At 39.2% G+C, this 72,089-nt stretch overlaps 2 protein-coding genes across 2 annotated transcripts; one reads left to right on the top strand and one right to left on the bottom strand.

Moving 5' to 3' along the window:
* Window positions 1-21,167: 21,167 nt before the first annotated feature.
* On the bottom strand, window positions 21,168-31,275 carry LOC145819855 (uncharacterized). Its single transcript, XM_082913771.1, has 5 exons — window positions 24,044-31,275; window positions 23,642-23,949; window positions 23,162-23,567; window positions 22,873-23,078; window positions 21,168-22,791 (listed from the first exon to the last, which is right to left on the bottom strand). The coding sequence occupies exons 1-5, from the start codon at window positions 25,611-25,613 to the stop codon at window positions 22,138-22,140; spliced, it is 3,144 nt and encodes a 1,047-aa protein (XP_082769897.1). The 5' UTR covers window positions 25,614-31,275; the 3' UTR covers window positions 21,168-22,137.
* A 10,010-nt stretch (window positions 31,276-41,285) lies between these two features.
* On the top strand, window positions 41,286-44,196 carry LOC145819854 (cucurbitadienol 11-hydroxylase-like). The gene is made up of 9 exons (XM_082913770.1): window positions 41,286-41,747; window positions 41,917-42,229; window positions 42,345-42,497; window positions 42,596-42,844; window positions 42,977-43,066; window positions 43,178-43,256; window positions 43,358-43,464; window positions 43,646-43,773; window positions 43,907-44,196. The coding sequence occupies exons 1-9, from the start codon at window positions 41,533-41,535 to the stop codon at window positions 43,998-44,000; spliced, it is 1,428 nt and encodes a 475-aa protein (XP_082769896.1). The 5' UTR covers window positions 41,286-41,532; the 3' UTR covers window positions 44,001-44,196.
* Window positions 44,197-72,089: the final 27,893 nt, after the last annotated feature.

Here is a 72,089-nt window from a genome sequence, read left to right as displayed (position 1 = left end):
GTACAAATACTGCCTTTAATGCCCCACAAGTTGTGAATACCCAATTCATGCCCACATCAATAATGTGAATCAGTAATTTTACAATCATCTGTGTTGTATTGTACTAGTTGTCAAAGAATTGCATGTTTGCAGTTATGACTGTTGCCATATGTTAGTACACATTTCTAACAAACTCCGCACCAAACATCACAAGTTGGGAAAACTCTGGGGCTCACAGTTTTTACATCATTTCACGTTTTTTTTATGACTACAGACCTTGTAATATAAGCTTCAATACTTTTATGAAATGTGTACTGTTAGTTGGCTGTTTATTTTTGTAGGACTCGTTGACGATGTTGGACAGCGAAGGGTTGTTATCGGCGGAGGAACAAAAACTTCTTCACTATGTATTTGACAATAGCAAAAATGAAATGTATTGTTTCATTTACTACTTGCAAATTTTCAATGACAGTCCACTGTGAAATAACTATCGTTCTAAGGATCATTTATTGCTTGTAGGGACATTGTTGTTTCCATGAATCTTCATGGACGGGCATGTGAAGTTGGCACCCGGCGTGACATGCGCACGCTCAAACCAGGGTCGTGGCTATCCGACACTGTAAGTGTTGGCTGCACAAATATGAATCTGCGTTTTTCAGTACCCCTAACTCAGAAACCTTTCTAATCAACTTGCCTTGTGTCTTGCATACAATGTTCCAGCCAATCAACTTGGTGGTGGTGCAATTGACTAATCGATAGAGGGATTTACACAATGACGGGAGGCACACTGATTGGTTCTTTCCCGTATATCTGTCGATAAGTAAGTGTTTAAAGCTACGTTGTGTATTGTGTATGACATATTTTGACAAATGTTTCCGTCAATGACCTTTACGCATTACACATGCAGACTATGATTCTAAATAAAGATATGCAACCTCTGGACCATGAACATATCGTCACATCATTTTTCGGACATGACAGATACACTGGTGCGATTGATGCATGCCAGAGGGTAATATCAATGTTCATCCCGTTATATTAAAACGAAAATATGAAAGCCATTACATGTTTGCATGGCCTCTAAACAAGGTCTGCCGTTGTGTTTTCGTGTAGATTTACGTGCCTTTCAATTACAGAGGAGTGCATTGGTTGTGCGTTAAAATTGATATGGTGGACCGTGTAGCCTACCTATTCGACTCAGTCCCATCCAACCGACCGAACAAAAGGAAGCTAAATGCAGCTAAAATTTTGGTATGTCCTTCTGGTGCATTTCTGAACACTACAAAAAACTTGAACATCCTTTACGTAAACCAACTTCAACCTTGTGGAACAGGTTGAAACTATGCACGACTTGCTGCAACTACACTTTGGAAATGATTATGTTACAGACGTGCGTACCTTCCACCGCTGCATGTTAGACGAGAGGCCAGTACAACAACTGGATGAGTAATCCACAATCCCTCCCTCACATTAATGTCTAAGCTGCATGACTGACTTAATGAACCTATTACGTATTGACGACAACTTTAATGTGAAATTATTTTTGTAGCACGTTTGACTGTGGGATGTTCGTCATCAAATTCATGCAGCAACCTGATTTAAGCCCCGGTCCACACAAGGTACATTCTACCGCTTAATTTCCATTTGTCAATCAAATCCTTCCTCGTACGTCCTCCAATTTTAACTGATTTGTCTTACGATTTTTGTGGACAAAGTTCGCTCCCTCTGTGCGTCATAAGTTGTTGGTTGACATCGTTATGGATGTCAATAATGCAAAGATCGCAGAGTACCGGGACTGCCTTCATATGAGCAATGCCACAAGCTAGGCCAGTGATGGGAATGGGCTGCCAGTACGCCACTAATTTGGGTGGCAATAGGACTTTAACTAATTTTTTATTCTTTGATTTCAATATGGATGTTAATTATGGGTCCCCAGTATTGTTTTTGCTGGACGATGTAAATATGGACCAACTGTAAACATGGATCAAACATGTCGATGTAAACATGGATCAAACATGTCGACGTGGCTGCTGACTTAGTACTGTTTTGTTTACGCATGTTTCTTGTTCGGATGAATGCGACTGTAACTGTATATAATTTACGGCTGCTTTTGTTACCGAAGTTAATTTATAATTTAATTACAAAAAAGGCAAAATTAATTTTCAAAAATGAAAGAAACCACATTATGAATGAAAACTCAATACTCTTCGTAGGTAAGTTATATATCAGCCCATTAGCACATATGACTCCAGCCAAAAAAAAACTTTCATGGCTTACAGGGAAGGATAAAAAAAAAATAAATCAAATCTACATATCTGCTGCATCATCAGCAGCGTCTTCTGAAGAGTTGTCCGTACTGTCTGACTGACTGTCCTCATCCATTGTCTTATCAGACTTCGCTTCGTCCGCCGCCAATTTGTCATCGGTCAGCCAATCAACGTTCTGCTTGATAGCGCCGACTTGCCGCTCCAAACTTGACAACCGTGTGTCCACTTCATTCAGCCTTTCGTAGATAGCTTGCAACTGCTGGAATACAGGAGCAACATGAGCTTCAACAATAGCTTCAATCTTGTTCGAATCGGACATTTTGTAGGAATATGTGTATGGTTTATTTTACTGACTACTTTTTTAAAGGAATGTACAGATTCATAATATTACACAACACTATGCTGTAAGTATTTGTAATATATGGTACATGACTTGTATGTTTGCAGAAGACCTCATGCATTGTGACATACATCGTATTAATTTCTCAAACTGGCCGAATTCATCTTGCAAAAATTCGTTCCTTCTTGCATGCACCAAGTCATCCGTTCAGTACCCCTGATCGTCCATTATTTGGCATTTCCAACACACATGCATTGTACCTTCCATCAGTACTAGCCCACTGTCATTGATTTCCACACCCACAGTTCATCATACAGTCACATTCGTCATTTGTATTTGTGCCCCAAGCCAATTACATGTCTACTCATCCATAAAGGTTAGCAAAATTGCTCTTATCAGATACATATGCCGTTCCAATTGCACCGAACCTTTAAATGCAATACCCGCAGTCATTAAGTTGCTTTTACGCAGTTTGGGTAGTTGTTGCCACCAAACAACAATAAGTGTGTTCACGTCTTTAAACCTACCACCAACGTATTAATGACTATGGGTTGAAGGTAATTTAACATTTACAACCAACCACAAAAAGGTTGCAACCAGTGTTGTTTCCTTTGCATTTGGGTTTGTTTTTGCGTCCATATATTCTTCGTGAACCTGCGAAAACAAAGTTGGACTCAATCAAGAAGCTTCACACCTATGGATGCACACCACGGTAAACGTGGTCGTGGACAATCACTTGCAACGGCTGGCAGCTCCCGACCGAAGTCACCAGAATTGGATTATGCAGGTGGGTATATTGATTCCTTCGGTGATCGACGTTTCTTTGAAACAGGGTTCCCACTGTGGAGTTTTGAACCTCTACGGGATTACAACTGCACCCCAATACAAGATGCTTGCCTGGGGAAGTATTTTGGAATTCCAGTTTCACTGTTTGCCAAACGAGTTCAGTGTGAACACCACTGTCGATGTGCTTTCCTGAAGGTCACAAAAGCCCGATCGGTTGAAATGCAGCGGCAATTCCCTCATGTCAGCGACTCCCAACTTAGGCATCGTTTGCAAAGTGAGGTTGATCAAATGACTCGTCGACTCATTAGGAACTCACAGATAGAGGACGCAAAGGCAGAGTCGAAGATACATGGATCGAACCCGGCATCTGCGATAAAGGCTATAATGGAGGATCCTGCACTGGTGTCGGACCCTGACCTTTCAGATTACTCAGACTCCGAAGTTGTTGATTTGAGCGAGGATTAGCAGACCTGGACATGTGTATGACATAGTAAGCGTAGTCTTGTGAGATGGCATCGTCGCGCGAAAATAAACGACTTAGAAACTAACAGACCGTCATACTCTGCTAACCATTGCAACGGTGCATGCATTAACGTCTTCATCAAAATGATTTGTTGAAGGTATTTTTTTGGGTCACCGTCCTCGACTAAAATCTGTCTTATGATTTTTGTTGGTACGATGACAAGGTAATATTTTTGTAATGTCAATGACCGATATCAGAAACTATCATTAACCTACGTTTTGTTGATTACTTCATGTTTGTGAATCGTTCAATATGGACAACAAGGTTTAAGTGTCGGAATCATTGCCTGGAATCACAAGCTGTAATTGCAAACAAAAATTGTGCACAACCAGCCAACGGTCTCATACACTCTTACCATCAATATGGGCACAAAATGTTTTTTTTTTTCAAAGACGACGGTTGTGTGGAAGCATACCCCATGGGGTCAACCTGTGCATTACCAATTTTTCTCCCATTGTGCATTGTTATGAACTAATCAGCTCCCCTTCAAACAAAAAAATATACAATAGACCATGCAGAAACAGAGTATTGATATTCATTAATGAAGAAGTCAGCACGATGGTGAAGAAATGTACCACGCATCCTACATCTGCTTTCAACTTGCTAACAGATAATAGTTGAGGCCACAGATAAGTGACAAACAGATACTAGTTGACAGATAACAGATTTGCCAAATCTGTTAATTACAAACAAACCTGCAACACATAACAGAAGTTGTTCATTACAACCAAAATTGATGCACCCAGATAAGAGAACCTGCAACAGAAAACAGGCCACAGATAAGTGACAATGCACCGAAAAAATTCAGTCATCCACAAAGCATCCACAAAATTCATCCACAGAGCATCCACAAAAATGAATCCACATACCATCCACAAAATTCGTCCACAGATCTGCCAAATAGCATCCACAAAGCTCTTACAATGACACCAATGTTTCCCAAAATTCATTACAGACTAACATTATAAGTCACATCATAATAACTTATAAAATTCATTCCGTACATTCATTCCATAATAAAATTCATTCCACAAAGCTATTAAGTAAGTTACATAAGTTACATCATAATAAAATTCATTCCATAAACATTACTTACATAATGAAGTACAATACAACAAAAACTGGTACAAACTTCCATTCAATTTCCCAAAATACAAACAAGTACGAAAGTTACATGATCAAGTACAAAATAATAGAAGGGCTGTGCTACATCCCCCGAATTTGGGGGCCCCTAATCCCCCGAAAAATCAGAACAAGGCAAAAAAAAAAACATGCCCAAAACGACGTTGCTTTGGGCATTAGGGGGATTAGGGGGGGCATTTTTAGGGGGACAAATCATTTCTCAATGATAGAAAATAGCAAAATGATTTGTCCCCCTAAAAATGCCCCCCCCCTAATCCCCCTAATGCCCCAAACGACGTGGTTTTGGGCAAATTTTTTTTTTTTTTTTTTTTTTTTTTTTTACCTTTTTTTTTTTTTTTTTGCCTTGGTTTGAAATTTAGGGGGATTAGGGGGCCAAAAATTAGGGGCATGTAGCAAGGCCCTAGAAAAAATAATGAAATACACCATCGCTTTGATTATATTTTCTATCCTTTCAAGCCTTCGACCATGGTCATTTCCCAAGTCATGAAGCCTCGTCCTTACATCGTTGAAGTGTTCTACTGTTAAAGCATCACCAGCTCTAGTGTTGGAAGGGATTGTGGACATAACGCCTTCATCATCTTCAGCCACGAAGTTGAAGTAATTGCAATGGGGAGTGGGAGTGGTACTCTACAATGCATGACAATCAGTTAGTTGAATACGACAAATATTACTGTGACTACTAAAGGATTAAAATTTCCAATACATACTTACATATTTTGATGGGCAAACAAAGCACAAACGCCCTTCATTTCCATTCTTATTGTTCTGACAATACGTATGGCAGCGGTTCTTCCACAATTGCACAGCCTCGTTTGTAATCTTATGTTGCTAATGTTAGAAGAAGAAGCCATTTTTAAAATCCGCATACATGAGAAATTTGTAGTGGTCTGCTATGCTTCTGTTTGATGGGGTTAATAGCAGGTCTAGGTTAATTTGAGGGACAGAGTGTGTCTTTACTGAAAACATCTATTTGTTCAAACTGCCATGTTTAATAGCATTTGCACAAAGGTTACACAGACTAAACTGTTAATAGCATTTGAACAAACATCGCAGCTCAATGTACACACGTAGCATTTTGAAACTGAACAAATACAGCAGTTTCAAACATAGCATTTGTGATTAATTACAGACATGTTACACACATAGCATTTTCAATCTGAACAAACATGGCAGTTTTACAAACATATCAGGTCAATGTCAAGTAAATTATCAATCACACATGTTAAACAACTATTATCAACAAATCATGCTGAAGTGAAATGATTAGGGGCAGATTGTTGGAGACTGTGATTCAGTAGTTATCAAACTGAAATAGTTATCAACAAATGACACATGTGATTTTCAACAAAGCACACTGAAATACTTATCAACAAATCAGTAATAGTTATGAACATTTAAGTTCAGTTTGATAATAGTTACCAATGTTGATAATAGTTAATTCAAGTCACGCAGCTAACACATTAGTTGATAGCAGTTCATTACAACAATTCATGCGTGATTGACAACAAATTCAGCAAAATCACATTATCAATCACACATTGAAAATTACACAACTATATGCATTCGTTCAACTAATTATCAATCTGCATAATCATACTATGTTCTGCAAAGATGTGATCCTTTCATTTTATGTTGGATCAGTTTCTGCGTATTCATACTACGTTCTGCAAAATTTATACTTTAACTCTAAAAGGTAAATGCATAAATGTTCGTCACAATATGTGCCGCATTTTTCAAGCATACCATTTATCTATCTGCATAACAGTAATTTTCAAATATATTTTGTGAATCACAACCCTAACTTTTTTATTTCAGCGTTTGGAGGACGAACCTGGTTCATCTATGGCCTGAAAGCCCACGTTATCGTCAACAAATTCCTTCTCTACAGCCGATGGTGGTCGCGGTCGAGCTATGGTTCGCGAAGCAGAGAAAATGAGGGCTACAGCGGTGGGTTGGGTTTACGAGTGGGTGGCCGTCGGGAGTGGTCGCCGGTGAGGCTGGGTTCGGTGGAGGAGGAGTGATTCGGTGGAGGAGGAGTGAGTGTGACAGTGAGGGGGAGTGAGAATGAGATTGAGGTGTATACTCTGTATAACCTGTATAGCAGAGCCGGAAAACGGAAATTTATGTTTGGTTTGCATTTGGGAGACGAGTTTTAAAGAAAAAAATTTCTAAAAAATTGTTTGGTTTTAGTTTTTGTGAAAAAAATTTCAAAATCACTTTCTCTCACTTACATATCAATCAATCACTTTTTCTCTCTCCTCTCTCCTTTCCAATCACTTTTTCTCTCACACACATCTACTCAAATTCTCCCAAAATATCAAATCATTCCAAACTCCCAAAAAAACAACTCTCCCAAAATACACAACCATTGTTAACATAAATTTCAGAACATAAACCTTACACTTTTGATCATTTACCATGTGTATTATCAAGAAATCAAGACAAAATGACATACCTGAATCCATTGATGAACGGTTAAACGGAAGCGTGATTATCAATGAACTCTTTGTTATTGATTATGTTATTGCCTTCTAATCCTTTCCCCTTTGGTGCCTTATGTTTTTCCTTGAGAGGATTTAGAAAATAAAATGGCAGTGTTCTTCTTTTTTCACCTTTTTCACTTGGGAAGGAATACGGACCATAACCTTTTAAAGGTTGTAATTGGTTTTCAAAACTGAAAGGTTGTGGAAGTTAAAAATGAATGAAAACCAACTTTAACCATTATTGGTTTTAATTTCTATTTATTGGTTTTCAAAACTGAAAGGTTGTGGAAGTTCAAAAGGAATGAAAACCAATTTTAACCAATATGTTTTAATTTCTATTTCTGCCTGTCATAGAAATAGAAATTATACAACTAGCTAGTATCTACACATTAGGTCCATAACACATATACCCTTAAGCCTATTAACTAAATTGAATCACTTAAATTGTAGGCTTCTTATAAATGATAACACCACATTTAATTATGTGGTCCCATTGAGACATTATCTAACAATCTCCCACTGGACCACATATGTATCCTGAAAAATGTGCTTAACTTTACTGAGCTCAGAAATTTGTTATCATAACTTGAGGGTATCCAAACAATCTTGTCCATTAACTATATTAATATAGGATCAAAGCGGTCTTCATTACATCAATCGTAACTCGACCCACCAATGGTCACGTATACTAATACAGCTAAATGACATAGATCAATCATGGATGCGTAGCATGGAAATTACATGTGATGTGATCCATACATGCCTATTTCCAACTGGTCCTACTTAACTTTATTGAGATCAATACTTCACAATACGTAACAGAGCGTAATAAACAGAATATTTCATTTCTGCAGAAATTAATCCAATTACATAGCTAAAACTCGAGGCTGACATAAAGCAGTAATATAAATACAAACTCCCACTAAACCAGAATGTTCTCAAATAGAACAACACCCATCTGAGCAGTGTGCTCATGAAAAACCTTGGGTGGTAGTCCCTTCGTAAGTGGATCCGCTATCATGGAGTTTGTCCCAATGTGCTCTATGAAAATCTGTTCACTCTGCACTCTTTCTTTTACAACTAGGAACTTGATATCAATATGCTTTGATTTTGTCGAGCTGCTGTTGTTATTTAAAAGAACAAACCTAAAAATTTTTAAACTCTCTCCCCAAATTTTTTTTCAAAAACAACTCTCCCAAAAACAAACCAAACAGTCTTCATTTTAATTTTTAGTCCATAAGCCAAAAAATCACTAACAAAAGACAGAATGAATTAAGACTGGGACCCCCTTTCCCCGTACAAGGATCCTCTCCTTGCAAGCCCCTCCTTGTGCCCGTCCTTGCAGAGCCGTCGGGCCTACTTTTAGGCCCAATTTTGATAATCCAAACCGTTCAAATTTTCTGATTTATTCAGTATATCATACCTGTAAAAAATCAAGTTGATTTATTCACTGTAACGCCCTAAAAATTTACCCATTATATATATATCAATGACATGCATTATTTAAAGAAAACACTTCAATAATTCATTATAATATTCATCAGAGTCTTACTAAACAAAAACATTACATGTAACATCAAATTTAATGCCCTAACGGCTTACATCTTTCCAAGCCAACACTTGGACACAAAAGTATGAGTTCTAACTCAAATATAAATAAAGCCCTAGGCTTGAGTGTTTACTTGTACTAACAATAAAATAAAACAAATAACTAGAAATAGTCTTCAAAGTCCAAGTCCTTCCAAGCTAAGTCCTTGGAGGTAGCTTATCACCTGAACCTGAAAATGATGTTCCCATAAAGGGTGAGCCACAGCCCAGTAGAAATATACTAAACCACATATAAGCAATGAATAAAGCAACAGCGTTCAACAGATGGTTAACCAAGATAATCAATTACTTCATTTTACAGTCTCATGACACTATTGTCTAAGATACGTTTTACTTTCCAACTTTATCAACATGGCTCAGAACCTGGCCAAACTTACAACAGTGAATTATATATATCATATTCACATTCTTCCAATATCAACAAACAAATGAGACTCAAGCTCAAATCAAAACACTTCATACTTCCAGATTGATACACATTTTAGTGTTGTATCAATAAAACACTTCTATATAAATAAGCACACATAAAAGTGATGCTAATGGAGTCCATCCCCTATCTCCTCCCAAACAAAATCCGGTTTAGAGGTCCATCCCCTATCTTCCCCTAAACCGTGGAGTACATCCCCTATCTCCTCCCACACAAAACAATGTATGCAAATGCAATGCTCAATCAATACACGTATTTTCTGTATCAATGCAATAGTCAAAAATTAATGACTTAACCAATGTGATTAGTTTCAGTTATTCCTAATCCACATGCAATGTCTACAACAATCACGACTATCCTCCACCGATAGCCCAAAACAGTTATTTCTAGACTGCAAATAAATATATCAATATCAACAATTCAATAGGTGAGTGATTTAAATTACACAACTACTCCATTTAATCAATGAATTCCTCAATTTCATGAATTTAACAAAATTCCCCAATCTCCTGAAATTAATTATACAAATTAATTTATTATTACAACTAGGGTTTTTCCCAAAATTACCAAAGCATTTCCAACATATCAAAATACCAAAACTTAGAACAAAACTTATAAGATGGAGTAGGAAATCCTTACCCTTGAAGAAAAGAACTGGAATGAAAAAGATGACGAAAACCAAGGTGCTCCAAACCCACGATTGTTCAGATTAAACGGAAGCCCTTGACCCTCTCTATCTTTTTAACAAAGGACTTAGGGTAGAAATACACTCTAAGTAGATCAAACCTAAGAGAGAAGGTGTGTAGGGAGAGGGAGAAGACGGTTCTAGGGTTTTAAAATCAAAAAGGAGATGAAAAATGATCCAGAAAGTCGGATCTCAGATTTTTATACCAGTCGCCCCGCTCGAGCGTGGAAACCCCCGCTCGAGCGCCACTCACAGACTCCCGCTCGAGCGGCCAAACTCCCGCTCGAGCGGCGAATGCACACTCACAGAAGTTTTTGCAGACATGTCCCCGCTCGAGCTCCCAACTCCCCGCTCGAGCGTTATTCACGACTTCCCGCTCGAGCGTGTAATCCCCCACTCGAGCGGCCAACACTACACAGGACATACTGGATGGGTGTATTCCCCGCTCGAGCGTCCAAACCCCCGCTCGAGCGGACAAGCCAAAATCTGGGCAACCAGACTGGGTTCCTAAGCTCAACCAACCTACTCCAAATCTTCCCAACACAACCCAAGACTGAAAATAAGGATTAAAGGGTGCAAACAACATACTCTCAACAATCAGCTCCACAGAACCTAAGTCTATATATAACAAGTAAAGAAAAGGGAAACCGGGATCGCTATATTCACTCTCTCTGCTTCCAAGTCCCTATGGAGCCTCCCTTTCTCTTCCCTGCCTTGGCGCGCTCGCCCTCCAATTCCCTCTAGAGATCGCCTACTCTGCTATCCACCTCGTCCTTCTGCCTGACCAGCTCCTCATTATTGCTCATAGCCTCTTCATGTCGCTCGACCGCGGCGGCACAGGCTCTTTGGGCCTCGTTGATCTTCTTCTGCTCGCCAGCAAGTTGGAACTCGAGCGACACAACCTGGCGGCGTGTGTCCTCCAGCTCCGCCTGAACCGTTTGCAGCTCAGTGTGGACACTCTCCCAACTTGCACTCTTCTCCTTCAACTTTGCAAGCTGGGCCTTGGCTTCATATGCCTTGAGTTTGCCACCCCCCGCCTTCCTCAGCAGGGCCCCTGCTAAGGTGGTTACCTCCATTTGAGCGAAGTATAACCCCCTTAGCAGCTCAGCCTCGTTGAATCTGGAGGCCGAGCGCAAGGCTGCCTCTTCTACAATCCCTACAAGGCGATCTGCCCCTGCTTTGGCTGGGCCTTCTTCTCCCTCCAGCCGCCCTGCGGTCCTACCGACTCCTCCTTCTTGAGGTAGAAGACCCCCCTGTGGCTGTCCCTCCCTCCTTGGCCCAGGGCCAACAGCCTTATCCTCCACTTGCCTTTCGGGGACGACCTTTGCGCCCCCTACGGCGATCGCCGCCGCCACTGGCACCACCTCCATGACCTTTGAGGCAAGCATTTATTACGACAACACCTCTCCGTCGGAACAGGACCCCCTTACCCTGAGCAAGGTAAGGTACAACATAGGCTTTCGGCAAGGAGAGCAGGTCGGAAGGGACAACGAAATGATGAGAAAAGGATATAAGCAAATGTTGTAGACAAGAAAAAGGTTAAGTTCTCTATTTGGAATCCTCTCCCATATACTCTGCTTCTTTCCAACAACTTGCTCGTCCGAGAGTTCGCTGGGGGACTACTCCGTTCCCCGTTGAACTTGCCTGCAGGTTATCTGGTGGGCTTGATCATTTGGACACGGCCTGGAGGAGCTTAGACCTGTCTGATCCATACACTGGGACGAACAACATTAACACATAATCAGTGCAAATTTCCTATCACAAACATCATATCCAAGTACAACAAAATCTATTACTTTGAAAACACAAAAAATTAAATTTAAAAAATATGAAAATACTAAAATAACATAAAAATAGCAACTTCCTAACCACCTTTTAGGGCTGGTTTGGCATGTTTACAAAAAGCCAAAAGTCAAAAAGTCAATATTTTTACTTTGATCACATTATTTTAAGTGACATCACCTGTCACACACATCATTTCAACCCCTAACCCAAACGGAACTCATATTTCACAAAAAGTGAAAAAATACATTTATTTATATTTAAAAAGTGAGGAAAAAAATTGGACTAAAAAAGTGCAATTTTTGTCTTTGTGGATGAAAAAAATGTGGATGTTTGGGTTAACTTTTTGACTTTTATAAAAAAATGTGTATTAAAAAATTGTATAAATTAATGTGTAAGGCAAAATTAGAATTCGGAATTGTGTAGGCCTAATTTTTGACTTCATGTGAATAGTAATAACTTTTTGACTTTTTGGTTTTTTTTCCCAACTTGCCAAACTTGGCCTTAATATGTAGTGTCACGTACGTTTCCGTTTCCCTCCCAAATTTGGAACAAAAACCAAAGTCGGCAGACAGCGCTTTTGAAATCCCACAGACGCAGTACTTTTCATGATGACACACATGCCGTAGCCTTTCTAATCTCACCAACTCATTTCCATTTCCCATACAAATTTCGGCTACTTTGTTGTCCCTCCTTCTCTCTCCATTTCGGTTTTGCTGTCCACCTCCAGTAACACACTCTCTCTCTGTGTCTCCATTTCGACTGCGCCAGGTCGCCGACGGTAACAGTCACCATTTTCTCCGGCATGTGTGAGTCTGTCTATTTTTTATTTCGGAGCACATTATTATTATGACCTACTGTGTTCCACTCGCACGACATTACCATTTATGAACTATGAAACTGTTCCTCCTTACGTAATTGAAACCATACGTACGATTAGGTATACAAACTACACGGGTGACAAACTGATATTGCCATTGAGGAGTTCCAAACTGACAGACGGTCTTCGTTGAGCAGTGTAGTCGGGTTTTTATTTCTCTGCATGAAGGTAAGTTGCGTATGGGTGCTGTTGGGTTGAATGTCCGATGTGGCCCTGTTTCAAGTGTGCGCATTGGTTGTTGATTCGGGCTTCAAGTCGTAAATACTATAAAACGAGTACAACATATGGCCAATTAATTTTCGTAAAACAGTGGCATGCCATATCTGCATAAATTAACGACAACATATCGTAGTTGAAAATAAACGAAAAGTACCACTCGTACAATGCACGTACGACTCAATGGTCCGTTGATTGTAAGTTGTTAACAGTCAATTTCGTTTTGTTACAATGTGGGAGTAACGTTCTTTCTGCATCCTTATGAATATTGCATGCAATTCTTTGCAGGAATTATCGTAATTGGATATGGGCGACATGTCAGACAATGCGAAGCAACTGTGAGTTTATGTCGTTCAGTATTTGATACATTTAGGTTTGCAAGGTTATGTTTCCTGTACCTACTAAATACCACGGTCTGTTCGTGTATGGCATATTGTGCCGTTATGTACTGCCATCAGGAGGTTGTGCGATTTGAGTTTGACACATTTGCGATAGCCTCAAATTGCACCATGAATTTCGTGTAATGGATTAAAACTGTGTCGATTTCTTACCAGAATATGTGCACATACGGCACATGTCGCGTATTCTGCGGAGAGCATTTGTGAAATCCATAATTCACTGAGTTATACTAAACCAATTCGGTTCATCATTTTCGGTGACAACGGAAAACGACGTTACCAATTTCACGAAAATGGCACAACTTTTGAAATGGGAAGGCAAGATTGACTAACTTGAAAGTTAACCGACGAAGATGATAGGATGCACAAAACGTACATACCACCGATGTAATTTGGCCTTGAACAAAATTTCATTTACGCTGATATTTGTTACAGGCAAAGGAAAACATTGAAGGCAAGTGGCAAAGGTTCAGGAATGGAAAGGGTTGACATTACCGAGCCCCCTCGTCGAAAGCGGCCACTTGGGCCATTTATTTTTTACAGGTTCGATCCGTGTCCTTCAAAGCGGCTCACAGTACGAATCCCTCTCGTCAGAAACATGTGACAGTATTTTTGCACAATTCTGCATTACATATTTTGAACTCATAGCTTGCGCCTGTGCAGATTTCAGTTTGTACTCACAAGAAATTAAGATTTTAGAGACCAAAAGTAAGGGCCAAAATAATTTGGGCCATTTATAATTTTTGTTGCAGAAATGATGTGGTTATTATATTTTTAGCAACCAAAATTGGACATTACGGATGCATTATTATGTAGTTGGGACCAAATTTGTTTGTGTCACAAATTGTGTACGTATATGTATATATATCCATCCATATCTAACATATACTTGCGCCGAAATTGACAATGGTTGCAGCCAGGAACAATTCAAGGAAAGACGAGAAGCAGACAACCCCGGACCGAATATGGTTAGTGTGCAGACATGTAGTAAGTAGAGTACCGTGATGGAAACACGTGACTGCTGTGATAGCAAAGTATGGACTTCTATTCCATGCGCGCACCAGTCATGTGCTTCCATTGTGTCACATTCAGCGATTTCCAGCAGTCATAGAAGCCATATTGCATGTTCTTATAAACTCCGATTATTTGTAAAATTCCATGTCCGTTTTTATTTCAACTGTGTGCGAAATAGTAATTTGTATGTGCAAACATATGTAAATACCAGAAAATGTGCACACATTGCGAGTGATACAACTTTTGCTGACAATTATTTTGGACTTACAGCTCCTATTTGTCCTGTATGTGCGTCACGTTGGTGTAACACTTACAGAGCCGAAAGGATATTGGGGAAAGGTGGAAGGAACTCCCCTGTGATGAGAAGAAGAGGTTTCAGGACATGGCTAAGGCAAGTGCCAAGGAACTGGGCGAAGAAGTTGCAAAGAAATCTGCAAAGGTACTTACGTGCTTAGTGTTTTCGTAACTGCATTTGGGGAGGACCTGCTATCGACACAATGTTGGTTACTTTTTTGTATTAATGTTCACGTTAATCACATTGCAGAGTAAAATGCAAGTCCGCATATCATTGAAGGCAATTTTTGATATCGTGAACCGGTGTAACGAAGCACAAAAGCAGGCAGTCATTGATATTGGGTTCGGTGGCCTCCTGGGGTTAAAGTGTACCCGTATAGATCACAACATGTGCCAATGGTTGGTACAGAACTTCGATCCCGACACGTGTTCGTTGACTGTTCATAGCCGTCACCTGAGGCTCACCTGTGAGGAAGTGCATGTCTTATTGGGTATACGGTCAGAAGGCAATGACGTGCAGTTCACTGGTTCAATAGACGCATATCCCAATATCTACGAAGAGGTTGGAGCTGTTAAAGGAATCATTCCTTTGAACCAGTTGAGAGTTTATCTGACTGAGAGTGATGGTGCGGATGACGAGTTTCGGCGGAAGTTTGCGCTGTACGTGTTGGGGGCCATGTTGTGTCCTACCACAATGACCGCGTTGAGCCTGTCGTTCGTTCATGCCGTGAAGGACGTGACCGGTATGGGGGCATGTAATTGGGCAAAGGTGACACTGCAATTCCTTGTGAAAGGTGTTCGGAAGTATAAGATGAAACTTCAGCGCCAGGCAACTGGATGTGTTTTCCTTCTAATGGTAACGTAATCGACCGTTGTTTGTTTGTACCATACCGATTACATATTTCATCCATTGCTGTGCATATGGTTCAATAAAATGGCAGTCGTTGCGAAATACAAACTTACCTGTTATTGAACAGCATGACAAATATACCTGTACGGGCCACATTTTTTGTAACCACGAAAAGCTTATCTTTTGAACCGGAAAGCTGCATGGGGATTCTGCCATCGAGACACATAAACACATACATATGATTGTGTTGTAAGTTGTATGCATTGTTAGCGAATACGGATTACTTTGCTCGGAAGTGTATAGTAAATATCTTTTCCCCCTTACAATGCAGCTATTTTACTTGGATCGTTTTGCCCCTCCCTGCAAGAGTACGTCGGCTACTACACGCTCCATCCCTCGGCTAAATGATTGGGGTGATGCCGAAATACGGGAGACGAGGCGACTTATGGGAAGGAAGCAAATGTTGCAGCAACATGAGGTAATCAACCCATTCGTTCTGCACATTTGACAGCATTGCCCCACCTGTGTTATGGATAACGGTGACAGACAGAATATGTGTTCCTATGACTAGGTGACAAGCACCGACAAACAGTGACCCATTCCTTAGCGTACGTCATATTTTCAGTTTGTCCCTCCCTATTTACTCTGAAATACTCGAACTTTTGGGGGGAAAACATGAAGTTTCCATGTGGACGATGTTGTAGCCTTACAAATTCAATTTTATGTACTACTTCTGTTACGAAATGAATTTTCGTTAAGCCCTGAAGTCAGATTTTTGGAAAAGCTTGAAGATTTTGGTTTTTTAACCTTGTAAAAAGGTCAAAACATTGTCGTTTAGTTATTGTTAGTTAGTTTGTAATTGAAAGTTTCTCTTTGTTTATGTAATTGGGAAAAGGTAAAGTGGTAAACATGGGATCGACTGTGAAGTTTTTATCCACACCAGATGAGCATCATTTACAACAACATTTTTTTTCCATTTCAGACGAATGGAGTAATTAATTTTTATTAGATATATTTAATATGTAAAGTGTGTATGTACACATATGTTGTGTGCAACTTAAGAAAGCAGACGGAAACTTTACGATTCACAGTTGAGCTCGATTAACGATTCAGTGCATTACCATTTTCATTTATGATTTGAATCCCGATTTGACAACTATGTTAGGTGGAGTTTCATCCAACAAAAGCGGAAAGCAACGACATTGATGACGCAATTGACACACACCATGTCAATAACAAACAGAAACCACGGATTGATGATGTTCGTTTGAGCAAGGTTGAGACTGACATTGGTGAACTGAAGGAAACCATGAAGCAAGTGCTTCACAGCAATGCGGAAATAAGGGAGATGTTGCTCAATTTCCGAGGGAAGGAAGCTGTTCACAATGCAAAGGTAAGCAAAAGCAATCAGTACACATGCTTCACACAGTTCACAGAGGTTACTTGAAGATGAAATATCGTACCAGGTTAATGTATGTGTTTGTGTGATTAGGTGGAGTCCACTGAAAGAAATTGTAACATTAACATATCCTCCAGCATTGGTGAACTGAAAGGAATGCTGAACGAACTGGTTGCAACTATATTGTCTGGGAAACAACCGTTTACTGAACAGACACACATTGCTGAAATGAAGCAAATGATGCAGCAAGTGCTGGCAGGTTTATCGGAAACAGCACAATTGGCTCGCTCAGAGGAAAAGGGTGTTGACCCTACCATGGGAGTCGAGTTGCATGATGGCGGCGTGGTCTTCCCAAATTATTATGGTAGCCCAAATGAGGGTAATGTTCAAGATTTACAGGGGGTGGATTGGGAGGACAATTATGTGAATGGAATGTTGTCCAATGAGATAATTGATATGCACGTTGGACAGTTGCGTACCGTCCATGAAGTTGGGGACATGCACAACAACCGTCGCCTTGCGTTGGAGGAAACATACGCAAGCGAAGAAAGCAAATCTCTTTCAGTTCAGTTTCTGTCCATGAGGAACGTTGCAAAACAGAGTTTATCTTCCTTTGATGATTTGCAAACCTTGCCACCAATGCGAGGAGAAGCAGACAATGTGCATCCTTCTGCTGGTAAGGTTGCCCAAACATTGGGAGCGGGACAAATTGTAACAGCCACACGAAAGGGAAGAGGAAGAGGAAGAGGAAGAGGAAGAGGAAGAGGAAGAGGTGTTGAAGCGACAGACGTAGGGGATATGCATTCGTGCAACGATAGCAAAATAAGTACTCGACTTACTGCCGAAAAATTCCCAAGTCGCCACATCACTTCACCTTTCGTATGTTTCATTACCAATTGATGCCGACAGCATTACTGATCATAATAGAACCATTATTTGTGTTGTATTTTAATATTTGTCATTCTACTGCAATTTTGCAGTAACAAATGTTGTACAATTGTCTTACAGATTTCGGACAAACTCCTGTCCAAACTGCACAGGTTGGACAAGCGGTTCCGTTCAGAGGTTAGACATCGCTTCACCAATTTTAGATGCATAAGGATGTGTTATGTACTTTGCAAATCACATTTCTGAACAGTGGTGAGTTAGTTAATTGTTTATATTAATAGGAGGAGTTGATGTTACTTGATTGTTTATATTGATAGAAGGACTTGATAACACTGGAGAGCAGAGAGGTTTTATCAGCGGCCCAAGACGAAGTTGTTGACTCTGTACTTGACGACAGAAACAATGAAAGGTACGGATGAGTTTAGTACTCGCAATTAACCTGTTCCGTAGTATTTGTGAAATAAGTTTGAATTCCACAATTTTCATGTGTCGTGCTATGTTTATTTGATTCTTGTAGGTATCAGTTCTTTAATTTTTCATTCTCTATGATTTTGATGGGTTTATGATGGGTTTATGATGGGTTTATCCATGTCGTATGTAGGATTCTCTTTGAATTTAATGCAGTGGGCTACGGAAAGATCAGTGGCTAAATTTCCTGTCTGAAGTTTTCTTCTTTTGGTCTTATCCTGCACACATGTACCTATTGGGAAAATTGCAAACCACTGATATTTTCACAAAAATATTTACACATTCATGGAAACCTTTATCATTTTAATTATGAAACTTAATAAAGTTTACCAATGATTTGCAAATTTTTTTGAGAACTTATAATGAAGTGCAATTTTCCCTACCTATTTTCTTCTACTCTGCTTACATTTTCCATTTTGATCATTTTGGGATATTGTTGGCTCCAGTTTGTAAAAAACGTGTTTCTTTTTTTTTAACTTGCTGACCTGTAAATGAGCATTTCAATTTTCACATATTATTTTAGCAAATACTATTGGACATGTCATGAGTTGTAATATCTAAAACTTTGTCTTTTCATTTTGTTTTTTAAAAACTTAAAACTAATCTTCATTGGATTGGAGCCTAGTAGAATCAGGAATATCTGCCATAGTTGTACAACAGGAAAAACTAATCTTATGTTGTAGAGTTAAGCCAGATACGTTTAAGTTTTACTAGGCTGTAGGTTGCTTCTTACTGATTGATGTATACGTTTTATGTAGGGACATTGTCGTGTCTATGAATCTGCATGAAATGCCTTGCGAATGTGCTACGCGACGTGACATGCGCACGCTGAAACCAGGGGCATGGCTATCCGACACTGTAAGTCGTGGCATCTGACAATGTTATTTCCACTATATTTGCATGATGGACATATCCATGTAGGGACATTGTTATTTCGTATTACATTTAAACAAATGGCAAACCTTATTTCGCAAGTTGCCTGGTCTGTTACAATGTTCCAGCCAATCAACTTGGTCGCGGTTCAATTGACTAACGGACAGCGGCAAGTACACAAAGACGGTAGGCATACTGCGTGGTTCTTTCCAGTATATTTGTCGGTAAGTAAGTGTTTTAGGTCGGTTGTGTATTGCAGAAGACATATTTTCAGAAAACTTTGGCTGACTGAACTTTACACACTAAACATGCAGACTTTGATACTAAATCAAAAAACTCAACCTCTGAACCATGAAAATATGGTCAAATCATATTTTGGACATGACAGATATACTGGGGTGCTTGATGCATGTGAGAAGGTAATATGAATGTCCATCCCATTGAAGCGAGTAGATTTAATATGGACGTCGGTAATATGAATGTCGATCCCATTTACTTGAATGTCAATGTAAATATGAAAGTGCGTACATGTTCGCATGCCCTCTAAACAATGTCTTCGCTTGTGTTTATGTTTATGTGTAGATTTACATGCCTTTCAATTATCGAGGAGTACATTGGGTGTGCCTAAAAATAGATATGGTAGACCGTGTGGCGTACCTATTTGACTCATTGGCATCCGCCACACTGGACACCAACAAGCTGAACACAGCAAAAATGTTGGTATGTCGTGCTGAATTTCACAAATCTACTTCCACACTGTCACATCCTTCACATAAACTAACCGTCTCATTCTGCAACAGGTTCAAACAATGCATGCCTTACTGCAACTACAGTTTGGAAATGAATATGCTGTAGACATGCGTACCTTTGAGGTGCGCATGTTAGAACAAAGGCCATTACAACAGCTGGACGAGTAATCCACAAACCCTGCGTCACATTGACTTCACTCTTGAATCACTCATTTAACGAACCTGCTTATATTTTACGAGAGACTGAATGTTACATTTCATTTGTAGCACTTTCGACTGTGGGATGTTTGTGATCAAGTACATGCAGCGGCCTGATATACCCAGCGGTCCACACAAGGTACATTGTACCGCTTAATTTCCAATTGCGAAATAAATCCGTTTATTCCCTACCGCTGTAACCGTACCTGATTTGTGTTATTCGCTTTCTGTACATAGTTTCATCCTTCTGTGCGCCGGAAGTTGGTGCTTGACTTCGTTATGGATGTGAACAATACAAAGATGGGCGAGTATCGTTCGTGCATGTGATTGATTGCAATTACAACAAATAGTGCAGCGATTTTATCATGGCCTGCCAGTACGAGTGTAATTTCGATGCCCAACCACAACTGGATTACTGCATCAGCTTGTCGTGACAACTTTTTAGGTCGCAGCTGTGATAATACTAATTTCCCACGCGTATTGATTGTACACATAATTCCAATGTTTGGGACTCGAACAAACGAGGGAAAGTAGTCATGTTTGTTTGGTTTTATCGTGGCCTGTACGTAATGTGATACACATAATTCCAATGTTATGGGTACAGTACAGAACAAACAATGCAATGTCATATTTGCCCAAATGACTATACTAATGTTTGTCCAGTGCAATGTGATATTTGTCCAACAAACAATGCAAGTTGAAAGTAGTAATGTTTGTTCGCTTTTACCACATGAATTATGTTTGTTCGATTTTTTTTAATGCCATGATTTTGTCCAAAACAAAGCAAAAAAAAGCCCACAGAAGAAACAAATGGCGGTGACTATAATGCACTTTGAAGGGGAATTGATTACTTCATAAAAATGCACAAACGGTGAAAAATTGCACAAAAAATAAAAACAACCATACAACAGACCATTAAAAACACAGATTATTGATATTCAATTTTTTTTTTTTGTTCAGCAAAACAAAAAACTGTATTGATGGAAAAGCACATACAAGGTGTCAATGATACATCAACAAAGAGGAGGTTGGAGACCAACGAAGAGAAACAAAAACAGAAGGAAAACAATAACAATGTAACTCCAAGCCCATCCTCACAAAACCACATAATAGGGCAACCAGATGAAACTCCAAGGCAGCATGAACAAACTTCAGACCATACAGCCACCATTGAGACTTGAGCCTGAACCTTCAACCTCCATTGAGACTTGAGCCTGATCCTTCAACCTCCAAAAAAAAAAAATTAGTACAGCAGCAGACCAACAATTACAACAAGGCCCGCAGCAGACCTCCAATAACTTTCCCCAATCCAACAGCAGACTTCCAATACAGCACACCAAAACATCATTCAAACAATTGCAAAAAGGCCAATATGCAGCAGCAGACTGAAGCCTATTCGTTGATCCCATATAGCAGCAGCAGAGTACATATATAGCAGAGCAGATTTGAAGCACAGCAGAGCAGCAACCAGAAATGAGCATGCTTGACCCCATAAACTAAGCCAGAGCAACAAGCCAAAAATAAGGCAAAGCATAGCAACATTGAAGCACAGCAGAGCAAAAGTAGCCACCAAGAAGATATGGTAATACCACAGACTGACCAAAATCCTGCATACCACAGCTTGACCAAACTCCTGCACCCCAGTTTCAAAAAACACCAAACACCACCCCCTAAATGAGACTTTGATACTATCCAGAATACAATATATGTCGTCCACTGAATACTGTAGGCCTCTATAACTTTGCTTACAGCAAAGTGCAACCCTCACTTTCACCATCTCAGCCAATTCAGGCCCATCAACAATCTTATCATTAAAAAGGCAATCATTCCTACCTTTCCAAATCATTCCTAGGTGTGCAATACAAAAGAATACATATATAAACTAGCCTAGGATTTGGGGAACAGAACGCCTAGAACACCCCACTCTGATTGAGCATCTGCCAGCATGGCTTGGGCTTGGTCCAACTCAGCTTTAGTTGTCTGAATGGATGCAGAACGATGTCTAATTTGAGAGAGCATCATCCTTGCTTCTTGATTAAGCTGGTCGTGTTGCTGCTGCAGATGAGCCTTTCTTTGCCGGACAGAGGCAAGTTCTGCCATGAGTTTGGCTTCCTCAAGTTCAAGTGCTGAGTGTTGCTGAAGAATGGCTGCAGAGGTCTGCTGGCTGAGTTTGAGTGAAGTAGATATGGTGTGGGCTTCGTTTAGGAAATCCTTATTGGTTTGAATATCCTTCGAGCAAGTCTGAACCATCTCTGAAAGGGTTGGCCATTCTGTGATGATCTTGGCCAATTGCTTTAGTTGAATGGGGTTGAAAGGATTAGGGGAGAGGTTTACAACAGCAGAAAGACAGGCCAAGGTTTCATCAGGTTTGTGGAGAATGATTTCTTCAACTGGGGTGTTAATGAGGTTGATAAAGGTGGTTAAGGTTTGTTGAGTTTCAGCATCAAACAGATGTAGCCTTTGAGGCAATGGGGATATTTCGTCTAGATCTTGTTGAAGAATAGAAACTTCGGCCCAAATATCCTGGCATGGACCGACGGCCTGTGAACATTAATAGTTTGGTGAGAATATATGCTTGCAAGTAATAAAGAGTAAATAGGATGAGGTTGGAAATGGTAGTACCTGTCCTGATAACGTGCACGCAGACGGTTGGCCTTGTTCAGCTGTGGTTGTCGCATGAGGACGAGTTGTTTCTGGTACTGATGAGATGGCAGCATCAGCGCCTTGAGGGTGTTTCTCTGGTTCTGCTAGCAGGGGAAAGTCATGAGGACCTTCAAGTTCTGTCTCGCCCATTGGTCGTGGAGATGAGTCCTGTATTATGTCCATCCCTGTAAATTGGAGAACAATACCAGTTACTTAAAGAGAAGTTTTTTTTTCCCAAACGAACAGTAACATTTGTATTTCTATTTACCTTGGTTGTGGTGAACTTCTGGTTGAGGGGATTTTGTGTTGTCATCTGTTGGAGAGGATTGGCTGTTGATTGAAATGTCAAATTCAATCCTCTGAGATTCTTTGTTTGACGTTTGGGAATTGGAGGGGTTGGATGGTGATGGTTGAGGGCTAGAGACAGAAGGGACAATGTGTTGAGGAGAAGTGGAAGGATGTTGTGATGCAGACTGTGTGGATTGCTGTGGCAAAGACTGTGAAGCAGGTTGTAAGGGAGTTTGTTGCGATGCTTCAGGTGGTGGTGGAGTTGGTTGTACAGTGGGTTCTGTGGGTACATTACTGATTGGACTGGGAATTTGATGAATGTGTTGAGGAGAAGTGGAAGCATCGTCATCATCAGCAGCAGCAAGGAGTAATCTCCTTCTTTTTCTCTGCACAAAAGTAAGTGATCAGTCGGGCGTGAATGCAAATTCAGATGCTGTAAATATGTAAAGTGAAGGCTTACTTGGTAGAGCTGCCCTGAAGGATTTGATGTTGTTTCGCCAACCATTTGGCTGAGAGGGATATCCCACTCACTTAGGTCTGTGCTTAGAGCAGGAGCAGTGGAAGGCTCTTCTCTCTTCTTCGCCGTGACCTCTGTCTCAGCAGGGGTACGGGTGGTAGCTCCTCTCTGTGCTTGTGTCTGCGCGGCTGCGAAAGAGTCTGCCATTAATTTCGGAACTGAGGGGGTGTTTGTCTGAGTAGTTGCATCCATTGGATCCTTGCCTTTACGTTGGTCCCTAACCAATGGTTCAGCAGCAGGCACAATTTTGGCTGTCAAGGGTTAAACAAGTTAGTGTTGTAGAGAAAAAAACAAAACAAATTGCATGACACAGTCAGGGATATGAAGTATATGAAGGAAGGATACCTGTAGCCTTAAGCTTGGAAGGCGAGGATATGCGGCCCTGAATATGAATACAAGTATCGTTAAGGCAGCTTTCAAGTGGCTTGCAGAAAATAATGGCAGTCATAAGTCCCCACCAATGGTCAAAAGCAGCCGAGCAGTCCGAAGCAGGTTTGAAGAAGAAGGGGCCAAAATCTTGGAAAAGTTTGGTGTTCTCTGTCAGAATGGATTCAGCTTGTGTAGGATCTTTCAAGTGGATTCTGGACCCAATCTCCTCATGGATGGTTGGGTGGAAATAAGGATAAGGGATAGCCTGGGAAAGACCAAATTGCCTGGACCATTGATTGGGACAGTATGTCTCAAAACTGCAGCTGGATAGCTTGGCGGAGGATATGGAACAGCCAACCAAGACATGTCTACAGGTGAGAATGTGTCTCCAACTCTCATTTTGTTCTTGGACTTGCTCATTGTGTAAATCAGAAGGGTCTGTGAAGAGGAAGCGAAGTCTACTGGAGGAGAATTCAAAGTTTTGAAATGGCATGTACAGGTTGGAAGGTCTCTGGGAAGGAAGGTTGTAAAACATGGTAAGATGATTTGTGAAAGTGAGTTTTGAATGGCTGTTATAAGTGAGCAGTTGCTCAGCATAGGAGTGGCAAACAGGTTTCAAGGTGTTAGGTGGTGGGGGTCGTGCCTCAGGGAAATAGGCATACAACCAGGCCTGGAAGAGCCAGAAGGGGCCACCACAGTTGCCAGAAATCTTCTTGTCGACAAAGGAAAATAGGGCCTTGTAAAGGGTGGCAAGAAGATAAGGGGCTAAAGCCATAAGTTGGCCGTCTTGCATACACAAGGCAAGGGGGAGGTATTCTTTCGTGATCTTGTACCCAGGGACACAAAAAAGAAACTCACAAAGCCAAAGTAAGTAAAAAGCAGTTCTTTCTTTGTCATCGACAGGGGAACCACGCTTGCCTTGGTATTTTTTGGCAAAATCTGTATAGCACATGTCAGTGTTTAAAGTAAATGTCACTTTTGGAGGCTCAAGGAGAGCATGAATTGGATTGCCCAAGATTGGCAGACCAGTCAAGTGAGCTACATCTAAGATGGTAGGGGAAATCATACCAAAATTGAGGAGTAGGGAGTTACTAGACTGCGACCAAAAGCATGCAGCAGCAGCAATCAGCCCTTTCTCCACGTCATAAATTTTAGTCGACAGTCTAATTGCTTCAGCAATGCCCTGGTGCTTCCATACTTCGGCGTCGTGACCTTCAATTCTCCTGGCCCAGCTTCGCCAATCAGAGTCTGGTGACCTCCACCCTCTGAGTGGGTTTTTGCTGACATTCCAGTTAGTCCACTTGAGTCCAGCTTGGTTGAGAAGAAGGTTCTCACCATTACCAAGGGGATAGTATGGAGCTAGCTCGTCTGGGAAGTAAGACGCGAAGGTAGGGCCTAGAGTAGCCTTAGCGACAGAGCTTGGGCTGGGCAATAGGGTTGCAGCAAATTTTAGAGGAGCGATAAGTGCTCTGATAGGGTCCGGGAAGCGGAGTAGGTCTTCATTGTTCTCCTCAGATGGAGATGGTTGAGATTTTTTCGGTGCCATGGCTTAGGGTTTTGTGGTGCTCTGGTTTTGAACGGCAATGGTTGAGAAGAAGGAGTACAGTCTGGGGAGTTCGAATCAGAGGGAAATGAAGTGGTTTGAAGTTGAAAGGGTGGGTCTTTTATAGCTTATGATGGGGCCAGTATATTTAAAAGCTCTTATATTGGGCTGTACTTTATGCTTGTTTTGGGCCCAAACAATGGCCCCCTCGTTGAAGTTAAATATCATATGACTTGGACCCCCATGACCCCCTCTCTCTCTGATTGGCCACTTTTTTTTTTTTTTTTCAATTTCTTATTTTTTTTCCTTCTCCAAACAGCAGCCCCCACGTGTGTGTGTGTGTGGGGGGGGGGGGGTGGTGGTGATTGGGGGGGTCTCAATCACTTCCGCAATATTTAACTTGAACATGGGGGCCATTGTTTGCACCAAGTTTTGCCAGTCTCTGTCGACAGATGGTCCACTTAATCGAGGGCATGTGGCCAAGTCTGAAGGAATGTCCACGACCTGAAAGTGGGCTCTCTGCATGTGGGTCACCTAGAAGTGATAGGGGAAGTTTTTACCACCAGTCACGGAGTTAGCGGGCACACTTTCAGGAGGAAGCATGAGACAAAGCAGGAGCCTTGCTCTGTCGACAGAAGTTTAAAACAGTTGGTGGCCATGAAATAAACACAAGAAAAGGGAGCTCGACAGATAGAAGTGGAGGTTTAGTATTGATATCCGTATACTGTTTTTGTGGCCCATCATTGCATGATCCTACACGTCTACACCATAACTGCCACTGTAACTGCCCCGACTTCGAATCTTCAAGTCCACTCTGCCAAATATTGACTCTTCCCTGTCGACCTTCCTTTTCACCATTGTGGGGCATGTCCCTCATCATTATGAGACAAAAATCGACAGAATATTGTCCACTAAACACAACCACAGTCCTTGCAAACTGGGTCAATGAACCGCAACACTTGGCCACTCACAGTTACTGCCCCTGACTATGAATCATCAAACTCTGCCAAATATTGAATTTTCCCTGTAATTTAATCAAAATATATTCAATGTCGGTAAACTTGAAAATACGTTTGAAATAACCTTTTTCTGTATTGTAATGACTTAAACACAATTGTTGTCCTACATTTTACGTAACGAAAATACACAACTTGTTTATATCAAAAACAAAATATACATCTCGGGTTTATAATCCAAAAAATGGGAACTACTTTTTTTTAAAAAAAAGTTCACTCATATTTTCACCTACATTCTGATTGGATATTAGATTAAAAATTCCTCTTTGCACCTATTTTTCCCACATCCTCCCAACAGCTGCTCCATTCAACTAACATTGAATCTTGCATGCCACCTGACTTACACGCTGGAGCAGTTACTGGCAGTGCTCATGGATTTAGTGGCCACCCTCCAACAGGAAACATGAACGAATTGGGAGTCTGTATCTGTCGAGGAAAGGCTAAAAGGACCTGGGCACAGGTGGTAACTTCAATTATATGCACTTCGACAGGTGGCAACTTACTTTCTACATTGTAACTTCTGTGTAGTTTTTTCCCTTCTACTTTCTACTTTGTTACAAACAACACAACAACACAACAACTTACTTTCTACTTTCTACTTTCTACTTTGTTACTTTCTACTTTGTTACCATCACTTCATCGAAAGAAGTCTTCATCCATTTCAGGCATTTGAACCAATACCACAATTGCTTGATTTTCTTCTTGAACTTGTCAACTTTAAATTACTGCTTCGTTGCTGTCCATATAGGCCCACCATAATTTTACTAACAATAAACCCATAGTAAACATTAAATAATTTCACAACTCCTGTTCGTAACTCGTAATTCATATACCGATCGGCATGGAGATAAAGTAACGAGTTCGTTGGGTTACTTTCTCCAAGTAACACCCAAAATTAACTGCCACTTGGATTATATACAAAATGCATGTGCTGGTATGTAATTTTGCAAACCCACTTGGACAAAATTCGTATTTTACTCGAAATATAATACTAATTTACAGACACAAGTCATAACAAATCAATACGAAGCGAAACACATCGTTAGTTGATAAACCACACCGCAAAAAAACCCTTCAGTTAGATCCAACCAAATATGGAACAGAAACAAGCAACCCGCAATAGGAATCTTGGAATACAGACATAAGCCAATTTCCCACCCAAAACAACACACAGACAACCCATATATATCTCACCTCACCTTCAGTTAGTTTTGAAAATGACAAGTCACTGCAAACACAAATGACAACATCACTCTAAACAATATGGGAAATTTACAACTCGTGGCCTTGTACATAAGTAACGTTGTGCCATTTCCTGGCATTGTACATAACCAATTATTTACACGTTACGTACAGCAATCCGTGCAAAATGAAAACTACATACATTATTTCCATGTGTTTTCAATAGCTAAGGGAATAAGTAAATCATACAAATTATACAATTACCTGATTCACCTCATCAATTGTGTTCGAATCATTTTTCCACACTGCTGCTTCAACACTACCGTATTGGCCCACAGGCTGCTTGGAATCAGGAGAAACATCAAAAAATAGTCGCCGTTGCTTAATGTGCGGTGTACTTGGATCCACCAACCCATTTTTGCAGCGAACGGGCAATGACTCCGCATTGTACTCACGGTCAGTTATGTGGGGTGTATCTGCATCTGAGTTATTACCCACTGTTCGGCTAAACCGAACCTTAGGACACGTTCGCTTTGTGTGCCCAATGCATTTGCAATTCCCACATTTTCTTGGTCTTCGACAGTTGGACGAGGCCCGTCCTGGGTTCCCTTTTGTCTTCACAACATCAGGATCTTCTACTCCAAATTGTCGACAGAATGAATGTTTCCCTTTGTCTCCATTCCCACCGTTCAAATTCCTCTCATATAACTCCTTCATCCGGGTCGTCATTAGAAGACATGCATCCCTAGCATCCTTGAAACCTTCCGTTGATTGCGAGGCATAGAAACACATTTCGTTGTAGGAAGAACACAATATCCCATACCGGGCCGTCTGTGTTGTAGTGCTATCAATTGAGGGTTGAGGCCATTGCTGGCCATCCTTGCTTGCAGCCCTTGTCCATCTATGCAGCACACAAGTTGGGGGAATTTGCGTTAAATTTTCAGCTTTCATAACACATATCATGTGGCAGCAAGGTAGCCCCAACGACTCAAACTTCATGCAAGAACATCTCATTGCAGCATCCATTGGACTGTGTGTTACTATCCATGATCTGTCCTTCACTCTGTACTTATGAATATAGTAGCATTTCTGACCATCCGGCAAAGGGAACACATCCTTCACATTCAACTTCCCCTCTTCTAAGATTTCATCACGGAACATTCTAAATATATTTCGGGTGAATAGCTCAGCTCCATGTCTCTCTATATCTCGCAATGGAGTAATCAATACCGGAAAAGTGTTATTTGTTTCAGCATCATCTCCAGCCTCGTTATACCTTATCCTTGCAAGAGCCCGATCATAGTGCCTAACAAATTCATATAGCTTCAATTTGTGTTGGAGGAAGGGATTGAAATAAGCATTCATACACTCCGAGCGCTGAGTGCTCTTCATCCCAGCAAAGAAATGTCCACGCATATATGCCTCAGCCCACATATGACGCTTCTCATATGTCTCCAACACCCAACTGTTGGTTTGAAGTCCAAATTCTTCGACCATTGTCGTCCAGCCATGCTCAAACTTTGTCTCATCCGTTTCCATGTCCATACACTGCTTGAAAGCATGTGCAAAGCCACTTATGTGAACATTTGAAACAGCATTTTTCCCAAGATGCCAATTACATAATCGATGTCTTGCATCTGGAAATACTCTTCTGATTGCCTCTCGCATCGACTTATCCCCATCTGTCAGTACGGACACAGGTGCTTTATTGCCCATCGCCTCCATAAATGTTTCCAAAACCCATGTGTATGTCTCAATTGTCTCATTAGCTAGCAAAACACATGCAAATATCGTGGTCCTAAAGTGGCTAGTCACACCAGCCAACATGACAAACGGTTTCTTGTATGCATTGGTTCTGTAAGTTGAGTCAAATATCAACACATCACCAAACTTTGCGTAGTCGGCCCGCGATTTCAAATCTGCCCAGAACAGATTTTGTAACTTGTTATCGTTACACACATCATACTTGTAAAAAAAACGTGCATCAACATCAAGTTTTGCGCATAGGTAAACCAACGCACCCTGCGCATCACCATCCTCAACTTCTGCTCTACGTTCGGCTTGAATATGGTTGTGCAGATCCGTGCGGATGAAACCAACATTCTCATAAGTCCCGGACTGATTTACCATATAGTCCATGATTTGGCTAGTCTTCACACCGACATTGCGCATAGCCATTGCTTGAGCTTTGTCACCGCTGTTTAAACTGCGATGTGACCTCAGATACATCACACAGTGTTGTTCCGCCAATTCATGGTTGTGGTCTGCGACGAAGTGAGTCACAACATACTTTCCCCCTTCACCAGCATCCGCATCGTACCGTATGCGAAATTGGGCTTTGCAACCTACTCTTGTTAGTGCCTTGGGAGCTCTACTCTTCTCAGCAACACGGTCCAAGTATTTTGGTAATCTCTGACCTTCCCTTGAACACAACCACAGCCTACTAACGACCTTTCCCTCTTTATTTGTGTTAAATCTGGATTTTCGTATACTAAATCCCTTGGCTTTAGCATACGCATTGTAGAAATCTTCTCCATCTTCGACCGAATCAAATTTCTGTTCCAGAATAGCACGTTCAACATCACCAACCATGTCATTGCGATGAGCATCGTCAACCATTTCTTTTTTCACATCGGCTCCGCCATCTTCAACGTTCATGTTGGTTGCTTCTTCATTGCTCGGACCAGCTTCGCAACCATGATCAGGTTCTGCCCGACTTTCATTCATCAAACGGATGTCATCTGCTTCATTTGGAATGTCATAACCATCACCTTCCCTTTTAACTTCCGCTGGGGCCATACTGCACATGACATTACTACCAACAATTACTTGATGACCGAAAATTGTTAACACAAACATAAACATGACATTTTCACACGGGTTACCTGTTTGTGCAAACACAAACACTCGCTTGAGAAACAGAAAGAGAAAGGTTAGCTGCCAATGGAGGGGTTTCCGTTGGAGCGAAGCGTAGAGCGGTTGAAGTTAGGATGGGGGTTTAGTTGAGGGAAAATAGCTGAAGTGAACGGGCCAGAGAGACAGAGAGGGAGACAGAGAGAGGGACACAGCTCCATACCTCATATCTAGTTCGAGAGAAGGGCTTCACTTCAGCAATGGAACCAACACAGCCTTCTAGTTACGTTGTTGTTGGAAATCGCCCGTTATACTGTTCCCTACAGAGCTTCGCCAATGGAACGAACCCAACAGGGGCTTCTCCCTGTAATGGAAATCAACGGTTACACTGACTCAACCTTACACAGAGAGGAGAACAGAGAGAGATAGAGACGAAATACAGAGAGTGAGTGGGATGCAATCATGCAAATACAAGCATTAACCGGTTGCCCCGGTTTCAACTTTTTCAGGATTAAACAATTCAATGGTCTTGATCAATTATTGTAATCTAACGGCTAACAATTGGGTTGCATATGGTGTGCAACCTTAAGGGGGTTGCACACTTAAGCATGACCCGTAAAAAAAATTAGTATGTTTGGGATGAATTTTTGACTTTTTACGAAAAGATGTGCAAAAAGTAGAGAGAAAAGAGAATCTTTGACTTTTTGGAATGGGTTGTTGGCTTTTTAGTTTTTTTAGTAACGTTTTAGCTAAAATGGGCACTTGCCAAACGAGGCCTAAGTTTAGTTTCTGGAAAAACAAAATAGTGAAATTATGTCGTGATTTTTCGGAAATGGCTTCAAGAGGTGACAACAGAAAATGTTGTTCCACTTGACAACCTTAAGTCTTGCGAGATTCTTAAAAGAAGATCTAAAGAGATCAGTGTGATTAAAAAAAGTCATAAGATTGCATGATAATATCTCTGAATGAATCTGAGGCAATTAGTATGTTATCCTTGTGTCAATTATAACATGTATGATTGTTATGTGACTTTGCTTAAGAGCAAAGATGAGACAACCCGTTAGGGTGGGTGAATGTATTTTTAAAATTTTTATAATTTTGAATATATTCTTGAATTGGTTGCTCTTAGTGAGTGCAAGATCATTAATCATAGAGATAGAAAACTGGTGGTTTACAGGTGGTGTTAGACCACTGGCTACTTGGTTATGAGATTGTGGTTCTTAGTAGTGAATAAATTACTAATCATATGTCAAGACATGATGATTCTTAGTAATGAAAAAGTCTACTGATCTTATGTCAAGACGTGATTCCTAGTAGTTGAGTGATTACTGATAACAGGTCAAACATTGTGATTCTTAGTAGTAGAAAGTCTACTGATCATATGCTGAGAAATTAGTGATTCCTAGTGGTAAGACTATTGGCCACGTTATGAAGTTCTGAATAGTAAACTATTGAACACTAGATTTGTGTTTCCTAATAGTAAGGCTATTACCTTCAGAGTGATAAGTTGGACCAAATATGTTTGGGTGCCTTGAATTTGGAAAAGACCTAATTCGGTTGATGACGGTCTGGGAATATATTTTTTGTGATATGATTTTGAGAGTTTCATAATCATTGCAACACAAGGAATTGTTTAAAGACCTTGTATGAATTTTTGAAAAGGCTAAAAACCTTCGTATAAATTCTACAAATGTGGGGGTGTCATGCAAAATGTGGCAATACCTAAACCCAAACAAGTAGGATAGGCCTAAAAATCTATTTACTTTGCGTTCAATGGCTATGCAAAATATAATAGTGCATATCAGTTTTCTTGTGGACAAATTTGATATTCAGATTTACACAAAAATACTATCATGAATTTGAGGAAATGATTTTCATGAGAAAAGAAATAAGCCTATAAGATGTTAAAAGGTTAGGACTTTAGAGTTCTTTTGTCTAATCTTCTTAAACCTATATGGTGACTAGTGAGGTTAAAAAAAATTTTGAAGTTGTGATTTCTCTAGAAAGTAGTTATTAAATTAACTTGATCTTGCTAGTGAGTGAAAGCCAATGAGACAGGCTTGTTATCAAAGGATACAAGTGAAGCAAAGGCCTAGATTACTTTAATACGTGATCACCAGTTATGGTGAGTGTGATCGCAATTGTATGAAGTCTAGAGATACATTAAGATGGATGTTCAGATAACTTTCCTATATAAAGATTTAGTTGAATAAATCTTTATGGAACAACTCAAAGGGTTTGTCGGTTCTAGGACGAGGAAAGATTGTAAGCTTGAGAATCATTTTATGATTTAAAATAAGTACCAAAACAATGGCATGAGAAATTTGACTACATTATGTTGTCAAGTGGGTATTGACAAATGTGTTTGTTGACAATAGTATATGTCGCGTTGTGTCTGTATAATTGGTAATTATGAAAAAATGTTCAGAATTACCAAGAGGTTGTTACACATAAGTTTAAAATGAAAAATATGTGCCTTGCAGATGTGATTCTGGGTATTAAGATTATCAGAACATCTGGTAGTATTGTATTTTTTCAGTCTCATTATGTTGATAATATACTTGAGAAATTTGGTAAATCAGATACAAGTGTATCGAAGACACCAGTAAACTTGAGTCTACATTTGGCTGAGAATAATGGTGAAAGTGTATTTCAACTAAAATATTCTTAGGTCATTGGAAGTTTAAAATCTGATGAGTTGTATAAGGCCAGGTATAGTCTACTCAATTAGCAGGCTTAGTAGATACACGAGTAATCCTAATGCTAATCATTGGAAGGGCATTCTGCGGGTGTTGGATTATTTACATTACACCCGGGATTATGGGTTGCATAACACTTGATATCCAATTGTACTAGAAGGGTACAAAAGAGCTTACTGGATATCTGATACAAAGACTACAAATCTATTAGTGGATATGTTTTCTCTAATTGGAGCTGTAACCGTGTCTTGGAGATCTTCCAAGCAGATATGTATCATAAGATCAATGATGGAATCGAAATTTAGTATTAAAGTAGCTGAATGGCTTTTCCGTTTTCTTGAGGATATTCCATGTTGATCAAATCTTATGTTAGCAATTTTCTATACTTTGCGACAACCAATCAAGTAATGGTAGGCACATATGGAAAGTCTAAACATTTTTTTATCAAAGACGTAGTTCCATATGATGACTACTCTTGTGTGTTGTCATTATAGATTATGTACAATCTAAGGACAATATCACGAATTCGTTAACCTAAGGGTAAAATTGAGAATTAGTAAAAAGTTGTCATGAGGAATGGGGTTAAGGCTTTTAGCAAATGTTACCGGAACAGAAAATCCACCTTAGTTGACTGGAGATCCCAAGATCTAGGTTCAAAGGAATAACCTAATTGGGTGTAACAGGTGAGTCACTGAAGAGATCAATCCTCTTGCCCATTCCATTATATAGTAATACCATGTGGGATGGAAGGTTAAGCTGATACTTTGAATGACCTAAGTGCTGTGAATAGTCAACTGTGGTATAGCAAGATATCTTATGTAGGTCACCTATGTAAGTGCGAAGTGGGGCAGCTTCTTTAAGAATTAACTAGGCCAGATTCTTTAAAAACATTAACTGAACTAGATTAGTGTTCCAAGGCCAAACCAGACACAACAGTGAAAACATAACGATGGTTAGAGTAATTCTTGTGTGAGGTCTATTGTCTTGGTTTACACAAATGACAGAACAGTTCAAAACAGCACGTTCACTGGTTAACAAGTAAATCTGATAGGCTTTCACTATGAAAGGTTCAAAGCCAACAACTACTTTTTCTGATGCAAGGTTATTTTATGTACTCTCTCCAAATCTTTGTTGTTTAGCATTGTCCGTTTTCTTTATTTGGCCAATTTTATTCATGTAGGGAATTGTTAGAGATAATGGTTTTTCAGGAACTTTAATTTGAAATTAAAGTGAGACCCAACCGCCAGTTGAGGTGGGTCTAAGTGTTTTGTATTCTTTTAAGTGAAAAGATTACAATACAAAAGTAATGAGCTGAAACCATTGAGTTGTGAATGAGAATTGTCTCATAAAGTGGTATCAATAAAGTTGGGCTTAGATTTGGACTTAATCTTGGTTTGGACTGGGCTTAGGCTTGTGCTTGTGCATGTGCTGCGTTTGGTCTTGGATTTGGACTTGGACTTAATCTTGAGTTTGGGTTAAGTTATGTTGTGTTGGGCTTAGCTTGTTCGTGTATTTGAGAGTTGGGATTGCATCGGGTTGCGACCCAACATTAGTATCCATTTTGTGACCCATCTAGTTTGTTTATTCAAACATCATTATATACATATTTATTTATATATATTAAGCACGTGAATAATGTAAAGTTTTGTAACTCTTATCTTTTGATGATGGAGTCGATGACCATATTAGTAGCCATAGGTTTTCAACCTTTGTAACTCTAGCCCTAATGGCTAGAGTTGATTAGGGCTAGAGTTGATGGTTTTGGTTAATGGTATTTGATGGCCCTATTGATGTATAGCTTTCATGACTAGGGATTTCCTTACTTGTATAACTAAAGGCATTTTTCCTCCAACTTGGTAGGATAATTTTTGGAGAATTTTTTGATAGAAAATGGAAAATGGTATTTTGAGATAAAAAGTTGGAGATGTTTTTTTTCTACCAAAGATTTTTTTTTTTTTTTTTTTATCTTCTTTTGCTAGCCTCTTTTTTGGTTCTTGTTAGAGAGAGTGCAGCCATTGTCAAGTTCGCCGAAACTATTCAGAGGGTGCTTTTGCATTAGCTAGTTTCGGCCGTCGTATCTTGGGAGACAGACGCTTGCATACCTCCAGCACCCATCTGGAGGCGGTGAATCTGTTTTAAGAAAACTGTGGTATTACACAGGATTCAGTTTACTTATTTTTTTATCATTTGTTCTTAAATTTTTTAGAATTTAGTTTACCTCGATAAGTTCTAATATTTAGTTATCCATATTAATAATTTATTTTATTAGTAATGTAATCTAATTCATTTATGTATTTTTAATTGTGTAGTTTATTCTGTATTTCATTATTTAATAATAAAAAATTATTTTGTCATTTCCATTTAATTGATTATATATATATATGTATATTTTGTATTTTTATGAAAAAAATACCAACATTTCCAAGAAGCCTACCTTTTGACAACGTAATAATATAAAAAATAATATACGAACTTATTTTTTAAATTTTATTTTTTAGACTCAATGATATATAAGTGAGATGATTGATTGATTTGATAATTAGAGACTTTATGAGAGAGAAAAATAGCACATGAGAGTGATTGAATGATTGATCATTGGGCTTAAAAAATGTGTATAATTATTGGGTTATTATAGCACTACTCATATAATATGTGACCAAGAATTCAAGCATTATAAGGATAGAGGATGTGAAGTTTGAAGATATTCTACACTAAAGTTAGAATTAGGGATAGAACTAGAAAAAAATTATTGGAGACCCTAGTTCCCCTATTTTTATGAAAAATTATATATTTATATGTATATATTATTTCATAAATAAAATGTCCTCTTAGTATAAAAGATATATATCTTATTCTTCTCTTATTTTGCATTCTCTTTTTATTTTCTAGATTGTTTCTATGATATTTGAATTTTTTTTTTTATGTATATATATAATTCATATATCATATTGCACATACATGTATGTTTGTCTATATAATGAAAAAATAATATTTGCTTTTTTGACTCTTACAATAATGAAATTTTAGTTACATCCTGGTTAGAGTACCTACTTGGTCTATATATGCATCATAATCAAATCTGTATACTTTTCCATCCACAAAAAATTAATTCAATAATTAGAAATTTTAAACAAATAATAAAGCTTACATGCACCATAAAAAAATAAAATATTAAAACCCAACAATTAAAAAAAAAAAAAAAGAAAATTGTGGTTTTGCAGCTTTACAATGGCATGATAATTGAGAATTCCATATGTAGTACAGTTTTTTACAAATTAAAAACTAACAATTCAATTGCATAAGTTAAAACTAGCCATTCTCAGCTTTTCATCAAATTCTACCAAATAATCTGAGGCTTGTTTTGAGAAACATCTAAATAAATTGTTTATTAATTTATTGACTTATTTTTGTCATATCACTTCTTAATTTTTTTATATGTCTTTTTCGTAATAAGTAAAAAGGACAAAAAAAAAAAAAAGTTATACATAAACTAATCCTAAGTTTTAGGTATGTTTATCAAAGCCAGTTTATTGATTAAAAAAAAAAAAATTACACTTAACTTATTCGACAAATTCATTTCTCACCCAAAAAAGAAAAACTAAAAATGTTTTTTTGACATTAACTTATTGTATATTTATTTTTATCTAATAAATTATTTTTTTTTGATCTTTTATTTTTTTATATTATAATTAATTCCAAAAGAGTAGTGGCCCATTATCACCAGAAATAACGTGTGTACTCAAATATGAAATGAAATAGGGGTCTTCGCGTCAATGATAATGGAAAATTACTGTAGAAAGGCCGTCTTGGTTTGAATACCGACTCTAAAATGTTTTTTTATTTTTTTTTTAAGAATTGTTTACTGTATAGTGGACTGAACATGGATGGGTTTATCACCAATTCTATTTTGATGATCTATTTAGTTTCATTTTATAATTTTTGTATGTAAATTATTTTTAAAAAAATTAAATTAATTAAATAATCATAATCATAAGATTTTATCATATTAATATTTAAAAAAATATTATTTTTAAAATAAATTATCTATTTTTTAAAGCACAAATATAATAAAATTAGTTAACTACGATTGTTATGAGTTTAATTTTTTTAACAAACTAGTCCAGTTATTCCCTACGACTACAGTGAAGCCTTCTCTTTAAAAAGAAAAAAGACAAAAAGAAAAGACTGGTGCCACACTGGCATGGATATAATGGGGACATATTAAGGCCAAGTTTGGCATCTCCTATATAATCTATTTTTTTATTTTTTTTTATCACATCACCTCTTTATTTTTCTGCACCTCTTTTCGTAAAAAGATAAAAAGTGCACTTATTTAGATCATCACAAACAACCCCTAATTATAGAGTACTATTCAGTGTGTTTGGTTTTAGTTTTTTGAATTTAGTTTTCTGAAAATTGAGTTTTTTATTTTTCGTATTTTTTTGTTTTTAGTGAATATTTTTTAAATTATAAGTAATTTTTTTTACTTTCTTAGATACACCTTACTTAGATGTATCTAAATAGTAAAATATTTATAAAAAAAATATTTTAAAAATTAATAAATATATAAAATATAAAAAATGTACTGAATTTTCATATTTTTTAAATATATTTTTTAGTGTTTAGTGTATTTTTTAAAGACTTTTTTCACAAATATTATATTTTTTAAGTGTATTTATATTAGGTGTGTCTAAAAATTAAATTTTTTTTTAAAACATTCAAAACATTAAAATACGAAAAATAAAAAAAGTAAAAGTTTCTAAAAATTATTTTATGAAAATAAGAACCAAACAAAGTGATTACATTTTCGTAAATTATTATTACTATGACTTCTGAAGCCACAGCGGAGTTGTCAAATTTGGTAGGTAGATTTCTAATATATTTTAGTTTGGGCCACCAAATGGTTGGAAAAATATTTTTAAATTAATGATAAATTTTGACAAATATTAAAAAGTAAAATTATAAAATTTTCCTGAATTTGTCGATAATTTTTGAAAAAATCTCTAAGATTTAAATTTTTTAACAATTTATTCCGAAACACACACACTGACAATATATATATATATATATATATATATATAAATATTTTAAGGTAATGTTAAGGATTGGAAAAAAATTATTAAAAAAATTATATAATATTCACTACACTTATGTCAGTATTGTGTAAAATTTTTAATATTTTTTTTAAAATCTCTATCTTTTTTATTTTTGGAGCAACAGTCAAATATTCTTCATTGGTGGCTCTATCTTTTGACCTTACTTCTATATATAAAAAAATAAAAAATAAAAAAATCGGCTATTTGGATTTGAACCTTATGCCTCTTTTGGATGGGACTCATCGACGGTGTTGGGCTCATCTTTATGTGAGAGTTGAATTCAATTCTATAGAAGAAAAAATCAGATATTTGGATTGGATGAGACTCATCATGGGTGTTGGGCCAATCTTTATGTCATAGTTGAATTCAATTCTATAATTATGAGATATTTTGAAAAATAAGTTAAAATTGATTTTTTAATTTTTTTTTCAAATTTTTTTGAAAACATTTATAAAAAAATAAAGAGGTATTATTTTTGTACCACTCATATGTTCAGTTTTGAATTTTTCATACGCTTATTAATTTGTGCCAAAAAAAAAAAAAAAACTGTGAAAATCAACTAAAATTATGAATTAAACTGTTCAAACTTCAAAGAAATAGTGCTCATAAAATTAATTTATAGGAAGTGCATTCTATAAACATAAATGTTTTGACAGTCACATTTTTTTAAAATCACGTTTCGTTTATTACATAATAAATCATCACTTATAAATAATAAATAATTTTTGATACAATAAATATTTTTTTGACAAGCATTTTATAGAATAATATTATAATCATGAAAATATTGTTAAACTAAGGCCTAGTTTGGGAAGACTAAATAAGTGCACTTTTTGACTTTTTATGAAATATGGGTTGGGTTTGGGTTGGGTTTGAAGTGATGTGTTAGAGAGGTGATGTGACTTAAATAAGATAATGTGACTTAAATAGGATAGTGACTTTTTGACTTTTTGTCTTTTTTCAATCATGCCAAACTTGGCCTAAAGGAAGGGAAGACCAGACAAAACAATACAAAAAGTATCTAAGGCCTTTTTTTTGGTAGAAGATAAAAAGCTACTTTTTAATTTTTAATTTATTTTAAGTTATATTATTTATTTTTTATTTTTTTACCCGTTTTAAAAAAATAAAAATCAAAAAATTAATTTTTAATCAACTTTTCAAAGTTAATCAACTTTTCAAAGTAACTCTAAAACGTAGGCAGGAGGTTAAAGTAGTGTTTGGTTTGAGTTTTTTGAATTAAGTTTTTTGAAAATTGAGGTTCCGTTTGGTTAGAGTTTCGTATTATAGTTCTACCTATTGATTTGAGTGTATTGTTTGTTTTGAACTTTCAATTGATAATTCTATGCTCATTTCTCAAAACTCAATTCAAAACATAATCATTACTTTTCAAAACTCATAACCAAACACATAATTCAAAACTCTTTTCAAAACTCAATTCAAATCAATATTTTAATTTTTTAATTTTTTGAATATTTTTGAATATTTTAATTTCAAAATATTACAATTTTAATTTTTTAAAATTTAAAATATTTTATAAAAATAAATACAAACTCTATTTTATAAAAATATTTTTAAATATTTTAATTTTGTTGTTATGTATTTGGTTACGATTTGAGTATAGAGTTGTGAAATTAATATGGAGTTTCGAGTTATGTGTTTAGTTATAAGTTTTAAAAATAATTTCTTAATTGAGTTTTGTTTTATGTGTTTGGTTACGATTTGAGTGTAGAGTTATTTTTAAATTTAAAATATTAACATTTTAAATTATTTAAATTTTTACGATTTAAATTTTTTGAATATTTATTTTAATTTTTTACTTATTAAATTTTTTAGATTATTTAAATTATTTAAATATTTATAATTTAAATTTTTTGAATATTTATTTTGAAAAAAAGTTATTTCCTTTGTAGTATTTTCAATTAAAAAATTGATTAATATTATTTTCTGTTAATAATAAAAAAAATTTAATTGAATTTTAAAAAGAGTTTGGTTATGAGTGTTGATCAGAATTTTAATAGTGTGAAACTAGTATGTTTTGTTATGAGCTATAACAATTTGAATTAAGTTTTGAAAACTCTTTCCAAAACTCATAACTAAACAAATTTTCTTACTTCACATATCAAATCAAAATTTTAAAACTCAATTCAAAACTAAATTCAAAAACCATAATCAAACAAATTTTTTATACTCAAATCATAATTTTACAACTCACAAACTCAAAATACAACTCATACTGTCAAATCATATTTACAAAACTCTACCAAACGCAACCTGAGTTTTTTGATTTTCGTATTTTTTTGTTTTTAGTGAATATTTTTAAAATTTTAAACTTTTTTTTTTACTTTTTTAAATGCACCTTACTTAGATGTATCTAAAAAGTAAAAAAAATTATGAAAAAATATTTTTAAAAATTAATAAATACATAAAAATACAAAAAATGTACTGAATTCTTATATTTTTTTTGTATTTTTGGTATTTAGTGAGTTTTTAAAAGATTTTTTTCAATTTTTTTTACTTTTTAGGTATATTTATGTTAGCTATGTCTAAAAATTAAAAAAAAATTACTCAAAATATTAAAAAAATTCAGTAAAAATAAAAAAACACAAAAAATAAGAAAGTAAAATTTTCTGAAAAACGTTTTTGAAAAATGATAACCAATCATAGTTGTTTTTCATAATTGTCTAGATTATAATATTATCTGAGGTTGTAAGGGTCATTTTTTTAATATATTTATTTTATTTGACTATTCCCGCGGCGGGCGCACGACTCAATAAAATAAAGTCACTAAAATCAAGCTAGCAATTTTATTTATTTATTTATTTGTTAATTGGAGCCATTCCAAAAATATATTTCCTAGCTACTTCCCTCATTAGTAGTACTAGTATAAATTGTGATTCATTAACGCAACAACAGATCATCCCAGGATCAAACTTCTAACAAGAAGAAGAAGAAGAAGAAGAAGAAGAGAACTTGGGTGATATATATCATTCATCTATATCAACCCTCTTCTCTTCTACTTTGTGCAAACTCAAATTCATAAACAACGTTACCGATCAGTACTAGGTAGCGAGAAAACATGTTGTCTGTGGGAGTAGCATTGAGCACCGTTGTGGTGGCATTGGTTACCATATTCATAAGTCACTGGGTTCGCAAATGGAGGAATCCCAAATGCGAAAACGGTGTTCTTCCACCGGGTTCCATGGGCTTCCCTCTCATCGGAGAGACCATCCAGCTTCTCATTCCTAACCGATCATTGGAACTCCATCCCTTCATTTCTAAGAGAGTTCAGAGGTGCGTAATTACCTTCATTTTTCTTTTTCTTTTCTTTTCGTTTTTTTTTTTTTTTTTTTTTTTTGAAAAACAGTTGGCTAAACAAGTTTTTATTTTTTATTGATCTTTTTTGGTAATTAAATTGTAATAATTTGTTTTTTTTTTTTTTGATTATATGTTGTGTGTGCAGATATGGATCGGTGTTCCGAACTAATGTTGCCGGTAAACAGGTTGTTATAACAACCGACCCGAAATTCAATCATTACATCATTACAGAAGAAGGGAAATCCGTAGAATTGTGGTATTTGGACACGTTTTCGAGCATGTTGCCCATATTTGCAGTAGGCTCTGTTCAGAAGTACATTAGAAGCATAACTTTGACACACTTTGGAGTTGAGGGCATCAGAGTAAATTTGCTACCACAAGTTGAGCAACTCATTCAGAAAACTCTTCGTAATTGGTCCACCAAGCCAATTGTTGATGTCAAGCATGATGCTACTTGTGTACGTCAAAACAAAATTCTCCCAACTAATTAATTTCATCTCTGCTTCATTATTTATCTTTGTACTTTCTGGTGTTTGCTGATAACATGTATATGTCTTTGTTCGGACATTGCAGATGATTTTTGATTTCACCTTGAAGCAATTGTATGGCTATGATTGGGAAAAATCATCAGAGATGCGTCTTAGTGACAAGTTTTCCAGTTTATTGCATGGTCTACTGTCCCTTCCTTTGGACATTCCTGGCACTACTTTCCACCAATGCGTCAAGGTAATTACTTACCTAAAAACAAAAAAATTAAACTTGTTCTTGAAGATATATGTATATACTGATATAGTTGCCAATTTTTTTTTTTTTTTGGTATTTAGGACCGCAAGGAATTATTAAGCATGTTGAAGGATATCGTACAACAGAGAATCGATTCCGATAACAAGTTTAGAGGAGACTTCCTTGACAAAGCAATGGAAGACATGAAAACTGAGAAGTTCTTGACGGCCGAATTCCTATCCAATTTGATGTTTGGAGTTTTATTTGGAAACTTTGAGCCAATCTCTTCGGTTATACTATTGACTTTGAAGTTTCTCTCAGAGTATCCTTCAATATTAGAGGAGCTAACAGTACGTTCGCAAACCTACAATTTAATTAACTAACAATTGTTGATCGGTTTTTCAGTCTTGGTTGAACAATGAAAGACTACTCTTTTGCATATATAATTATGACATTAATTAGTGATCGTTCAATTTTGTCAGGTTGAAAACGAGACAATTGTTAAAAACAGAGAGAATCCAGATTCTCCACTCTCCTGGGAAGAATATAAATCAATGACTTTTACATTAAGTGTACGTTTAAATCTGTTTTGTTTTGTCTTTTGCCAGTAAAGGAATAATTAATTAAATTTTTTATCTCTACTTTACTAATGATGTGTATGTCTTGTTATTATAAAATTGCAGGTTGTGAATGAAGTTCTTAGGTTGGGAAATGTAGCACCAGGACTGTTGAGAAAAGTAACAAAAGATATCAAATTCAATGGTAAGTACTATAATTGCATCACGATAACATAAATGGGCTCCATGCAAATACAACCTACAAATTATTGAATTTGAAATATTCATTGGTTAAAAACTCAACAGGATATACAGTTCCAGCTGGTTGGAACATTTTGATTGTTACTTCTGCTCATCAGTTGAATCCAGAAGCTTTCAAGGATCCAGTTAAATTCAATCCATCACGTTGGAAGGTGCGTATTGATCCATCTTGAGCTTGTACCATTTCCTTTCTTTGTCTTTAGGAAGGGATTGCTTGAAAGTTTTGTAAATTTTTTAGTTGTTCTAATTTAATGTTTTGTAGTGAGATTTGATCATTAAAAGAAGCCATTGACAAGTTCTAATTTTGCCCCTTAATTATTGGATGATATATAGGACCTTGATCCAACTGTTATATCAAAGAATTTTATGCCTTTCGGAGGAGGGGTGAGACAATGTGCAGGTGCAGATTACGCTAGGGCGTTCGTATGCACCTTTCTCCATGTATTGGTCACTAAGTATAGGTAAATTGTTTTTTCCACTTGCATCTTTTTTTTTTTCACTTTTGTTTACTCAAGTTTGTCTACAAAAGAGCAGTCAATGTTAGTTTGCTTGTTTGTTTTTCACCTAATTTGTGATTTTGCTTTTGAAAAACAGTTGGACAAAAATTAGGGGAGGAAAAATTGTTCGGAGACCCATTTTGGAATTTGTAGATGGCGTTCATATTAAACTCACACCAAAGAGCAACTGAACTGAAGTGTTTTTTAGAGACGTATGCCTCGTGATGAAGATCAACCGGCGGTGACTTAGTTACGTCCTATACTTTATTTTGCCAGAAACAAATAAACTTGCTTTCTTGTATTTCTTTTGTTAGATATATATTTTCGGTTAAACTTTTCTTTGTACTTCAATGTTTAAATGAATGAATAAACTTTCTTTTACCCGAATGAGCAGTCTAGTTTCTTGTTGTTGGCCTTCACAATTGAGCAAATAAATTAATTTACCTACGTCAAAATTAGTTTCTTGTTGATCAAAATTGGAGGACTAATAGAGTGTGTTGGAATTATTAGAGGCAATCAACTTAAAACTAATTGGCATTATTAGTGTTGCCTTGAAATTATTATGTTGTGAATTTGGATGGTTAGATAAAACTTGAGCTTATGAAATAAATATAAAAATATATGCATATTTATAAAATAGAGAATTTGATAAAATCGAGTTTGAGGAATTAGATATAAATCTTGAATGGTTTCAAATGGGCAAATCTCCACCTAATGTGTAATTAAACTAGTCGTGCACTTCAAATCGCCAGAGATTTAGAGATTGATTTTTACGGTTGAGAAGACGAATTCTTGAAGGATTTAGAGATTGATTTTTGTTAATAAAGAAGTTATCATTTGTATAAAATAAAACACCTTGCTAGCTAGTCTGCCAAAGAACAAGAATGTTTATATTTGAAATTTCATGTGTTCCTGCATTATTGAAAAAAAATAAAATAAAAATAACGATCATGCTACACATAGAACTGAATGATGCGCAGTTATCTTTTTTTTATTATTATATATATATATATATATTTAATTATTAATTAATAATTTTACTTACATATATTGAGTCTAAAAATTATATTTAAAAAATAAACTTATATATTATTATTTTTTAAATAAAAATAAAAATATTAAAAATCCGAAATATTTTATCAAAATTTCTATCAAATAGTCATATATAAAAATTTTGATAAAATATTTAGGCTCCGTTTGGTAACCAATTCAAATTATAATTTCACCCATTGATTTGAGTGTGCTGTTTGTTTTGAGTTTTCAAATCATAATTCTACACTCATTTCTCAAAACTCAATTCAAACCATAATCATTACTTTTCAAAACTCATAACCAAACACATTCAAAACTCATTTCAAAACTTAATTCAAATCAATATTTTAATTTTTTTAATATTTTAATATTTAAATATGTTACGATTTTTTAATTTTTTGAATATTTTTAAATATTTTAATTTCAAAATATTACAATTTTAATTTTTTTAAATTTAAAATATTTTATAAAAATAAATTCAAACTCTATTTTATAAAAATATTTTAATTTTTTTGTTATGTATTTGGTTAAGATTTGAATGTAGAGTTGTGAAAGTAATATGGAGTTTTGAATTATATGTTTGATTATGAGTTTTAAAAATAATTTCTTAACTGAGTTTTGTTTTATGTGTTTGGTTACGATTTGAGTATAAAATTGTTTTTAAATTTAAAATATTAACATTTAAAATTATTTAAAATTTTTGAATATTTATTTTAATTTTTTACTTATTAAATTTTTTAGATTATTTAAATTGTTTAAATTTTTATGATTTAAATTTTTTGAATATTTATTTTGAAAAAAAATTATTTCCTTTGTAGTATTTTCAATTAAAAAATTGATTAATGTTATTTTCTGTTAATAATAATTTTTTTTAATTGAATTTTAAAAAGAGTTTGGTTATGAGTGTTGATCAGAATTTTCAATAGTGTGAAAGTAGTGTGTTTTGTTATGAGTTATAACAATTTGAATTAATTTTTGAAAATTCTTTCAAAAACTCATAACCAAACAAATTTTTTTTACTTCATATGTCAAATCGAACTTTCAAAACTCAATTTCACACTCAATTCAACATTCTATTCAAAAATCATAACTAAAATTTTTTTCTACATTCAAAAATCATAACCAAAAAAATTTTCTACATTCCGTTTGGCAACATTTACGTTTTCAGTTTATATTTATAAAAATTTTATAAACTGGTTTTTGTTTATTTTTAGAAAAACATAAACTACAAACGTGTTTGGTAATTGACAAAATGTTTTAAAAAAATTAAAAATATAAAAAGAGTGAGAAATGACAAGTGGTGGCAAGTGGCGGCGGAAGACGGTGGTGGAAAGTGCTGACGGTGGGTGGTGGGTGGTAGTGGTGGGTGGGTGGGTGACGGTGGTAGGTGGTAGGTGGTAGCGAATGGATGGTGGCGGGTTGTGGGCAGTGGTGGCGGGTGGTGGGTAGTAGTGGTGGTGGTGGTGGTGGCGGGTGGTAGTGGCAGGTGGGTGGCGGGTGGTAGTGGGTGGTAGCGGGTGGTGGTGGTGGTGGGTGGGTGGGTGACGATGGCGGGTGGTGGGTGGCGATGGTAGGTGGTGGTGGCAGGTGGGTGACGGATGGTGGCAGGTGGGAGGGTGACAATGGCAGGTGGTGGGTGGTAACGAGTGGGTGGTGGTAGTGTTGGTGGCGGGTGGTGGGTGGCAGTGGCGGCGGCGGCAGATGGGTGGCGGGTGACGGGTGGTAGTGGAAGGTAGGTGATGGGTGGTGGTGGTGGTGGTGGGTGAGTGGGTGACAGTGGCGGGTGGTAGCGAGTGGGTGGGTGGTGGTAGTGTTGGTGGTGGGTGGTGGGTGGTGGGTGGTGGTGGCAAGTAGGTGGCGGGTGGTGGTGGTGGTGGTGGGTGAGTGGGTGACGTTGGCGGGTGGTAGGTGGTAGCGAGTGGGCGGTAGGTGGTGGCAGGTAGGTGGTGGTGGCAGGTGGGTGGCGAGTGGGTGATGGTGGTGGTAGTGGTGGTGGTGGTGGTGGGTGGTGGTGGCAAGTGGGTGGCAAGTGACTAGTGGTGGTGGGTGGCTGGTGGTGGCAGGTAGTGGATGGTGGTGAGTGGTGGTGGGAAGTAGGTGGCGGGTGGTGGGTTGTGACGGTGGATGACAGGTGGGTGACGAGTGGCGGCGGCGGTGGTGGTGGTGAGGGGTGGGTGGTGGTGATGAGTGGGTGGGTGGTGGGTGGTGGGTGGTGAGTGGTGGTGGCGGAGGGTTGGTGGTGGTGGCGGAAGACGGTGGTGGAAAATGGTGGCGGGTGGTGGTTAGTGTTGGGTGAAAAAAAAAAAAAAAAAAAAAACTCAAAACGAAAACACATTTTTTGTGTTTTCATTTTTTGGCCAAATTTATAAACTGAGACCACTGATTTATAAATCAAAAATTTTACCAAACAAGTTTTTATTTGAGTTTTTAAAATTTTTGTAAATATAAACAGAAAACTGAAAACGTAAGTGTTACCAAACGACACCACGTTTTCAGTTTTCTGTTTATATTTACAAAAAATTTAAAAACTCAAATAAAAACTTGTTTGCTAAATTTTTGATTTATAAATTAGTGGTCTCAGTTTATAAATTTGGCCAAAAAATGTAAACAAAAAAAATGTGTTTCCGTTTTCAGTTTTGAGTTTTTTTTTTTTACCACCCAACACTAGCCACCACCCGCCACCATTTTCCACCATCGTCTTCCGCTACCACCACTTACCACCCACCTGCCACCATCACTCATCACCCACGACCCGCCATCACCACCCACCCATATGCCACCCACTCGCCACCACCACTCACCCTTCGCCACCACCACCACCACCGCCGCCACCCACTACCCACTTGTCATCCACTCGCCACCGCCCACCACCTGCTACTACCATCCACCACCCGCCACTTAACCGCCACCACCACTCACCACTAACCTGCTACCACCATCCACCACTCGCCCCACCACTAGCCACCCACCACCACCTGCCACCCATCTACCACCACCACCACCACCACCCACTACCCACTACCCACTTGCCACCACCACCCACTACCCACCATCACCCACTCGCAACCACCCACCATCCACCACCGTCAACCACCCACCCACCACCACCACCACCACCACCACCACCCGCCGCCACCACCACCACCCACTCGCTACCACCCGCCATCGTCACCCACCCACCATCACCACCCACCTGCCACCACCCACCACCACCCGCTACCCACTACCCATCGTCACCACTTTCCACCACCGTCTTCCGCCACCACTTGCCACCACTTATCATTTCTCACTCTTTTTTATATTTTAAATTTTTTTTAAATATTTTGTCAATTACCAAACGCGTTTGTAGTTTATGCTTTTCTAAAAATAAACAAAAATCAGTTTATAATTTTTTTATAAATATAAACTGAAAACGTAAACGTTTGGGAACAGACTAATTTAGTAACTTTTTAGCTATTTGGCTAAAATATGAGCTAAAAAAAACTAGTATGTTTGGGATGATTTTTTGACTTTTTACGAAAAGATGTGAAAAAAGTAGAGAGAAAAAAAAATCTTTGACTTTTTGGTATAGGTTGTTGGCTTTTTGACTAATTTAATAATTTTTTAACTAAAAAGTTCGGTTGCCAAACGAGGCCTAAGTAAGTTTAATATTACTCAAATAAAAAAAATAAAAATAAAAAGAAGTTGGTTTAAAATAAGAGAATAACATGTCGCATCGTTCAGGAGTTCAGATCCTCTCCTTGAGGATCATCCTTCACTTCCTCCTTGCAACAGCTGAGATCAGTTGTTGCAGATTCAACGGCTTAAAATAAAAAAAAATTAAAAAATAGAGGAAAGTCTGAATCTTTCTTGAAAAATAGAGGGAACTTTGAAAATTCTGATTTCAAACCTGACTATATATACGTACACATTTCTGTCTTCCTCATTCAATCTCCTCTCTCTCTCTCTCTCTCCCTCTCTCTCTCTCTCTCTCTTACACTCAGCCTCACCCTCATCCCTTCTCCTCCACTGAACCCACCCTCACCGGCGATCCACTTCCGACGACGGTGAGAAGCTCCTGAAACCCAACCGACCTGCTTCGCAAACTAGAGCTCTCACACTCTTCTCCTGCACCTCATTGAACCCGTCTCATCGGCGACCCTCTCGACAGACCCCCACTCCCCAAACCTAACCCATTGCTTTGCCCTTATTCTCTATTCCCTCACTTCGGGAACCAGAGTTCCCCTGTGAGCAAACCAGTCTCTGTAGCTTCAACAATAGCAGCTCATAAATGAAAGTTTTCGAAAAATGTTGCTGAAATTGTTGCTCATAACTGATTTTTTTGTTGTTGTTGTTATTGATGCTGTTATGGCATAAGATGTTTTTAGGTGAATGTACATTTAGTAATGTTGTTGATGCAGTACCTATTGATCTGCAAAATTTTGGGTTGAGTTTGTGAATTTAAGATGTTTGTTTAAATGTCTCAATGAAATGTTGATTTAGTTACATGTTCAAAAGTGTTAAAGAATTACAACTTCTGAATCCATTGCAACAGATACGATTATGATTTTATGAGATGATGCCAACATATATATTTTTATTGATAATTTGTTTTTTTTTGGTGGTAATTTACATTCTCTAAATAGACAAGCTATGCCTTTTCAAAACTGTCTCATTTTCATTGCCATTATTCTAAAAAGACTAACACTATGTTTGGGAACTTAGGAGAGAAAAGAAAAGAAATGATTAGTTAAGTTATAAGAGAAAAGAAAAGAAAAGAAATGATTGTGATTTCTCTCCTTTTTGTTTGGATAAGGAAAAAATAAAAGAAAAGAAATGATTGTGATTTCTCTCATTCCTGTTTGGTTAGATTTCATTAAGAGAAAAGAAAAGAAATTATTTTATGTTATATTACCAAAATAACCTTTTTATATTTTCAATCATTTTATTTCTTTTATTTCTATAGGGACAAAATTGGTATTATAAAAATAGTGGTTTCTTTTCTCTCCCAATCTCTCCACTTTTGGGAAGATTAAAAATGAGGCTTATAAGAGAAATGAGTTTCTCTCAATTTCTCTCCATTTCCTCCTATTTCTCTCCACTTAGGTTATCCAAACAAGTAAAAGAAATACATATGCGTGTGTGATTTTCTGACCACATTGCTCGTTTAGTAATCAGCTAGAGAGCACCGGCAGAATAGATGGCTTCCGCTAACCTGTAACAGAAAGAAAAGGCTCTGGCGGTGGCTCTTCCACCCCGGGGGCACTCCGACGATCAAGTCAGTATATCTCTCAAAGAAAATCAAGTGCTAAACTCACTATTTAAAAGCATAAATTGCGTACCTTAGACCCACGGGGGTGCCTCTCTTTTATAATTAACTCAATCCTAATCCCACTAGAAGCCTGACTTCTATGGATTCCATCTCAATACTTACTTTGGACTCTTCAAGAGATAAAGATAAACTCCCCAAGAGCTTTATCCTCATCTTGACTAAGTCTCCTCTTCATTCTAAGACTCTTGTCCTTTATCCGTTTATCTCAGATTCCGATTTCTTCGGAGATAACCTCAGCTTTGCCGAGATCACCTCGGTGTTACGACCAGGACACGTGGCACCTCGGCTGACACGTCGACGTCACCTTGCCACGTGTTGGTACTCAGGAAATATATCCCCACAACTGCCCCCTAGGTTCTATTTCCTCGGCATTCTGAGGTGATGGAACCTATATCGGTATTTCTTCTTGTATATCGGCTTAAGAACTCCTCAGCTGAGATCATTCATTTCAGGCCAACATGTTCTCTTCAGAGAACAAGAATTCCAGTGAACTCTTTCACGTGTATGAGTTGTCATGCATCTTTTACTCAACCGTTTCATTCACGCGTCTTTACCTTATTGGACCGTGTTCATGACACGCTTGCAAGCCATCTCTCCCTCACGTGCGCCGTCTGACGCATACGTTCTTCTAGGCATATTGATTACTTTTTTCCGCCGTTTTCATTTTTGACAAAAACTTTTCCTCCTTTCTCCATTTTTCACCTTTGCATTCGATTTGTCTTTGCTTTTTCTCTCTCTAGCTCCTAGATACGCCATTGTTCCAGTATTCAAGCTCTGCAACTATCTTCCGTTCTCCCCTCCGGTGAAGCTTTCGTCGTCCTCGTTACATCTGTAACTGTCGTCTGACTTCGGCAATCTTCATACCGGCTTCATACTTTCTGGTAAGCAACTATTTTCTTTTTATTCCAGTTCTTGATCTTTTCTGGAATTTCTTGTTTACTACTGCTTTGCTCAAATAATCAATTTGTAAATCATACATCTGAATGCGTTGATTTCGCTTTTTGCTTATGCCCTGAATACATGTACTGTTCATAGTTCTTCTTGCACGCCTTGCCACTGTTCTTGGCCTTCAACCCTTTGTATTCTTGATGTTCTTGATAGTCCATCTCTGTTCTTGATTCTGAAACTTCGTATTTGTTTTCTGTTTTTTGTGTCTTTTCCAAATCTGTGCCTTTAATCTTTATCTTCATAGCTTTTAGGTTCGGAATTTGTTTGTAGAACCCACATTTTTAGGGCAAAACTGAAACATCCCTTTCAAATTTCTTCATCAACTAAAACCTAAGTTTTTTGCCGAGGTCCCAATAACCCTATTTGAACCATCTTCTTATTGAAACCCAATACCTTTAGTTATCCCGACATCATAGGTATGTGGGAACATCGGGTAAACACCCCCTCTAAGCTGGAATTTTTTAGGCAAGAGTTTGAAATCCCAGCCGATGTCAATCTGAGGTTGGCTGGGGATGACGACTCCATCATGCCTACAGAAAACTCCATGCCCTTCCTTGTGGTTGCCTTTATTGAGTGTGGACTCCGCTTTCCACTTAACATCCTTTTTCGCGAGATTCTTCATTACTACAAGTTGAACCCCATGCAACTGGCCATTAACTCTTATCGAGTGATCTACGGCATTATTGCCTTAGCTAAACAGGAAAACGTTAGGATCACCCTAGCCGATATCCAGTACTACTATACCATGTGTGCCCTTAATTTGAAACAAAAAGGCTACATTTATTACCTTAAGCCGAGGTCTACAGAATTCAAAATCGTAGCCGATCTCCCAGACTCCAACAAGGGGGCTGGAGATGACTATTTCATTACCTCGGGAAATTGGGAGTTTGCTCCAGACGAGGACATCCATCTCTACCCGCTTCCTCATTCAGTTATAGAGGGCAAGGGTAAGAGCCCAATATTCAGCTTTGCCTATTTTCTTTTGAAGTCTTAAATACTTTGTCTGCTTCTGACGTCTGTTCTCCTTGCAGCTGTTCGTTAGCCACCGAAAAATTTTCGTCAATCCTTTGTTCCCAGCTAGGATTTGAAGAAACTTCTAGACTTGCCAATCCACAATAGAAATGCGCCTCTGCTCCTCAATTTTATCCAACTTATAAGTCAACCTTGCCCAACGTCCCTAAGAGGAAGAAGAAAAGCCTCTCTCCACCTTCTGCCACTACTCCACAGACCGTATCCACATCTCGGACAGATCAGGGGTCAACATCTGATCCAGCTGATCAGCCATCCACTTTGGCTCCATACTTGGTCCCAATATCAGAGCGAAAACGTCGGCGACGACTTGTCCTTACTGCCGAGATGGGTCGCCCTAAGCCAATTGCAAAAGATCTTCTGGCCAGTATTCCATCATCTATTGATGAGCAGCCAACACAAACCCTTCCTCCACCTAAGCCAAAAAGAATTAAGAAGGCCCAACCAAAGGCTAAAGTTACTCAGACTGAGTCTGAGGATGCTTTGCCTATATCAAGGTTGGCTGAGAGTGACAAACCTCAACCCTCTACTGGGAAGAGGCGCTCGGAAACCCAGCCATCAGAGTCCCCAAAATCCAAAAAGCCGAGGTCTTCTTCCGCTACGACTTCGGGATCCAAGAAGAGCGATGCCCCCCTGGTCCCCTAAAATAACTCTGGAGGACAAGCCAGTTTTGGCTACTGACAGTGCCGACGACATCAACGTCGGCGTAGCCCTAAGCACAGCTCTGCTCCTTCCCGGCGACCTTGACCGCAACGCTGAGTTGAGCGAGTACGAGAATTATGCGTTGATGCATCAACGCTCCGTTTAAGTAAGTGTCTTCTTCTTGGTAATTTTCTTCTTTCTGTTTTGCATTTAGAAAATTTTGTGCTAATTTTTGCCTTTTGTTCTTTCAGGCAATCCAGCATTCCCACTCCTTTTCTGTTCAATCCTTTGAAAATCGGCAAAAGCTGGCCGACATGAAAAAGGAGTTCTCTTTTCTCTAAAAGATCAATAAGGGCCTTGAATCAAAAATGAAGAAGTTGGAGGATCAAGCCGAGGCTGCAATTAAAGCTCAAAATAATGTCAAAGAGAAGGCTAAGGCTGCTGAGGCTATCCGAAAGGTGGCTGAATCCCAAAGAAATGAGGCCGAGGAGAAGATGGGCCAAGCCGAGAAGGAGCTTCAAGAAGCCTTGGCCACCAAAGAGGCTGAAATAAAAGATGCTGATGAAAAGGCATATGCCCAAGGCATGGCCGACGTCACAGATGCTTATGAACAGCAAGTGAAGGAGGCATGCAACAAGGGTTTTACCCTTGATTGGATGTCCCTTCTGAAGAAACTTAACGTCCCAGAGGACTCGCCATTAAGAAAACCTGATGCCATTCCTCTGCCATTTCCTCCAGTTCAACCTCTAAATCAAGACGTCGGTGAATCCGAATCCAAGGAAGAGGATGAGGATGAGGATCAGGCCTTGGTTAGAAAATCCAAAGGTGCTGATGGGGCCAAGTCCCCTCCCCAGAATGAGCAAGTCCTAGACTTGACTCAGGATGAGGAAGGCGATAAGGTTCCCATAGAAGCCGTTCCCGAGAATGCATCAGCCAACATCTCTTCTGTGGACAAGAGTGTTGAAGAAACTCTGCAAGAAATTGATGTCGAGATAGCGGCGAATAAGGCTGTTGGGATGTCTTCTCAACCAGCATCTGATCTTCAATTTCAACCAACTGATGGAGAGGAGTCTTTGCTTTATGTTTTTCTTTTGCTTACTTGTATTTTGTTGCTTCTTTAACTTTTGAAACAATGTATGCTTTTTGTATGGCCGATGTGCCCTTTTCTTGGTGAATGAATATAATTTTTCTTTTCTTGTCTTCTCTTTATTGCTTTGTGCATCATTCTATACTTAGAATATTTTGCATGTCTTATGTACTCTTCCTTCTTTGTGCAATCTTCTCGGTGTGACAGACCTCGGTTATGTCACCGAATGATTTACCTCGGCAGTCCTGCAAGTTGCTTATAAATTTCAACAAGGATAAACATATACTGGTTTAATCTCAACTTTATAAACTTTTCTCAAGTTATAATAAGTGCTAAACAATGATCTATTTGTAAATTGTTACAAATTTCCACAAGCGTTAAACAATATATATTGGCTTAACTTCAACTTGTAAATTGCTACAAATTTCAACAAGTGTTAAGCATTACTTCGGTTTAACTTCAACTTGTAAATTGCTACAAATTTCAATAAGTGAAGATAAATAATTATCTCGGCTTAATTTTAACTTGTAAATTGCTACAAATTTCAACAAGCGTTAAGCATTACTTCCGTTTAACTTCAACTTGTAAATTGCTACAAATTTCAACAAGTGAAGATAAACAATTATCTCAGCTTAACTTTAACTTGTAAATTGTTACAAATTTCAACAAGTGAAGATAAACAATTATCTCGGCTTAACTTTAACTTGTAAATTGCTACAAATTTCAATAAGCGTTAAGCATTACTTCGGTTTAACTTCAACTTGTAAATTGGTACAAATTTCAACAAGTGAAGATAAACAATTATCTCGGCTTAACTTTAACTTGTAAATTGCTACAAATTTTAACAAGTGAAGATAAACAATTATCTTGGCTTAACTTTAACTTGTAAATTGCTACAAATTTCAACAAGTGAAGATAAACAATTATCTCGGCTTAACTTTAACTTGTAAATTGCTACAAATTTTAACAAGCGTTAAGCATTACTTCGGTTTAACTTCAACTTGTAAATTGGTACAAATTTCAACAAGTGAAGATAAACAATTATCTCGGCTTAACTTCAACTTGTAAATTGCTACAAATTTCAACAAGCGTCAAGCATTTGTCTCTTCTCTCTGCCCCCAATGTGAACCTAAGTTCCACTTGGATTTTCATTATTAGAAACAACATGATGTATCTTTTACCAATTCACAAGTCTTGGAAAATTTTGCTAAGATTTTATTGATGATGTCGGCAAAAAAGTAACAACGAACATCTAATGATAAAAAAATTTCAAATTACAAGTGTTCCAGGGTCTTGGCAATGCTTTGCCCTCATTTTCTTCAAGCCAGTATGCTCCATTGCCCAAACCGAAGTGATTCTGTAGGGTCCTTCCCAGTTTGGGCCAAGCTTGCCCTCTCTGGGGTCCTTCTTGTTGCCAACAACTTTTCTAAGGACTAGGTCGCCGACCTGAAAATCCCTTGGATTGACCTTCTTATTGTAAGCTCTAGCAAGCTGCTGCTGGTACGCTACGAGCTGAATTGCAGCTTTCTCCCTTCTTTCTTCTAAGAGATCCAAATCTTGGGCTAGAAGTATATCATTAGTCCCATTCTTTACTCCCTGGGTTCTGATCCCTGGGATGCCGATCTCCATTGGGATGACTGCTTCTGTGCCGTAGGCCATGGCAAAGGGGGTTTCCTCTGTTGATCTTCTCGACGTAGTCCGATACGCCCAGAGTACATTGGGCAACTCGTCTACCCACTTTCCTTTTGTTGCTTACAGTCTCTTCTTTATCCCATCCAAAATTACTTTGTTGGATGCTTCTGTTTGCCCATTGCTTTGGGGAAAACTTGGCGTTGAAAAGTAATTCTTTATTTTGAATTTCGCACAGAAGTTCTTGATGAGTTTGCTGTCAAACTGTGTTCCGTTGTCGGCAAATATTGCTCTTGGAATGCCAAATCTGGTGATGATGTTTCTCCAAATGAAGTTCTTGACGTCCATATCTCGGATTTTGGCAAGAGGTTCTGCTTCTATCCACTTCGTGAAGTAATCTATTGCTACCAGCAAGTACTTCCTTTGCCCAGTTACTTGGGGCAACTGCCCAATGAGATCCATACCCCATTGGGCAAATGGCCATGGACTGGATACAGGGTTCAGGTCAACAGCTGACTGGTGTATCAAAGGTGCGAACCTTTGGCATTGTTCACATTTCTTCACGTAGGCTTCTGCATCTTTTTGCATATAGGGCCACTAATACCCCTAGGTAATGGCCCTGTGAGCTAGTGATCTGCCCTCAGCGTGGCTTCCACAAACCCCTTCATGAATTTCATATAGAAAATCTTCAACCTGCAAAGGGTGTACGCACCTTAAAAGGGGTCCAGTGAAAGACCTTCTGTAGAGATGTCCGTCCGCGGTCAGATTGAATCTTGCTGACTTTAATCTAACCTTGTGCGCTTCCTTATGGTCTTCTGCCAGCTTTCCCTCTTTTAGGAATGCAACAATCGCATCCATCCAGCTTGGTCCCAAGTCCACACACATTGCTTATTGTTCTGTGATCGGTTGTTCTATGCTTGGGCTTGACAGATAGTCAATCATTATTGCCTTTGTTTTTTCAGTTTGCATTGAGCTTGCCAAGTTAGCCAACCCGTCGGCGTGGCTGTTATCATCTCGGCTAACTTGAAGAAGTCGGCAGTTGCGAAATAAGGCTGCCAGCCTGATGACTTGCTTTGCGTATGCCGACATTCTCTCATCTCGGGTTGCGAACTCTCCTGTTGTTTGATTTACTATAAGTTGTGAATCACAAAAAATTATTACCTCATCTACCTCTGCTGCTACTGCCAGCTTTAGTCCTGCAATCAATGCTTTGTATTCTGCCTCATTGTTCGAAGCCTTGAACCCTAATCGAATAGACTGTTCCAATATTTCCCCATCAGGAGATATTAACACTACTCCTATCCCCGCTCCTTGCCAGTTTAAGCTCCCATCGACAAACAGGTGAAAGGAGTCGCCGATGTAAATGCTGTAGGGTCTGAGTTTTTCCTTGCCTTTGGCTGGGCTTCCCCTTGTTTGCTTGGACATCGTTCATCTTGGCTCAACGGAGCCCGATGTTCGATGGATTCTGGAGTGAATTTGGCCACGAAATCGGCCAAAACTTGTCCCTTAATTGCTGTTCTCGGCCTGAACTCCAGGTCATACTGGCCCAAGGCCACTGCCCATCTTGCTATTCTTCCAGTTAAGTCTCCTTGTTGTAACAAGGACTTCAGTAGGTGCTTTGTTAGCACTATAATCTTGTGCGCTTGAAAGTAATGGTTCAGTTTTTTAGAAGCCATTATTAAGGCCAGCATCAATTTCTCCAGTGGTAGGTACCTTGTTTCTGCATCGGCCAAGGTTTTGCTTACATAATAAACAGTCTTTTGCTCCCTTTTTTCCTCTCAGATTAGCACTACACTTACTGCGTGTTCTGAACTGCTAAATATAAAAACAGTTCTTCCCCAGGTTCAGGTGTTGAGAGGACTGGAGCCGTGGTCAAATATTTCTTTAGGTCGGACAAAGCGGCCTCACATTCCTCAGTCCATAGGAAGTCCGTGGCTTTTTTCACCAGGTTGAAGAAGGGTTTACATTTGGCTGAGCTTCTGCTGATGAACCAGTTCAGGGCTGCGGCCTTTCCAGTTAGCATCTGCACCTGTTTTGCCGATGTCGGGCTCTTCAACTCTAGGATGGCCTTGATTTGATCTGGGCTAGCCTCAATGCCCTTTCTTGTTACCAGGTACCCTAGAAACTTACTTGATCTAACTCCAAATGCGTACTTCAATGCGTTGAGTCAGAGCCAGTATGTTTTGAATATATCAAAGACTTTTTTTAGGTCGGCAAGATGACCCTTAAGTTCCTTGGTCTTCACGACCATATCATCAATATAGACTTCTACCGTTCGTCCAATCAGGAGTTTGAACATTTTGGTTACCAACCTTTGGTAAGTTGCTCCTGCATTTTTCAACCCGAATGGCATTACCCTGTAACAGTACAGGCCTTTTGGGGTGATGAATGCGATTTTTTCTTCGTCTGGGGGGTACGTGGCGATCTGGTGGTACCCCCTGTAGGCGTCTAGAAAACTCATTCATCCATGCCCTGAAGTGGCATCTACTAGCTGGTCAATTTTAGGCAGGGGAAAGCTGTCTTTGGGACAGGCTTTGTTGAGGCTAGTAAAGTCTACATAGACCCTCCATTTACCGTTCTTCTTCTTTACCACCACTATATTGGATAGCCATGTTGGGTAGTGTACTTCTCTAATGGCCCTGGCCTCCAGAAGTTTGTCTACTTCTTCTTTTACTGCTTCGACGTGTATCAATGTCGGTCTTCTAGCTCGCTGAATTACAGGTTTGGCCGACCCGTCAACATTCAGTTTGTGGTAAGTGACTTCGGGATCAATGCCAAGCATTTCGTAAGGTGTCCAAGCGAACACCTCAATATTTGCTCTTAAAAAAGTCTCTAACTCTTTTTCCTCTTCTTCGGCTAAGCCCGAGCCGAGAAGAAAGAAGCGTTCTTCATTCCTATCCTGAACGAGGATTTTCTTTAGCACCTCTTCGCTCTTCTCGGCTGGTTCTTTACCGACGTCTTCTAGGACTTCCAAGTCCTCATCTTTAATTTCTGTCTTCTCTGGCTCTCGCACGTTGTAGGTAAATTTCATTGCTGCCATGGAGCAACTCTTCGCCTGAAGTTGATCACCTTTAACTTCCTCTATCCCATGCTCTGTTGGGAATCGCAGTAGTTGATGCAATGTTGAGGGAACTGCCCCATTACATGCAACCATGGCCTTCCTAAGATGATGTTGTATGGCGAAGGCGTGTCAATCACCATGAATTTGTCCTGATCTTCTTAGTGCCGACTTTTACTTCCAAGCTTGTTGCGCCCAGTGGCCACGTCGGTGTTCTATTGAAGCCGACCATCGGGCCATTGGATTGCTCCAAGTCATCAGGATGAAGGCCCAGCTCCTTGTAACATTTAACATACATGATGTCGCAAGAGCTGCCTTGATCAATCAAGATGCGTTTCACTTGGCACTCCCCAACCTGGAGGGATTCTACCAAGGTATCATTATATGGATGCTGGACCATCTCTAGGTCGGCTATCGTTGGTCCCTGGCATTCTTCAGGCCGAGGTCTTTTATGTCCGACCTGGTTTACGTGCTGTAGGTGTTTTACATTCTGGGTCTCCCCTCGTATGTCGTTTTCGTTTACTTTTGAGTGGATTACATTAATCACCCGTGGTCCTCCTGCCTGTGGTTGCTGTGCTGGGAGAGGCAGAGCTGCTGGTGCTTGAGTCAATCTTGCCTGTTCTTCCCTTGTCCTGGCCTCATCGACAAGGTCCCTCAGATGGCCTTACCTTACCAAGTCTTCTAGGTGTGCTTTTAGGGCTCTGCAACCCTGAGTTGGGTGCCCTTCTTCATTGTGATAAGCACAACGCCAACCGACGTTTCTTCCCATAAATTCCCCTGGCGTTCTTGTCGGTCCTCTGAAATAGGGTTGGTTTTGTATTTGATCCAGGACTTTGTGGATCGGGACTCGGAATACAGTTGTTACTGCCTATGTAGCCCTCAATTCCGTTTCTTGTTTGATCGGTCCATTGTTACCTCGGCTTCGCTTCGGCGAGCCGTTTCCTTTCTCCTGCTTTGTCTCTTTGTTTCCCGACGTATCCTCCTCGGCTCTGGTGTACTTCTCGATTCTCGCCATGAGTTCTTCCATGCTTTTTGGCAATGTCTTTGCCAAAGACTTCCGTAGTGGGCAGTCATCTTTTAGGCCGTTCTTGAAAGACACGACTGCCACCTCTTGGTTGTATTCGGGTATTCGATTGAACACTTCGTAGTACCTTTTTGCGTAGGCCCTAAGGCCTTCATCCTTCATGATTTTTAAGGCCATCAATGCGTCGACCCTTAAGGGCTGTAGTTTATTTGTCACAAACCTGGCCACAAACATCTCGGCCAGGCCTTCCCAAGTCTTTACGCTTCCCTTCGGTAGTTTATGGAACCAATCTGATGCAATTTCCCCAAAGGATGAGGGGAATACTTTGTAGAGCAACAGCTCGTTCCCGCTATATAATGCCATTGAATTCAGGTATAGTCCAACGTGAAAGTTGGGATCTAACTTACCATCATATATTTGGAACCTCGGCATACTGAATCTCTTCGGTGCTTCAAATTTGTCCAGTTTCACCGAGAATGGTGTCTTCCGCTTAACCGAGGAAGTTACCTCGGCTTCAGCATTCCGTTGCTTCCTTTTGAGGTAATCTCTCAAGTCTTCTTTACTCCTTCCTGGAGCTCGGCTATCTTTGGACTTCAATCTTTTCGGCACACTACTTTTGGTCTCGTGGTGAGCCCGTTTTGATCTTTCTCCATGGGTTGTGTCAAAGCAGAACGCCTGCCTTTGAACATTCCGATATTCTTTGGGCTCTAGGTCCTTCGTGTGGTACGTCCTTCGGGACTCCTCTCGTCTCGGCTCCTCTCGTCCGACTTCCCTGGAAGGTCGGTGAGAGTGCCTTCCGCTTCTGGTATGCTGAGGGGCTTCGGGGATTATTTTCCTTCCTCCCTTCTGGGTATTAGTTACTAGAATCGGCGTGTCGTGCAGTGGGTATGGTGGCTGCATGACATTGTTTTGCATCATGAAGTTAATGACCGACTGCAGGTCTGCCAACTTGTTTGCTAATTCTTTTACTTCTTCATCCCTCCGCAGGCACCTATCCCTCCATACCTGGAGGTTATCTTCGTTATAGTACTTGCTTTGGTTTGTCTTCTTTGAAGTGTCGCCCTCCTGGCCGACGTTGTTCTCCCCGTGGCCCTGGTCACGGGTTTCTGCATTGTGCTTGTCTTCTTCAATACCAAGGCCGATTGGTCTTCCACTTCCAGTAGGAGCGTCATCCCCAATTTTTTCCTTCTGTCCGTCATTGGCCATCTATTCTTCTTTCTTTCCCACAGACGGCGCCAAATTGTGTGTGTGATTTTCTGACCACACTGCCCGTTTAGTAATCAACTAGAGAGCACCGGCAGAATAGATGGCTTCCGCTAACCTGTAACAGAAAGAAAAGGCTTCGGCGGTGGCTCTTCCACCCGGGGGCACTCCGACGATCAAGTCAGTATATCTCTCAAAGATAATCAAGTGCTAAACTCACTATTCAAAAGCATAAATTGCGTACCTTAGACCCACGGGGGTGTCTCTCTTTTATAATTTACTCAATCCTAATCTTACTAGAAGCCTGACTTCTATGGATTCCATCTCAATACTTACTTTGGACTCTTCAAGAGATAAAGATAAACTCCCCAAGAGCTTTATCCTCATCTTGACTAAGTCTCCTTTTCATTTTAGGACTCTTGTCCTTTATCCGTTTATCTCGGATTCCGATTTCTTCGGAGATAACCTCGGCTTTGCCGAGATCACCTCAGTGTTACGACCAGGACACGTGGCACCTCGGCTGACACGTCGGCGTCACCTTGCCACGTGTTGGTACTCAGGAAATATATCCCCACAACATATCTCTCCATTTCTTTTCTTTTCTCTCCAAATCACTCAATCCAAACATAGCGTAAAGTGTTAGCTTCAATATAGTGAATTCTCACTTAAAAAAAATTGATGGTGATTTGAATGGCTTAGAAAAAAATGAGATTCATTGCGAGTCTCATTTTAATTATGCAAACCGTTTATTTTATTGAGAATTTCATGTATTTGATCTACATAAAAAATTAAGTCAATTGGATAATTATAAGTTGGTTAATTTTTTTTTTATCAAAAAAATGTATAGTTTATTTTTTTAAAATATAATTGTTGTTCATTTTGTAAATGAAATTAATCTTGTACATTTTTTCTTGCTTAAAAATCGAAACCACATTGCGCACAAAGAACTCAAAAACTTTATTACTCATATGTTTGTATATAAAAGTTAATGGTTTGATTTTCCTCATTCATAGAATTACATAAAGATTGAGACTTCCCTCTGTTTTTAGCAATAAAAGAATCTCAAATGACATATGTACATATATCATCATAATGGCCCTGTTTGGTAGAGCTGTGGGAAAGTACTTATAGCTTATGACTTAACAGCTTATAGCTTATAACTATGAACATAAGCTGATTTCTGACTTATAAATTAAGCATCTCCTGCCCCACTCAAAGAATAAGCTGATTTCTAACTTACAAAAAGCTATAAGCTGCATTGTTAAGCTAAACCAAACACATCAAAATAGCTTAAATTAAGCTGAAAGCTGAAATAAGCAGCTTTTAAGCTGCACCAAACAGGCACAATAGCCTTACATAATGCAATGGATTCACACGTTTCAATGGCAATGTTTAGTACTCTGAGCAACAGATAGTAAACTAACATTTCTTTGAGGACTTTAATCAAACATCTAAAGTTCACGGACTCAACCCAAAACTTTAAAAAAAATTAGTAACAACCACAAACCCATAAACCTGTAACGCCCTACAAAAAAATAACATTAAACCCATCCATATAAACATGCATTTATATATAAGATCCACATTCTTCAATTTATCAAAGTATTTCATTACAAAAGTATTACATGTTAACACAAAAGCAAATGCCCTGTGGGCTTACAGCTTTCCAAGTTAACACTTGGTTACAAAAAAAGAGTACTAACTCATTTACACATTAAGCCCTTGGCTTGCATTTACATGTAATACATCAAAAGGAAATAAGACAACAAAAGTGTGTCCGCCTCTAGCCTCCCAAGCTATGTCCTTGGAGGCGGCATGCTACCTGTACCTGAAAATGATGTTCCCATATAAAGTGAGCCACAGCCCAGTAGAAATACACTAAACCAAATATGAACAATGACTAAAAGATTAGCAGTTGATAGATGGCCAACACTGATACTTTCACTTATAACACTTTACAGTTTCATGACATACAAGTCCATGTTACAGTCCATTTTCCAATTCTTTTCAATTCTCAATTTATAACCATGGCTCAGAACCTGACCAAAAAACTTATATGAGACAGTAACTCATACTAAACACTTTTCCATTTCATAATAGATAAGCATACTAGCTATATCATATATCAACAGATAAGCATACAAGCTATATCATCACTTCCATGGATATGCATAAGAGCACTATCACACTTCCAAAGATAAGCATATGAGCTGTGTTATCACATTTCTAGATAAGCATATAAGCTCTATCTATGGAGTCCATCCCCTATCTTCTCCCAATAACATCCGGTTTAGAGGTCCATTCCCTAGCTTCCCCTAAACCGTGGAGTACATCCCCTATCTCCTCCAACACGACACAATGCATATAAACAATAATTATACATATCATCACACAATACATAAATTTAATGTATTCTTTCAACTGTCATACTCAATGACGCATTCCAGTGATTAGTTTCAGTTTGCCTAATCATCATGCATTGTCTACAACAATCAAGACTATCCTCCACCAATAGCCCAAAGCAGTTATTTCTATACAGAAAATAAATGCAACAATGGATATATAATCAACATTTCAACTAGGTGAGCGATAAATAATCCAACTACACCCTTTAATCCCATATCTTTCCAAATCAATTCCTTATTTCTCATAATTAATTATGCGAATTAATTAACCAATGTAATTAGGGCATTTTCCATAATTTACATTACGACCCTTAGGTTCCATTTTCATTAATGTTTTATCATTAATTTCACTTTTCCATGCCACACATGCAACTAGGTTTTATATAATTAAAACCCCAACTTTTGTAAATTACACAAAGGCCCAAACTCTCTCAAAATTACCCAACAACCCCCAACATATCGAAATGCCAAAATTTAAAGACAAAACTCATAAAGAGGAGTAGGATATCCCTACCTCAAAAGATGACTCCCAACTAAGAAAGCGAAGAAGATGAAAATGCTCCAACCCACGAATTTCTCGGATCAAAAGATAGCCCTCGACGATCAACAACTTTTTTGTAAATGCCAAAGGTGAGGAAATCACTCCTACTAGATCAATACCTAGAGAGAAGTCAAGGTTTTAGAGAGAGGAGCTCTCAAAATGGGTTTTAGAAAAAGTAGGAGAGAGAAAGGAAAGTAAAAAGTGATTTAAAATCACCCAGCGGATAACTCATATAAGCATGACCCGCTCAAGCGGAGAACACATCGATCGAGCGCCAAGAACAAAAATCTGGACACGCTGGAGCACAATAAGGCCCGCTCGAGCGCCAAGACATAAGAATAAAGCACTTCCGCTCGAGCGCGAAAACCAGTCCGCTCGAGCGTAGATTTTTCCCTCCCAGAACTTATACCCAGAAAGTACTACTCGCTCGAGCACCACCAAACCCGCTCGAGCGCTACTGCGCAAGCGTAAACAAACCCGCTCGAGCGTAAAAATCACATCTGCAGAAGTTTTGCTGGAACATGAAATACTGGAGGTGTGCAATCCCCGCTCAAGCGCAAGAAGAACCGCTCGAGCGGATCACCTAAAAACTGGACAACAAGGAATTGAAACCAAGGCCTAACTAACCTGTAACAACCCTGCTCAAAACATCCTAAAACTCAATCAAGTGGAATTAAAGGACGGCAACAAGATAGATACCACTACCAACTTCACGGAACCGAGTCCGGAATACAATAGAACAGTAAAGGGACAGCCGGGATCGCTATAACCTCCCCCCTTAGAGAATTTCGTCCCCGAAATTAAACACAAGTTTTTCAAAAACAGGTTTTCTCCATTCTCAACAATATTACGACATAATATTAAACATTTTGACCCATTACCGGTCAATTCCATCTCTTTTCAAGAGGCATTTCACAACATATATTACAAGTGCATTATCAACATGCAATTTTGTTCCATTTCCAACCATTTCCAACATACATGGTTCACAGTTCATATCATAATCAATATACATGATACAACTCCAATTCTACAATATAGCCAACATATGCAATATCATAATCAACTCCCATATCAAGGTAAGTTCTACAACATACTTCCATTAAACCAAAACATTACCAATGTTTTACAACTCAAGACATATATAAAGCTCTTAAGTCCAACAACATTACAAAATTTAAATACAAGATTACTCATCAATAAACAAGTCCGGATATTTCTCGCGGACCTCCAACTCACGTTCCCAGGTGGCTTCCTCCACTCCGTGATGTCTCCACAAAACCTTTACCAAAGGGATGGTCTTGCCACGCAGGACTTGATCCCGCATATCCAAGACCCGCACCGGTCTCTCCTCATACGAGGCATCCTCATCTACCTCTAAATCGGTCCAATCTAACACGTGGGACGGATCCGACTCATACTTCTGAAGCATACTCACATGAAACACGTCATGCACTCTGGACAATTGCGGCGGCAAGGCTAAACGATAGGCAACCTCGCCAATTCTCTCAAGGATCTCAAAAGGACCAATAAATCGAGGGGATAACTTCCCACTCTTGCCAAATCTCATCAAACCTCGCCTAGGTGATATTTTCAAGAAGACATGATCACCTACCTCGAACGCCAAAGGCCTCCTCCTACGGTCGGCATAACTCTTTTGGCGACTCTGGGCTGTAACAAGCCTCCTACGGATAAGTTCAACTGTTTCCGTCGTCTTCCTAACCAACTCCGGACCCAACAAAGGTGCATCACCCACCTCGGTCCAACACACTGGAGACCTACACGGTCGGCCGTACAAGGCCTCAAACGGTGCCATACCGATGCTAGACTGAAAATTGTTGTTGTAGGCAAACTCTACCAATGGTAAGTGCCTCTCCCACGTCCCACTAAAGTCAAGGACACAACCCCGAAGCATATCCTCAAGGATCTGAATAGTACGCTCGGACTGCCCGTCAGTCTGAGGGTGATAAGCCGTACTAAAGGTCAACTTAGTGCCCAAGGCACTCTGCAAACTCTGCCACAACCTAGCAGTAAAACGAGGATCCCTATCTGAGACGATCGTCACTGGGACCCCGTGCAATCTCACTATGTCCCGAATATACAAGTCGGCGAGATGATCTACCGAATCTCTCACGCGCATGGGAATGAAGTGCGCCGACTTAGTCAACCGGTCTACAACCACCCAAATGGCATCACTACCCCGCTGAGTCCTCGGAAGACCTACAACGAAGTCCATAGTGACATGCTCCCACTTCCACTCGGCAATAGGCAAGGGTTGCAACAAACCCGCTGGCCTCTGATGCTCGGCCTTCACTTGCTGGCAAGTAAGGCACTTAGACACGAAAACAGCCACATCTCTCCTCATACCCTGCCACCAAAACTGGCGGCCCAAATCCCGATACATCTTAGTGCCTCCCGGATGCACCGCAAGGCGTGAATGATGGAACTCTCGGAGTACTTCCTCTCGGCAAGACTTCGGCACAAACAAACGGTCTCGGTATCTCACACTCTGGTCGGGATACACCGTCAAACCCTTCTCAACTTTCCCACTAGAGATCCTCTCTCGGAAGGACTCTACCTCAAGGTCACCTCTCTGTGCCTCTAACACTCTAGTCACAAGTGTAGGCTGCGCAACAACAGAAAACAAGGCCGCAGCCTCAACAGGTTCGCCTAAATGCAAATCAAATTCGCCAAGTGCACCCAACATCTCCCATTCCCGGATGGCAATACAGGCTATATCACTAATGGATTTCCTACTGAGGTCATCGGCCACAACATTGGCCTTTCCCGAGTGATAGTGCAACTCAAAATCATAGTCCTCAATGAACTCCATCCATCTCCTCTACCTCAAATTCAAATCTCTCTGTGTAAACAGATACTTCAAACTCTTGTGGTCCGAGAATATCTCGAACCTCTCACCATAAAGGTAGTGCCTCCAAATCTTCAAGGCAAAGATCACTGCTGCTAACTCTAGGTCGCGCGTAGGGTAATTCTTCTCGTGAATTTTCAACTGACATGAGCCATAAGCTACCACTTTTCCCTCTTGCATCAACACACAACCCAAACCCTCTCGTGAGGCATCACAATAAACCGCGTAACCCGACCCTCTCTCCGGAATAATCAAAACCGGAGCGGTGGTTAATCTAACCTTCAACTCTTGGAACGATTTTTCACAAGTCTCACCCCATACGAACTTGACCCCTTTCCGCGTCAATCTAGTCAACGGCGAAGCTAGCCTAGAGAAATCCTTCACAAATCGACGGTAATACCCAGCTAATCCCAGAAAACTGCGGATCTCAAACACACTCTTAGGCTGTGCCCAATCTTGCACTACCTCAACCTTGGATGCATCAACGGACACCACTTCCCCGGATACCACGTGGCCTAAGAATTTCACCTCTCCTAGCCAGAACTCACACTTCCCAAACTTAGCATACAGCCTATGGGCTCTAAGCAACTCAAGCACCACTCTTAAGTGTTCCTCGTGCTCCTCCTCTGAAGGTGAGTAAATCAGGATGTCGTCCACGAAGACGACTACAAAACGGTCTAAGAATTCCCGGAAGATCCGGTTCATCAAGTCCATAAAGACTGCCGGTGCATTAGTAAGCCCGAATGGCATCACCAAAAACTCATAATGGCCATACCGCGTACGGAATGCCGTCTTAGGAATATCCTCCTCCCTAACCCTCAACTGGTGGTAACCCGATCTCAAGTCTATCTTAGAGAAACAACGGGAACCCTTCAACTGGTCAAACAGATCATCTATACGGGGCATAGGGTACTTATTCTTGACCGTAGCCCGATTCAACTTCCGGTAGTCTATACACAATCTCAAGGCACCATCTTTCTTTTTAGCAAAGAGGGCCGGTGCACCCCACGGCGAAACACTAGGGCGAACAAAACCCTTATCTAGCAATCCCTGGAGCTGAACTTTCAACTCAACCAACTCTGCTGGAGCAAAACGATAGGGTGCCATAGAAATCGGCGCCGTGCCGGGCACTAGATCAATAGAGAACTCAATCTCTCGGTGAGGTGGCAAACTAACGAGATCCTCGGGAAAGACATCCGAATACTCACAAGCCACCCTCGGCAACACAATCTGGGTCTCACCACACTCACCACTCTCAAAGCTAGCAAGTAGACCACTAAGCTCACTCCGCCCTCGCGAATCAAACCCCGGTGGCAAAACACTACCAACCCGGTCTCCCAAGAAATGGAACCACTCCCCGCTCAAGGTACATAACGTGACCCTATGGCGGTAGCAATCAATAACAGCCCGGTATGACGATAGCCAGTCCATACCCAAAATAACATCAAAACCCTTCATGGGCATGACCACAAACGGAAAAGGAAGCTTATGGTCGGTGACCTCTATATCACAACCCCTAACACCTTGTTTCAAGATCAACTCACCACCAATAGGCGATACCACACATATAGGAGATGCTAACTGTGCTAACTCCAATTCCAAAACAGATGAAAATGCAGCAGACACAAAAGAATGAGATGCACCCGTATCAATCAATACACTAGCAACCGAGTTACAAAACAGAAAGGTACCTCTCACTACTGATGGAGCCAATACTAGATCCTGCGCGGTAACAGTATACACGCGCCCCGTAGGCCCCTGATCTACTTGTTCACCCCTCGGAGCATACGACTGCTGCACTGACTGGGACGACGAAGCCCTCGGATTGGCTCTCGAGGCCTGCACAGACTGAGCTGGCTGAAATCCCTGCGTCTGTCTAGAACCAGACGCTCCTGAAGTGGCACTCAACTGTGGGCAAAACCTCTTTAGGTGCCCAGGCTGCCCACACTGATAACAAGATAAGGGCTGCCCCCTGCCCAAACTCTGACTCTGGGGTCTAGCCGAAGAAGAAGCAGCTTTCTGACCTCCGCCCTTCTGCGGGCAAACCGAAGACTTGCGACCCAGCTGGCCACAAGTGTAGCAAGTCAAACCTCCTTGATTACCTCTCCCCGAGCCTGCACTCGGCACCGGAAAGGTCGATCTAGCAACTCCACCCTGAGACTGCTGAGGGTTAGAACCCCCCTGTCTCCTGCCATCACCCTAACCATCATGGCCCCTCTTGGAGCCTTTCTGCCCCGCATCCTCCTCCTGCATCATGAGCTCCATATGAGCTGCAGCATCCACCAAACGTCTATACTCTCGGATGAAAGATCCACCAACCCTCAACTTGAGGCCTCGCCTCAACTTCCGCTCAAACTCAAAGCAACGGCGTTCCTCGGATGCCACCAGTTCAGGTGCAAACCTGGACAGACTAGTAAAAGTAGCCTCAAACTCGGCCATTGACCAGCCCTGTTGTTTAAGCTGGAAAAACTGTTCCCTCAGCTTCTCCCTAGCCGCCGAAGACAAAAACTTCTCCTGGAAAGCATTCACAAACGCCTCCCATGCACCACCAACACTGCCCTTCTCGTACTTCCACCATTGACCTGCATCTCCCTTCAATTGGAAGGATGCCAAGGTCACCTTTAAAGCCCCGTTCTCGATGTCAAGCATCTCGAACGTCTTCTCCATCTGTTCCAACCACTAGTCAGCCTTAAGTGGCTCCTTCGGATCCCCAACAAACTCGTCCGGGTTAGACCGAAAGAATTCCCTCTTCAAAAAAGAAGGCCCTGCCTCAGCAACCTGATTCTCAGCCCTGAGAATACCCAAAGCCCCCGCTATCTCTCGGGCCAAGGCGTCCATAGCCTGCTGACCCGCTGGCTCGGCCACGTTGGCCTGACCAACTCCCTCCTGCACTGCCGGAACGTCATCCGGTAAAGGTACCTCCTGCCTACCATGCCTGCCACGCCTACCACGCCCTCGTCCTGACATCCTAATAAAGGTAACCAAGACTATTAGCACATTCACAAATGTGCCGAAGCTATAACACTCGCGTCCTAATGCATGGACAACTGTAATTCACTCCACGTAAGCACATAAACACATAAGCACTTACGAATTTCATTTCCGGATAATGATAGTCCCGAGGCGTTACTAGAGTTCCGGTTAGAAACGGCATTGATCAAGTGTCTTTCCAACAAGACTCCCAGAAACCCAAGGATCCAATCAACATCCTAGAAATTAAATCCCATACCCACATAGTCACATAAGCATGTTATCAATTAAGCACATAGCATATGACACTACATCTAAGTCTCTATCAAGCGAGACAAACCCATTGTGAACCTAATCACTTCCCACGTGCCCAAAGTATTCGAACCCGGTACGCTCTGATACCAAGTTGTAACGCCCTCAAAAAAAATAACATTAAACCCATCCATATAAACATGAATTTATATATAAGATCCACATTCTTCAATTTATCAGAGTATTTCATTACAAAAGTATTACATGTTAACAACAAAAGCAAATACCCTATGGGCTTACAGCTTTCCAAGTTAGTACTTGGTTACAAAAAAAGAGTACTAACTCATTTACACATTAAGCCCTTGGCTTGGATTTACATGTAATACATCAAAAGGAAATAAGACAACAAATGTGTGTCCGCCTCTAGCCTCCCAAGCTATGTCCTTGGAAGTGGCATACTACCTGTACCTGAAAATGATGTTCCCATATAGAGTGAGCCACAGCCCAGTAGAAATACACTAAACCAAATATGAACAATGACTAAAAGATTAGCAGTTGATAGATGGCCAACACTGATATTTTCACTTATAACACTTTACAGTTTCATGACATACAAGTCCATGTTACAGTCCATTTTCTAATTCTTTTCAATTCTCAATTTATAATCATGGCTCAGAACCTGGCCAAACAACTTATATGAGACAGTAACTCATATTAAACACTTTTCCATTTCATAATAGATAAGCATACTAGCTATATCACGCATCAACAGATAAGCATACAAGCTATATCATCACTTCCATGGATATGCATAAGAGCACTATCACACTTCCAAGGACAAGCATATGAGCTGTGTCATCACATTTCTAGATAAGCATATGAGCTCTATCTATGGAGTCCATCCCATATCTTCTCCCAACAACATCCGGTTTAGAGGTCCATCCCCTATCTTCCTCTAAACCGTGGAGTACATCCCCTATGTCCTCCAACACGACACAATACATATAAACAATAATTATACACATCATCACACAATACATAAATTTAATGTATTCTTTCAACTGTCATACTCAATGACACATTCCAGTGATTAGTTTCAGTTTGCCTAATCATCATGCATTGTCTACAACAATCAAGACTATCCTCTACCGATAACCCAAAGCAGTTATTTCTATACATAAAATAAATGCAACAATGGATATATAATCAACATTTCAACTAGGTGAGCGATAAATAATCCAACTACACCCTTTAATCCCATATCTTTCCAAATCAATTCCTCATTTCTCATAATTAATTATGCGAATTAATTAACCAATGTAATTAGGGCATTTTCCATAATTTACATTACGACCCTTAGGTTCCATTTTCATTAATGTTTTATCATTAATTTCACTTTTCCATGCCACACATGCAACTAGGTTTTATATAGTTAAAACCCCAACTTTTGTAAATTACACAGAGGTCCAAACTCTCTCAAAATTACTCAATAACCCCCAACATATCGAAATGCCAAAATTTAAAGACAAAACTCATAAAGAGGAGTAGGACATCCCTCCCTCAAAAGATGACTCCCAACCAAGAAGGTGAAGAAGACGAAAATGCTTCAACCCACGAATTTCTCGGATCAAAAGATAACCCTCGACGATCAACAACTTTTTTGTAAAGGCCAAAGGTGAGGAAATCACTCCTACTAGATCAATACCTAGAGAGAAGTCAAGGTTTTAGAGAGAGGAGCTCTCAAAATGGGTTTTAGAAAAAGTAAGAGAGAGAAAGGAAAGTAAAAAGTGATTTAAAATCACCCAGCGGATAACTCATATACGCATGACCCGCTCGAGCGGAGAACACATCGCTTGAGCGCCAAGAACAAAAATTTGGATACGCTCGAGCGCAATAAGGCCCGCTCGAGCGCCAAGACACAAGAATAAAGCACTTCCGCTCGAGCGCAAAAACCAGTCCGCTCGAGCGTAGATTTTCCCCTCCCATAACTTATACCCAGAAAGTACTACCCGCTCGAGCGCCACCAAACCCGCTCGAGCGCTACCGCGCGAGCGTAAACAAACCCGTTCGAGCGTAAAAATCACATTTGCAGAAGTTTTGCAGGAACACGAAATACTGGAGGTGTGCAATCCCCGCTCGAGCGCAAGAAGATCCGCTCGAGCGGATCGCCTAAAAACTGGACAACAAGGAATTGAAACCAAGGCCTAACTAACCTGTAACAACCCTGCTCAAAACATCCTAAAACTCAATCAAGTGGAATTAAAGGACGGCAACAAGATA

Source organism: Camellia sinensis, chromosome 2 (assembly GCF_055761805.1).
Source record: "Camellia sinensis isolate YWXY chromosome 2, ASM5576180v1, whole genome shotgun sequence".
Classification (NCBI taxonomy): Eukaryota; Viridiplantae; Streptophyta; class Magnoliopsida; order Ericales; family Theaceae; genus Camellia; species Camellia sinensis.
The sequence above is the reverse complement of the archived record's forward strand: the minus strand, read 5'-3'. Positions and strand labels throughout refer to the sequence as shown.

Coding starts and splice junctions, on each gene's coding strand:
- LOC145819855 (XM_082913771.1), bottom strand. CDS start 25,613: ATGGCACCGAAAAAATCTCAACCATCTCCATCTGAGGAGAACAATGAA. Junction 23,950..24,043: donor TTCCAAGCTTAAGGCTACAG/GTATCCTTCCTT, acceptor AACCCTTGACAG/CCAAAATTGTGCCTGCTGCT. Junction 23,079..23,161: donor AGAAGTTCACCACAACCAAG/GTAAATAGAAAT, acceptor TCCAATTTACAG/GGATGGACATAATACAGGAC.
- LOC145819854 (XM_082913770.1), top strand. CDS start 41,533: ATGTTGTCTGTGGGAGTAGCATTGAGCACCGTTGTGGTGGCATTGGTT. Junction 42,845..42,976: donor CAATATTAGAGGAGCTAACA/GTACGTTCGCAA, acceptor CAATTTTGTCAG/GTTGAAAACGAGACAATTGT. Junction 43,067..43,177: donor CAATGACTTTTACATTAAGT/GTACGTTTAAAT, acceptor ATAAAATTGCAG/GTTGTGAATGAAGTTCTTAG.